This window comes from Mauremys mutica, chromosome 1, assembly GCF_020497125.1.
Source record: "Mauremys mutica isolate MM-2020 ecotype Southern chromosome 1, ASM2049712v1, whole genome shotgun sequence".
Classification (NCBI taxonomy): domain Eukaryota; kingdom Metazoa; phylum Chordata; order Testudines; family Geoemydidae; genus Mauremys; species Mauremys mutica.
Genome location: NC_059072.1, coordinates 130,428,610 through 130,489,557, shown reverse-complemented (window position 1 = coordinate 130,489,557; position 60,948 = coordinate 130,428,610). Strand labels below are relative to the sequence as shown.

At 44.0% G+C, this 60,948-nt stretch overlaps 1 protein-coding gene across 1 annotated transcript; it reads left to right on the top strand.

The window, feature by feature from the left end:
- The first annotated feature begins 202 nt into the window (after positions 1-202).
- Positions 203-37,395, top strand: GPR19 (G protein-coupled receptor 19). The gene is made up of 2 exons (XM_044995954.1): positions 203-345; positions 36,070-37,395. The coding sequence occupies exon 2, from the start codon at positions 36,092-36,094 to the stop codon at positions 37,337-37,339; it is 1,248 nt and encodes a 415-aa protein (XP_044851889.1). The 5' UTR covers positions 203-345; positions 36,070-36,091; the 3' UTR covers positions 37,340-37,395.
- The last annotated feature ends 23,553 nt before the right edge of the window (positions 37,396-60,948 follow it).

Below are 60,948 nucleotides of genomic sequence, written 5' to 3'. Positions count from 1 at the left end.
CCTGTTAGCTTAAGGGAAGGGAGGGAGGGGACTCGAGGTTGTTTGATCCTGGAGGGGGAAAAACTCACATGATCCATTTCCCACGTGACGTATTCCGGGGCTTGGAGAGAAGTGGGTGCCAGCAGCCCGCCCTGCAAACGTCATCCCTTTCTCCATCAAAGGAAAGAGGCACACTCAAATATCGTCCTCTCACCCAGATACATTTATATGTCCGGGCAACAGAGCAGCTAGCAACACGCAGTGTGGCTTCCACTATGACTGGTGCCTTCCCAGAGGTGCTTTCCAGTGGGATTCCTGAGAGAAAAGGGAACAGACGCTTGCCTCTGGGATTGTGACTGGGAACAGGTATGTGCATTGGTGAATAGTGGGTGTTGAACGATGTCATGATTCAAGGGGGGTAGTTCCCTTCCTTCGGGATAGAAATGAGGTTATTCTTTCCCATTGCTTTGTGCCTGAGAGTTTTGCCAGCCCTTCTTTCAAACCTCCCGTGGTTGTTAAGAAGAGGATTGATTCCCCGGGGCAGGAGCTAAACCGATTCTCCTGAAAGCAATCTACAGTTCCCTAGAATAAAGAAGAGGTTTTTTAAAAAAAAATCACCAGAAGCTATGAGGGGCTCCGCACTTTTGAAAATCAGGCCACTTATTTGTGTGCCTAAAGATGGCAGTTCTGCCTCTGCTTAAAATTCTGGTTAACGTCCTGCCTCCGGTTAAAATTCTTCAGCCCAACAGCTGCTTTCCTTCTTTTGTTTCTGTTTTAAAACGTGCTTTTGTATTTCCCTGTTACTGTCTCTCCTCTGCCTGAAAGGAACACATTGTTAGCTCTTTCCCTGTGATGGGACACTGGAGCTACTTGGGAACGCCTTGCAGAGCACGGAACCACCTTTGCATATCTGCAGACAGTAGAGTCAGCAAGTTTTGTTGCCTGCAATTCAATAAATCAGAAACATGTTCCCTAAAAAGTAATAGAATTCAGCCAGCTGGCTTTCAGCACTGTGAAAAGGAGTGAGGGTTCCACAGTGCTGTGAAGGGGGAAAATTGATTGTGCTGGTGTGTGAGGCAAGGTTGGAACAGTACTACTTCTTTCTGGCCAAGATTTTTTTAAAATGAGTGCCCAAATTCATGCTCTTAAGGTCTAAATAAGTGTCCATTTTTTCAAAAGAGTTGAGAACCACGCAGCTCCTACTGAGATGAATGAGACCTGCTGAGTGCATAACATTAAAAAATTCATTTATTTAGGTGCCTAAACATGGATTTAAGAGCCCAGCTGTTGGCCCCCATTTTAAACATCTTGGCCTTTAAGACCTTGAGCAAGACTTATGTGCCTCAGTTTCTCCACTTGAAAACAAGCACCCTACAGCTCCCATTCACCATCGTAAAGTAGGAATGGCTATTCCACAGAGGTGTGGAAGGGATGTAATACTTATTTGTAAAGCATTTTTAAGTTCTCTGATGCAAGGCCCCATAGAACTGCAAAAACTATTTTAATTTCTTAACTGTTAGAAAAGTAACTTCTAGTAAGAATGTATCAATCATTTCTAAAGTACATACACGTTTATAATTTTAAAAAAAGCCATGGAATAACAATAGGAAAATCACCAGTTAACATTTTGGTAACAACGATGCAAAAATGTACGTTAAAGTTAAAGGGCAAAATTTGCTGCCAGTGTAAATGGTCAGAGCTCTGTTGACCTCAATGGAATTTCATCCATTTACACCCTATAAGAAAATGTCAGTATTTCACTCTTTCCAAGTGTACAGAATTAAATCATACAGGATGCATTTTAATATTTAACACAGGATGCATGTGTTAATATTTGACCTAGCCGTTGCCACAGAGCATCAGATCAGTGGGCTATCCAGTTCAGTTTCATGTCTCTAACCATGAACAGTACCAGATGCTTCAGAGGAAGATGCAAGAAACCCTGCTATACGCAGCTACTGAAAATTTTCAAGACAGTTTTCTTTGAATCCCCAAAGAGACTTGGGCTTCAAAACCCTCCTCTAGACAAAGCCTTCCTCTTTTTCACTAACTAATGCTCTCTTGAAAACAACAGGCCTGATTACAATCTCACTTACACCAATATAACACCATTGCCTTGAGTGGGTTTACTCCTGATTTACACCTGTGTGTGTGAGATCAGCATTATGTCCAATTTATTGAATAAGTTAGACTTGTCCAGTTTTAGATTCAAAGACTGATGGTTCTGTTTGGTAGTTTTAGGACTGCTTTATTGTACTGTAATATTGTTATTAGCCCTACAAGCCAGAAAAATGAAAGCGATTCCTGAAAATTAACTTTAAAAATGCAAATGCAATTCAGGAACTAGTGAAGGGACCAGATGAATAATTGCTTGGCATATTGTCCTTCATACAAGTATAACACAAACACTTGACAGAATTAATAATATAGAGTCTTGCCTCTCCTCCATTGCACAGCACAGAGGGGAGTCAAAAGCAGGGCTTGGAAACAGCCAGTTAATTCCCTAGCGCCATACCACCACTTCTCTGAAACTACTTATTCTCCAGAATCTCAGCTTTTATTTTAAACATAAATAAGTCCTTAAGTATTATTGTTGCAAAGAAAACCCCAAAAATGTGACCCCTGTGTCACTAATGCACAGATGAGTCTACGCAGAGCATGGAATAATAGCCATGAGGGGTGTGAACTGCCCTGTTCATCTCAGAGAGGAGTTAATTCAGAGGTACACTAATGATTATTTAAGTGTCAACATGGTTAACCATTTCATTCTTCCTGTGAGAAAGGGGAATCGCAGGTCTGCACAATTTACTGGACTGACATCTCACTTGGGTGCCATAAATGGATGGTGTTTGAGAGAAAGCACCTCTTATTCCCCATCCTCCCCCAATCAAGAAGGGGTCCTGCCCAGAGAACCTAACTGAACGAATGGACACGCTGAAGCCCCACCAAGGGGGAACCAAGTGGTATGCCAAATTCTATGTTAAACCAGAGCAGATCAATGGTCAAAACAGTTTGTCAGGAAAAGTGGTTTCAATTAATTATTTTTTTGTAAAATTATAATAATATCAGTGAAAATTCCTGCAGAGAAAAAAATTCAAAACAAAAAAATTCATTTTGGAAAGTTAGTGTTGAGAAAAACTTCACAATTTCATTTTGGATATTATATAGGTTTTTTCCCCATTTTTATTATTTTTACATTACTTCATGACATATCAGTAGGCATATTATACAGTACCAATCTTATAATATGACCTAATAAATAGTTGAATATTCTGTTTTTATTTTTAAGTCATTAAGGGCAGCTGCTACTTAATACTGAGTGAAGCATCTTATCTTTTTCCTGTATCAAAGGGTCTCCTGTTTGATTTGTAATGAAAGAGTCTAACACTTTAACATATTATGCACTACTAATGTTACCGACATGTCATGAAATAATGTAAAAAGATAAAAAATGAAATGAAGTAAAACTAAAATAAAGTTCTAAATGAAATACTGAAATTTCAAAATTTTCTAAACAATTTTTTTCAAAACTGAATTTTTTTGTAAATTCCATATTGCAGAAAACTTTATAAGATATTTCTTTTCATTCCAATCTGGAGCAAAGACAAATTTTGTTGACATTTCCCATGAAGAACAAATTCCAAGTTTCTACCAGCTCTATTTTGAACATTTGCACAGTCTACTCTGAGTGGCATCCTATTTTGGCAACTCCCATTGGTAAAATTTATTTTGTGTGTCCCTGGTCAAAGAGCTTGATTCTGTTCTGATTTATATCACATAAATCTGGAGTAACTCCATTCAAGTCAATGAGTTACACTGATATGAGATTAGAAATGGCCTAGTGAGTTTTAGAAGTAATTTCCCCCTTTCATTTATTTTCCCCTCAGGAGCGGAGAATAGAATCCATAGTTTAACATATATACATTTATAATAAATGTATATATGTTAACGTGTCAAAATTTTCACCCATGAATATTTTCTTGGGCAAAAATCCAGCACTCGGCAATCTGCGTAGCTTCACCAGGGGCTGGGCTGATGCACAAGATGCAGGGCAGAGAAACTGACTGTCTCCAGCTGGGCAGCCGCTCCACATAACCTCACAGTGACTGCACTGGGCTCCATAGGAGCTTATGTAGCTCCCCATCCCGTGGAGGCTGGAGGATGAAGATCCTTACAGTACCAGTTCCTGCCCATGCCACAAAAAGGAGACCCCCTCCTCAAAAGAGCTGAGCTCTGTGCTGAGGGTGAGCAATCACACACAGCCCACCAATATCCACCCCCACCCTTGTTGGAGAGAACTGCACCTGTTCCACTGCATTTTGTACTCTCAGAGGTGTGGGGTGAGGGAGGGTGTATTTTGGTGCTGGGAGGTGTCACTGTTTCTTGGTGTGGTCTTTCTAGGGCTCTCAGCTTCTCCTAACTGACCCTCCTTAGTTTGTTCTCACTCAGATCAGTTACTGGATCCTCACCTCCAACTGACTCTATCAGCCCTTTAATTTTAGGGCTTGCAGTCTCTGGCTAGTTTTCTCAGAAGCAGCTTGAAGCAGAGCTATTACCCCTATGCTGTCTTAGACCTTTCTACTTCCCCTTTCCTCCCCTGTGCTCTCCCCTTTATAGCAGGTCTTGTTTTCGCCCTTGGTTGCAGCTGTGGGTGCCTGCCTGCATGCCTGGCAGCTCTGGCAGCTGCATGGGGGTGTGATGAAGCTGCTTGCTCGTAAACAGGAAAGACTCTCCTCCCCCATCTCTCTGTGTTCAGTATGGGGTTTGTAAACCCCATTGCAGAGGCCCGATTCTTCTTTCTACTGAAGCCACTTTATAGCCGTCTGGCAGTGGAAGGGAGTCGGAAAGTGCATGTAAATATGAATTACAGACACTATAAGGCTCCTTTTCACTGGCAGGACAATAAAGCAGCCCCAATGTAAATCAGAATCAGACTCCATTCATATATCTACAGCATGAAACAACAAAAATTGTCAGCCCACAGCATGATCTCTAACCACCCCCTACTCTCTTGTATATCATTCAGTTAACACAGGAAGTCCCTTCTGATGAGAGCTGGATGAATCATGGATTTTTCGGATTGGGGGCCAAGCTGAAAAATCTGTGGGGAAAAAAATACGGTTCAATTCAAACCAATTTTGAATCAATTGAAACAATTTTGGGGGACTCAAAACTTTGTTTTTCATTTAAATGCAACTGTTTTAAGGCAGGGGTCAGCAACCTATGGCACAACCCACTGGTGGTCTGGGGTTCCGGCTGCCGGCCCCTTAGCAGCCAGGGTCCTGGCTGCCGACCCTGCTCAGCCCGCTGCCAGCCTGGGATACCGGCCACCAGCCCCCTGCCAGCCTGGGTCCCGTCCAGCCACCCCGCTCAGCCCGCTGCTGGCCTGGGGTCGTGGCCACTAGCCCAGGGCTCTGTTCCTGGCCTCACCCTGGCGCTCTGCAGCCGCCCCCAACTGTGGGCCACTGGCCCCAGCCTGGAGCAGTGAGGAGTGCAGATGAGGCAAGAGGGGGCACAGCTCAGCACCCCCACCTTAAACATTGTTCCAGCACCACTGGGATATTTTTAAGTCCTGATTTGCTGCTTTACCACGCCACATGGGACAGTGCGCTGGGTTTGACGTTGTGCGTGCCGTCTGTCGCAATTTTTCCCCCTGCTGTGAGTTAAGCGGTACATTTGACAAAATGTCAGCTCCTAAGAAAGCAAAGTTAGATGTCCATTCATTTCAGCCTTTTTGGACAGACACATCTGGATTTTTTCAAAAGAAGGACCGTGCTGTTTGTGCTTTCTGTTGTGAAAGTGTTGTTTGTCACACATCAAGTGCTCGATGACATTTTGAAACGAAGCACGAGAAAACCTCGATCAAAAAGGCAGTAGCAGGATATGAGAAGCAAAGCAGTGTATTTAAATGCTTAAGTGTAAGTAAAAATCAAGCTACAGAAGGAAGTTACAAGATTGCACAGTGCACCTCAAAAAACGGAAAGCCGTTTACAGGTGGGGAATATATAAAAGAAGTTTTTCTCAACGGTTCGGAGGTTTTGTTCAATGATTTGCCAACTAAAGATACGACCGTATCTAGAATAAAGAAATGCCCATCTCTGCCAGAACAGTTGAGAGATGCATAAGCAAAATGGCAGAAAACATTAAGGAAAAGTAGATGACTGCATTAAAAGACACAGCAGTGTTTAGCGTTGCAGTTATGAGAGCGTGGATATAAATGACATTCCACATTTGGCAGCTGTTGCAAGATATTGTGCTTTCAATGAAAACCAAGAGCAACTTTGTTGCCTAAAACCCCTGCATGGCACAATAAAGGGGGAAGATATGGTGGAAAGTTTTGTAAACCATTTTGCAGAACGAGGACAACAGATAGTGCTCCTGCCATGGTCGGAAAACAGAAGGGATTTGTACAGTTACTTGAAGATCAAATTGGCCACCCAACAGTCAAATGTCACTGTATCATCCATCAAGAAAATCTGTCTGCTAAAATTTCTAATTCAGAGCTTAATAATGTGATGAATACAGTGGTGCGAATTGTGAATTTCCTTGTTGCTCGATCTGCTTTGACTCACAGACAGTTTCAAGCACTGCTAGAAGAGATGGACAGTGCTTATAACGACATCCCACTTCACAGCAACATTCGGTGGCTAAGTCGTGGCAAGGTTTTGGTGCACTTTGTAAACTGTTTTAATGCAATCAAGGCCTTTTTGTCAGAAAAAGCACAAAACTACCCCAAACTGGATGATGACAAATGGCTGTGTAAGCTCATGTTTCTTACTGACATCACCGCTCAGCTAAACGAACTCAACCTCTGTCTCCAGGGTGCAGGGCAAACGGTTCTGGATCTTTATGAAGCCTGGAAAGCATTTGTTGTGAAACTAGCAGTTTTTTCTTGGGATATTCGAACTTGAAGCTACCGAGAGAAATCATGGGGCCTCTGTTCTGACCTGCTGGACGTCCCTGCCAGTGAAATTTAACTGTTTGAAGAAAATTGTATTTGCAATGCTTTCAGCATTTGGATCCACATACCTGTGTGAACAGGTATTTTCACACGTGAAATCTGTCCTCTGTCCCTCTCAGAGACGGTTAACAACTGATCACTCAGAAGCCTGTGTGCAGCTTGAAGTATCCAAATACGTGCCAGACATTGGAAAACTCAGCAAGGAAAAGCAAGGGCAAGGATCACACTAAACTGATAAGATCTGCATTTTAATTTAATTTTAAATGAAGCTTCTTAAACATTTTTAAAACCTTATTTACTTTACATACAACAATAGTTTAGTTATATAATATAGACTTATAGAGCGAGACGTTCTAAAACATTAAAATGTATTACTGGCACGTGAAACATTAAATTAGAGTGAATAAATGAAGACTCGGCACACCACTTCTGAAAGGTTGCTGACCCTTGTTTTAAGGTGTTTTCCACCCTCTCTTGTGTGCATGTTTTTTTTTTTTAAATTAGCCACATTTGAAAACAAATGTCATTTTGAAATAAAAAGCCAAAATGAAACATTTCAACCTTTTCAAAACAATTTTTTCAGGATTTTTTTTTCTTGGCCAAAAGTATTCATTGAATTTGACTCCAATTTGCAAATAGTTTTGAAGCCTTGAAAAAATGTATTTTTCAGCAAAATTTCTATTTGCCAAAAAAATCCCCCAACTCCACTTCTAATGTCAATCTCCGATTCTGTTAAACAAAATGTTCAATAAATGTACTGAGATTGGCCACATTAAAAAAGAAGCTATCAGCTTTTTTCACAATTTGTAAATATGGGCAACAAAAATCCAGGTATTCAGCACATTTGATTAGTTTGAACTTAATTTCGTAAAGCTTTTGTAAAGTAAAGCTTCTTTTGAAAGAAATAAGTCATGTGGAGGTCTCATAAAGCCTGAAAATCATCTTATCATTTCTGGTGTTTGAAAAGCCAGTATTTTGAAATCGTCCACTTTGGATATTTGAATACCATAGCACGGCCAGGCAAATATTCTTCACATTCTCAAATGCCAAGGTATGAAGGGGGAAAAGGAAAAAAAGCCAACTATTCCACTCTCAAAAGATAGAACGCTTGGTGAAACGGGTCTTTAAATAGTACCACTAATGGATTGAAGGAGGAATCTTCATCAATGACCAATCACAATAAGTAAATAAAATATATGGGCCATAGACACTACCAAATTCTTGCAATAAGTATAATCATTATTATCACTTATGTAGTGCTGTCACATCCAATCACTTTATGGCCAGGATTTTCAAAAGTGACAAGTCATTTTGCCCAAAATAAAGAACCTTAAAGGGGCCCGATTTTCAGAGAGTGGGTGCTCACTTTCTTGATAATCTTGAAAATTTGTACTTATCCCTATAAGGCAAACAATGTAGCTGAGTGGAGTACCCCTGACCTGGAATACAGGTGAACTGGATTCTAGTCCCACCTCTGTCACTGTCATGCTGGGTGACCTTTGCCCCCTCAAAGCACTTTCCTATGCTAGAGGTTTCTCTATCTGTAAAATGGGGATCATGACACTGACCTTCTTTGTAAAGTGATGGCTCTAGGAGGTTGGTATTACTGTAAGGTGGTCTGTCTCCTGAATACCTGTGTGAGGGAGGTATTATTATGGGAACAGAAAGCTCCAAAGCCACAGAGTAGTTAGCCCCAAAACCAGGGTTAGAACACAAGAGTATGGAGCTTTGAGTCCTCTGCTTGTATTACATTGTCCTAGGGTGTAGATGGCCAAGGGACTCCAGTGTAAACATACATATAGTGGGAGTGGGATCCTCCTTTCAAATCCCAGAATAAACAGGAGCACTGTTCTGTCTCTCTCTAAGGGCTTTGGAGTGAGTGTATATGTCGCTTACAGTTTAAGGCCCTTGTATGCTGCCAAAGCAGACACTCAGAGTTTTGCCCATTGATATGCTGGCATTATTTGCTCATTGGTGTTGGTTCATCCTCTTTTATTTTTACAGTCAGGTCTTTTAACAGGCATCACATGACCTACTCCACTGCCCAGCCCCACGAAAACACACACATTCACAGAAGGGCCATGTTCCTCTCTGCTGACAGTTGCCTGTAAAGAAGAATTCTGCCACCTGGCTAAGACATTGCTCCTAGCGGCAAGATATGGCAGGAAGCAGTGCACCTCTTTGCAATGTGATTGGTTGTTCTCAGCATTTATATCCCATGAGTAATTGGGGTTAAAGAGATAAGACAAGATTAATGATGGAGAGAATCTTTAGCTCACCTTGGCCATTCCCAACTGCTCAGCAGAAAAATCCTGTTTAGGTTTATGCTACAGCGATAGCCCCGTGCAGCAAATATGCATAACAATATTACTGGACACAAGGTACATGTCCTTCTTTTATTAGACTTAGCCCGTACCTCCCACTCAAATTGTGATGGGACGTTTAAACTGTATTATAATGCTTAGCCAATAGGTGGCATTGTGTGAAGAATACTGCCGTGCATCTTCTTGAGCAACGGAGGCAGTCTGCATCTTTTGCCACAATAAAATTGTTATTGCTAGTGTCCATTTTGCCCTTGTCTTTGCGTGACTAACCTGACGTGGTATCAGAAGAAAACCAATAAAAATGGCAGTATTTCATCAAAATGTTAATGTTTTGGGAGCTTCCGCTTTGACAGACCATCAAACTGGCCTGACTGGACATTGATTTGCATGTTTTTGCATCGCAACTAAACTCCATGAGGGGATGTGGGAGGTGCAGGTTAATTCTCTCTATCATGGGCAGGGAAGCTGAATAGATCTTTAAATCCTTTGCCTTTGGAGAAGGAGCCCCAAGAACAATTACGCTGTGGTGCTGGCTAAGTTTGATGAGTATTCTGTACCACAGCATAATGTGATTTATGAGTGAGCATGTTTCTGCCATGCGCCACGGCTCAAGCACCCATGCAGATCAGCTGTTTTGCCACTGTGGCACATAGGGGAGGGCAGAGAGCAGCAAGTGGCAGGCGGGCGGGGGTCTCGGGGAGGGGGTGGAGCGGGAGCAGGAAGAGGTGGAGTGAGGGTGGGGCCTCAGGGGAAAGGCCAGAATAGGGATGGGACCTTGGGGCGGAGCAGGTGGAGCACCACTGGGGAAAAATAAAAGTCAGTACCTATGGATTTAAGCCTTCACAATGCAGTAGAAATGGCAAGACAAGGTGTTTGCAAACCAAAATAGAAACTAGTTGTTGTGTATTTGGTTGTCATGGTTTTTGTTGCTATGGCAACTGAGTTAGATTATTATGGGTTAGCTCAACCGGTTTCAACCGGCTGAGTGAGCTCTCTGTATATCTGTAAATAAAATGGAGGTTTTGGTTAGCTGTCTGCTCTTTGGCCTCAAGTGATTGCTTCCTACACCGGCTGCCCCAAGGATATAACACTGGCGACGAGGGTGGGATCCTGGTGCTGCTCCAGTAACAGAAGGAAGTAGAAGTCAAGGTAAAGACCAAACAAAGAAAAAAAGCTGCTTGTTTGCACTGACTGTGAAAGTGAAACTAAAAATCATGGCTACTCTGACCAGGCCCCTGGAGCCTTTTGATGAGAATACAGAGCAGTGGCATGTGTATACTGAGCGTTTTGAGCTTTTTGGTATTGCAAATGACATTACAGAAGCGAAGAAGGTGCCAATATTCTTAACTGTTGTAGGGGCTAAAACCTACTCTCTGCTAAGCAGCTTACTGCACCCTGTTAAGCCTGAGACTAAATCTTACAGTGACATTGTGGAAATCCTGGGGTCTCATTTCTCCCCAAAACCACTGGTAATTGCCGAAAGATATAGGTTCCACAAAAGAGACCAAAAGGAAGATGAAACAGTTGTACAATTTGTAGCCATTTTAAAAAAGCTAGCAGAACACTGTGAATTTAAAGAGATGTTAAATGATGCCCTGCGTGACAGATTAGTGTGTGGCCTCTGCAGTGAAGCTATACGGAAGCGCCTACTGACAGAGGCTCAGCTTACATTACAGAAGGCTGTTGATATTGCTGTCTCCATGGAACTGGCTACAAGGGAGGCACAATACATCGGTGCATCCCCTAGGGTGCAAAAAGTGTCACAAGAACTGACCCACAAAACGGTGCAGAGTCAAGAATGTTACCGCTGTGGTAAGCTGGGTCACCAGGCATCAGAATGCTGGTGTAAGGACCTGGTGTGTCGACACTGTGGCAAAAAGGGACACATTGAGTATGCCTGTAAACAAAAGAAAAAGAGGCCTGTGGTCTGGCCGACAAAAAGAGGAACCTTGCATACCCTAGAGCAGACCCAGAATGATCAAGGTGACACCTCCTCACAAGAGGAAGTGCCACTGCATGTTTTGTCTTTGGCAGCGGGCTCACATGAATACTGGGTAACCCCTTTATTGGAGGGCAAACCTATACGCATGGAACTAGACACCGGTGCAGCTGTCTCGCTGGTTCCTGAGACTGTGTATAAGGAAAAGCTACAGCATCTTCCGCTTAAGGCAACAAAAACTGTTCTGAAGACGTATACAGGTGAAGCTGTGCCCATGTTGGGCACTATTGATGTTAAGGTGGAGCTCAATGGACAGGCAGCTAAATTGCCACTGTTTGTGGTGAGAGGTGACTACCCAGCCTTAATGGGTAGGTCTTGGCTTGGGAAGATTCAACTGAACTGGGCAGAAGTGCACCGGATGACTAAAGAAGAAACCAGTCTAACCCCTATTCTAAGGAAACATGCTGCTGTTTTTGGAGATGATTTGGGAAGTATGAAGGGAATCACTGTGACATTGAACATTAAACCTGACAGTCCACCAAAATATCTGAAAGCCCGAACTGTGCCATATGCCATCAGGCCAAAAGTTGAAGCAGACCTGGAGCGCCTGGTCACCAATGGAATCCTAATACCAGTTACCCATAGCTCATGGGCCACTCCTATCGTTCCAATCGTGAAGAAAGATGGCTCTCTCCGGATTTGCGGTGATTTTAAAGTCACTGTCAACCCAGTGTTGTGTGCAGAGCAATACCCGCTTCCCCACATCGATGACCTCTTCGCAGGCCTGGCTGGGGGACAAAAGTTCAGTAAGATTGATCTGAGTCAAGCATATTTACAGATGCACGTCGATGAAAAGTCCCAAGAGCTGTTGACTATTGTGACTCATAAGGGGCTTTATCGATACTGTCGCCTACCCTTCGGAATAACATCTGCTCCCGCCCTGTTCCAGAGGGCTATGGACCAGATCTTGTGTGGCTTGTCAGGAGTTCAGTGCTATCTGGATGATATCCTGGTCACTGGAAGAAATGAAGAGGATCACTTAAAGAATTTAGAGGCTACCCTACAAAGACTGGAAGAGTATGGCCTACGAGTTCGCAAAGACAAGTGTGAATTCTTCAAGCCCTCTGTTGAATATTTGGGACACATCATTGATTCTGCAGGTCTTCATAAGGCCCCTGCAAAAGTTAAAGCTATTGTGGAGGCTCCCCCACCTCGAAATGTAAGCCAGCTGCGCTCGTTTCTAGGACTCCTGAACTATTATGGAAAGTTCATCTCACAGTTAGCCACATAGCTAAAACCACTTCATGAGTTCCTTGGGCAGAACAAGGCCTGGAAGTGGACTGAAGCCTGTGATGTTGCGTTTAACAAAGCTAAGGATGCATTGCTAAATTCTGAAGTTCTAACGCACTTTGATCCATCCTTACCACTGCAATTGGCCTGCGATGCCTCCCCTTATGGAGTGGGAGCAGTCGTGTCACATATTATGCCTTCAGGAGAAGAGAGACCTATTGCTTTTGCTTCACGCACTCTAAGCAAAGCAGAAACTAACTACGCCCAAATCGAACGTGAGGCATTAGGAATTGTTTTTGGAATTCGGAAGTTTCATCAGTACCTGTTTGGGCGAAAATTTACTCTTCTCACAGACCATCGACCTCTGACATCAATTTTTGGACCCTACACAGGCATTCCCCCATTAGCTGCTAGTCGTATGCAACGTTGGGCATTGTTACTTTCAGCACACACATATGAAATCAAATATCGGAAATCCACTCTGCACGGCAATGCAGATGGCCTCTCAAGGTTGCCTTTGCCGGTCAAACACCAAGATAGTGCCCAAAAGGAAATCTTCTACTTTGAACAGGTAGAGAATACACCCATCACTGCTACTCAGATAAAGAAGGCAACTCGCGTTGACCCAGTATTGTCCCACGTTATGGACCTGGTGATGCATGGAAAATCTCGACAAACCTCTCCGGTCTCATCCGACCTTGTTCCCTACATGTCCAAGCGGACGGAGTTATCGGTCCAATCTGGTTGTTTGTTGTGGGGGAGACGTGTCATTATTCCACCACCACTGAGATCACAGATGTTAGAACAGCTACATTCCGGTCACTGTGGAATAGTGCGCATGAAGGAAATTGCACAAAGCTATTTTTGGTGGCCTGGACTGGACAGCGCTATTGAAGAGAAGGCAAAAGCTTGTATGTCATGTCAGGGTGTGAGGAATGCACCCCAGTGGGCACCCCTACACCCATGGGACTGGCCTGAAAACCCGTGGCAACGTATTCACGTTGACTTTGCTGGCCCCCTTGAAGGAAGCATGTTCTTGGTGGCAATAGATGCCCATTCTAAATGGCCAGAAGTCTCTATAATGCAGTCCACTTCTGCAGAGAGTACTATCCAAAAATTACGAGGACTTTTTAGTCGTTTTGGTCTGCCAGAACAACTTGTGAGCGACAACGGACCGCAGTTCGTTTCTCAGGAGTTTCAAAATTTTATGAAGGCAAATGGGATACACCACATCACGTCAGCACCATATCATCCGTCCACCAACGGATTAGCTGAAAGATTTGTGCAGACAATGAAAAACGCTTTGAAATCAGCAAGGGGACAACACTCCATTCAAAAGCGTCTGGATACCTTTTTACTTTCCTACAGAAACACACCTCATGCTACGACCCACGCATCTCCGGCCTTTCTAATGATGGGACGACAGCTGCGCACTTGCTTTGATCTGCTGAAACCTTCTGAACCCCGACAAATTGTGCAACATCAGCAGCAATATCAAGTCATCAGACGGGCACCCAGAGCAAAAGACCGAACCTTTAGCCCGGGACAGCCAGTTTTGGCTCGGAATTATACTTCCAGAGCTAAATGGGTTCTGGCCACAGTCATCACTCAAACAGGACCTGTTTCCTACACAGTCCGGACTGCAGAGAATCTTACCTGGCGGCGACATGTAGATCAGCTGTTGCCAGGTCATGCCAGTCCTCAGGACCCATCTGCAGTTGAGGGGTCTGACTTCACCTCTTCTAGTGAGGGACCGAATCACGAGTCACCTGTTTCTGACTGTTCTCCTCCATTACTGCCGGCGGCTGAGATACCCCTTTGCCCAGCACGAGCTGATACCACCTCCTCACCTGTTCGTGCTGCGGACCCTGAGCCCCTAGTGCTTTCGGGTGCAATAACACCAGAAGTTCGCCGTAATCCACCTAGAGACAGAAGGCCTCCTCATCGGCTGGATCTTTAGCTAGGGCGAACCCACGGTTATGGGGCAAAATAATCCCCAGGGTTTAGCCGGGAATGGAGGCAGTCTACCCTCCTTCTCTAGTCTAGTGTGTGTTTTATTTAGGGGATGTTCTTATTAGGGGGGGAGGAATATGTTGTGTATTTGGTTGTCATGGTTTTTGTTGCTATGGCAACTGAGTTAGATTATTATGGGTTAGCTCAACCGGTTTCAACCGGCTGAGTGAGCTCTCTGTATATCTGTAAATAAAATGGAGGTTTTGGTTAGCTGTCTGCTCTCTGGCCTCAAGTGATTGCTTCCTACACCGGCTGCCCCAAGGATATAACACTAGTGGCCACCAGAAAGAAACCTAGTGGAAGTGACTTAGAAAAAGAGTCACATTAGCAAAAAGCAACTGTAATAAATCCTCAAGGCATTGTGGAGTTAGCCTTAGGCAAAATATAATACTCTTCAGACTAGATGCACAAGATGTGGGAAAGATCACAGTCCAAAAGGTGATTGCCCAACTAAAGGAGCCAAATACCATAAATGCACAAAAACTGACATTTTGCCACTGTCTGCCACACAAAGGCAATACGGAAAGTGACCCTGAAAGTCAAGAGCCATTTTTCCTGGCATCAGTCACGTGTAATGACACAGAGCCAGCCTGGAGGATGGAACTGAATATTTGTGGAAAGACTGTTCATCTTAAAATATATTGGAGTACAAATGTACATTGTAACAGGATTACAGGAGTTGTAATCAACTTCAACCCCTCACACAGCTGAAACTAGCAGATACTGTCCTAGATAGCCCTGGAGGTATTTTGAGCTGCATTTCCACAGAAACAACATACAAAAGACAAAAGCTTTAATTTTAATGTGAATGTGATTAGAGGACTGGAGGCTGACAGTCTCCTCAGTGGCAGTGTGGTTGCCATGATGAGTGAGAAAGGTGGAAGAAGTTGATGGAATATTTGGTGATATTGGACATTTAAAAGGAGAAATAATCTTAAGAGAAAATGCTTAGCCTTATAGTGTACATGTGCCACACAGAATTCCTATCTTGTTACTTCATAAAGTAGAAACTGAGTTAAAGAGAATGGAAAAGAATGGCATAATCGAGAAAATCTCTGCACCAAATGCATGGTGGGTACCAATGGTAACTGTAATAAAGAAAAATAGGAAAATATGAATCTGTGCGAATCTTAAAAGACTTAAAAGAGCAAAATATATCTTCTCAATACTAGAAGAACATCTTTTCTAAAGTGGCTGGAGCTACTGTATTCTCCATGCTGGATGCATCAGGTTGTTTCTGGCAAATTCCCTTACCCAAAGAGAGTGCTAGATTGATTACATTCATTAAACCAGTTGGGAGAATTTACCTTTAAAGATTACATTTTGGGATTACCAGTGCTCCTGAAATTTTTCAAAGAAAGATGTCCAAGCTGCTAAATAACATAAATAGGATTGTTGCTTATATGGGTGACATTTTAGTATATGGGTCATCAATGGAAGAACATGACAAATTCTCAGTGAAGTTCTGGATTTAATCAGTGAGTCTGAGCTCAAGTTAAATAAAGAAAAATGTGTTTTCCGCCTACACCAAACTGAATCTTTGGGACAAATAATAAACAAGGATGGAATTAGTCCTAACCCTGAGAAAGTAAAAGCAGTTACAGAACTGAATGCACCAACAAATGTAGCAGAACTAAGATGCATACTGGAGATGGTAAATTATCTTCACCAATACCTTACCACAGTGACTAAACCACTGAATGAACTAGTAAGGTCCAATACATCCAGGCCAGGGGAGCCAAATCAGGGGAATGCCTTCAAAAAGGTATGAGAAATTATCTCAGCTGCTCCTGTTTTAAAATTCTATGATGGAAACAAACTCACAATGGTCAGTGCTGAAGCCAGTAGCTATGGCCTCGGTGGTATCTTGTTGCAACTACATGGATCTGAGTGGAAGCCAGTTGCTCTCTGCTCTTGTACACTTACTGAAAAAAAAACCTGTGCAGAATGAAAAGGAGTGCCTGGCAAGTGTATGGGCATGTGAGAACTTCCACAGATATCTGTGTGGGTTGGGTTCCTTTACACTGATAGCCAACCATAAACCTCTTGTAACTCGTATCAACAGAAAAGATTCTGAGATGCCAATGTCTTTTGATTAAGCTAATGCAATTTAACTCAGTCATTGAATATATTCCTGGTACAAATCTGGTAATATCACACACATTGTCAACATCACACTCAAACGCCGATAGGCTAAAAGAAGAGGCAAAGGTTTACATTAGGGCTGTCGACTAATTGCAGTTAACTCATGCGATCAACTCAAAAAAATTAATCATGATTTTAAAAATTAATCATGATTAAATGCATGATTAAATATATTTTCAAATATATTAATTTCAGTTACAACACAGAATACAAAGTGTACAGTGCTCACTTTATATTATTTTTGTTACAAATATTTGCACTGTAAAAATGACCAACAAAATAAATAGTATTTTTCAATTCACCTCATACAAGAACCGTAGTGCAATCTCTTTATCATGAAAGCATAACTTACAAATGTAGATTTTTTTTATTACGTAACTGCTCTCAAATTCAAAACAATGTAAAACTTTAGAGCCTACAAATCCACTCAGTCCTACTTCTTGTTCAGCCAATCACTAAGAGAAACAAGTTTGTTTACATTTACAGGAGATAATGCTGCCCTCTTCTTGTTTACAATGTCACCTGAAAGTGAGAACAGACATTCGCATGGTACTCTGGTATCTGGCATTGCAAGATATTTACGTGCCAGATATGCTAAACAGTCATATGCCCCTTCGTGCTTCGGCCACCATTCCAGAGAACATGCGTCCATGCTGATGATGCTCATTAAAAAAATAATGCGCTATTACATTTGTGACTGAACTCCTGGGGGCAGAATTGTATGTCTCCTGCTCTGTGTTTTACCTGCATTCTGCCATATATTTCATGTTATAGCAGTCTCAGATGATGACCCAGCATGCTGTTCATTTTAAGAACACTTTCAGTGCAGATTTCACAAAACACAAAGAAGGTACCAACGTGAGATTTCTAAAAATAGCTACGGCACTTGACCCACGGTGTAAGAGAGGAACGAGGTGTGGAACATGCTTTCAGAAGTCTTAAAAGAGCAACACTCCGATGCGGAAACTACAGAACCCGAACTACCAAAAAAGAAAATCAACCTTTTGCTGGTGGCATCTGACTCAGATGATGAAAATGAACATGCATTGGTCTGCACTGCTTTGGATTGTATCGAGCAGACACCATCATCAGCATGGACGCATGTCCTCTGGAATGGTGGTTGAAGCATGAAGGGACATATGAATCTTTAGCACATCTGGCACGTAAATATCTTGGAATGCCAGCTACAACTGTGTCATGTGAACGCCTATTCTCACTTTCAGGTGACATTGTAAACAAGAAGAGGGCAGCATTATCTCCTGAAAATGTAAATAGACTTGTTTGTCTGAGTGACTGGCTGAACAAGAAGTAGCACTGAGTGGACTTGGAGGCTGTAAAGTTTTACATTGTTTTATTTTTGAATGCAGTTATTTTTTGTACATAATTTTACATTTGTAAGTTCAGCTTTCACGATAAAGAGATTGCACTACAGTACTTGTATTAGGTGAACTGAAAAATACTATTTCTTTTATTTTTACAGTGCAAATATTTATAATAAAAAATAAATATAAAGTGAGAACTGAACATTTTGTATTCTGTGTTATAATTGAAATCAATATATTTGAAAATGTGGAAGACATCCAAAAATATTTATATAAATGATATTCTATTATTGTTTAACAGCACAATTAATCACGCGATTAATCGCACAATTATTTTTTTTAATTGCATGATTAATCACGATTAATTTTTTTAGTCGCTTGACAGCCCTAGTTTACATGGATGGCTGTGGAAGCTTACAGAGCAGTGTCAGGTAGGAGACTATATCTGCTACAAAAAGCAACCTTGGCATATAAGCAGAAGCTTTTAGTTACATTTAAGCAGGATGTCCCAAGTACCTAACATTCTTTGCAGTGTTGTTGTAGCTGTGTCGGCTCCAGGATATTAGAGACAAGGTGGGTGAGGTAATATCTTTTATTGTACCAACTTCTGTTGATGAGAGACAAGTTTCTGAGCTTACACAGAGCTCTTCTGCAGGTCTGGGAAAGGGACTCATGGTATCACAGCTAAATACAAGGTTGAACAGCAGGGTTAGCATAAATAGTTAGCACAGATTCGAAGGGACAATTCAAGATGAAGCAGCCTGTTAACACCCTTGTAATTGTAGGACTAAAAGGGGGAGTTGTGGGTTACATATTATTGTAATAAGTCATAAATCATATTAAGACCATGATTTTTAGTGTCTAGCAAAGTTATGAATTTATGCTCCCAACCTACCCCACTGACCAGGACATACCAACTCAAAGCAGCACCAGACCCCCTGCCAGAACAATGGATGCAAACTCTGCAGACATATCTCCACTGCTACAGTGAGATATGTAGCCGTATCTACACAACACATTTCAAAATTCATGGGTCCTACACATGCCCATCACAACATGTAGTGTACCTCATCCAGTGCACTAAATGTCCCTATAACATCTACGTGGGTGAAACCTGACAATCACTATGCTCTCGAATGAACTCACGCAGGAAAATGATAAAAGACAAAAATACCACATCACCTGTGGGTGAACACTTTTTACAAAGTGATCACTCTATATCTGACCTATCAGTCCTCATCCTCAAAGGAAACCTGCACAACACTTTCAAAAGATGAGTCTGGGAGCTTAAATTCGTATTTTGCTAGAAACTAAAAAAATCACGGACTGAACAGAGACACTGGTTTTAAGGCTCATTACAACAATGTGTAACCCACTAACCCCCCTTTTTGTCTTCCAACTGATCCCTTAGAACAGTGGCTCTCAGCCTTAACAAATTACTGTACCCCTTTCAGAAGTCGGATTTTCTTGTGTACCCCCAAATTTCACCTCACTTAAAAACTACTTGTTTACAAAATCAGACATAAAAATACACAAGTGTCACAGCACACTGTTACTGAAAAATTGCAACCTCACTCTTTTTTACCACATAATTATAAAATAAATCAACTGGAATATAAATATTGTACTTACATTTCAGTGTATAGTGTATAAAGCAGTATAAACAGGTCACTGTCTATGAAATTTTCGTTTGTACTGACTTCACTAGTGCTATTTATCTAGTCTGTTGTAAGACTAGGTAAATATCTAGATAAGTTGATGTACCCCCTGGAAGACCTCGGAGTAGCCCCAGGGATACATATACCCCTGGTTGAGAACCACTGCCTTAGTATATGTGCCAACTACTTATCCCAAACTATCTGTTCAACATTGTATTTAGCTGTGTGACACTCTGAGTACTTTTCCGAGATCCGAGGAACAGCTCTGTGTAAGCTCAAAAGTTTGTCTCAGTCTCCAACAGAAGTTGGTCCATTAAAAGATACTACTTCACCCACTCTGTCTCTCCCAAGTATCTAAAGAATATTATGGCCATGGCAATACTATGGCCATGCTGTATGAGGATAATTAAATAAGTTCAATGGACTAAAGATTCAAGGTGATTGCACTGTCATCCCCAGTTCTTTGAGAGGAGAAATTCTAGACCTAAGCCATGAAGGATATCAAGGACCAACTAAATGCCATGAACAGGCCAATCAGTCAGTGTGATGGCCTGGAATCAGTAAGAACATGACAAAATATAGTATCCTTCTGTGAATATTGCAGAGCTAACACACCAGCACAATGCAAAGAGCCTTTAATGACAACACTTCTACCAGACAGATCCTGGAAGAGGCTAACAGCAGTTTTTCGTGAATTCAGAGGACATTACCTACTTGCAGTGGATTATTTTTTATATATTTTTAAATAATATATTTGAAAGATGCAATATGTCTCAGTATTATTGAGCAATTAAAGAGCACAGTAGCACATTTTGGTATTCCAGGACAACTAGTAACGGACAATGCACAATTCACCGCAGCTGAATTTAAGTAATTCCAAACAAAATATTATTTTGAACACATCACTAGCTGCCTGTATTACCCATAAGCAAATGGAGAGACTGAGAGAGCTGTACAGACAGCCAAGAAAATACTGAAGCAGGAAGATCCATTCCTAGTTCTTATGAGGTATAGATCAACACCATTAATTGCTACCATTTATAGCTCAGCCCAACTCCTGATAGGAAGGCTATTCAGGACCCATTTCCAGCCCTGTAAAAGATTCCAGCCACAAAGAGGCCCAGACATCAGAAGAATAGCCAAATAAGATCAAAAGGCAAAAAGAGCTTAAGAACACATTTGTAACTGACGTCTGGAACCTGGTGACCATGTTTGTGTCAAACTGGATGGAGGAAAAGGCTGGAGCACTCCAGCTGTTGTGAAGTAAAAAAAAAAAAAATTCCTCACCCAGATCATACACTATTGAGACAAACTGGGGAGTTCAACAGTTTGTTTCAGAGACTGTATAATTAACTGAGCAAACTCTGCAAATTGCAGATGAAGAACAAGGAGAAGATTCACCTATTCCAAACCTGCCAGACAAAGCCACTGCCAATAAAAGACTTGTCTAGTCACCAAGTGGCAGTATAGTTAAAAAACAACAGTGCGATTTAAGGCTGAGTAATAGATGGAGGCATGTTGAAATTAAAAATTAATTTGAAGAAAAAGTTTTATAGTTTTTAAATTGTAAAAATGCAGAAAAGAAAATTAAAAAGGGGGGAGATGCGATGGACAGTTTAAACTGCAGTATAATGTTTAGTCACTGGTGGTGTTGAGTGAAGAATACTGCAGCACATCTTTACCTGGTGCTGAAGACCATCTGCTTAGTTTATATTTGATTTCCCCTGCAGTCTAGGCCAGGGGTAGTCAATTATTTTTTGTGGAGGTCCAAATTTCTTGGTCAAGGTATAGTCAAGGTCTAGACTCCGGAGAAAACAATTAAAAAACAACAACAATAATGATAATAATAATAAGTAAAAAACAGATTTCAGGGTCCGTTCAAAAGTTTCTGGTGGTCTGGATTTGGCCCGTGGTCCACCTGTTGACTACTCCTGGTCTAGGCTGATGCCTCAAATGCAGATGTAAAATGCACCCATTTGTATACTCTCTAGTGTTTTCTTCCAGCCCATCTCAGGAGTACGTGGAAGTTGTTACCAGCCTCTGGCTGAGTATTTTCCTGTGTGAAATGGGCTGGTAGTTACAATCCATTTCCTGGTGGAAAAGTGTTCCCATTACGAACCATCTTTGCATTCAATATTAACCCAGATGCTTTTGTGGGCAGTCTCTTCAGAAGGGCTTAGGACATACGGGCTCATATTGAGAGAGATTCCTTCTGGTGCAACGTTGAGGCATATCAGCAGGGCAGTATGTGGAAGCTTCCTATGCTGCTGCCTTTGCTGTATCCGTACTGGGAATAGAGACATTATTTCTGTGTCCACAGCTGCTCATCCAGTTCCTTTCACCACCACTAAATCCACTATAAAAGAAAATGGCTATGTGCCTGGCGAGATCGTACTAGGAACTTTTACCACCGCTAGAATGGTACATCATGCATGCACAATAGTCAGAGCAGACCTGCTGCTGGCATCAGACAATCTTCACTGCATCGTTAGCTAAATTTGGTGCATATCTCAGCCAGCTTGAATGTGTCAGGGTTGGAAGCAATAGTACAGAGGCTGCAAGTTTGATCCCTATTTGATTTGATTTGTTCTTTTAATTTGTACGTGAAGTGTGTGTGTGGGAGGGTCATTTTCCACTTCCACTGTAAGACATAGGGAGTGCCATGGGGTAGGTACACTCCGTCCGATGTTCCGGGTCATGTATGGTGAGAAGAAGGGGGAAAAAACTGTATAGCAGCCAGTTAAGACCTGTGTTCATGACCCTGTCTATAAAACATGGCAGTATAGCCTAATGGCTAGAGTCAGTAAGGGCGGCTCTTCATCTCAGGGCATCAGAGCCTAATGGCCAGAATCAATAAAGCAGCTCTTCCACTCAGGGCAGTGTGATCTAATGGCCAGAGTCAATAAAGTAACCTACTTCTGTTGAATTGTGTGACCAAGGGGCCCGTTGGGGAAGTGGAGCACCAATTGGGGTATGTGGCGTCCAGGGTAGGGGGACTCGGGCCTTCCCTGCTCCTCCGAGACCCAGCCCAGGGCCCTGGCGGTGGTGGGGTGCTCACCACTGAGTCAGCAAGGATCCTCCCGAAACACGCTGACTAGTTCCCTGGTTCACTCACTGGAGAAAAGTCTATGTCCCCTAGGCTGCTTCCTACCCCTTCTCCCTCAGTGAGGCTCCACGGTTCCCCCGTGTTTCTGGGGCCCTCAAGTGGTGTAGCTCCTGCTGGTGTGGTCCCTTCTCTGGATTCACCAGGCAGCCTGGAGTCTGTCTGGAGCTCTGTGTGCCGTGGCTCTGTAACCCAGGCCTGCAGCAACTCCCTGGAGAGAGCCTGCAGTCTGCATCCTCCCCCTTCAGCAACCTGCCAGGAGTAGGTTGGGCTGCTTCCTTTTATGCTCTGCCACCGGGTTGAGCACGCACAACAGAGTCGAAGGGTTGCCAAGCATAGTTAACCCTTTTGGGACTGGTGTGGGTTAGGTATACCTTGTCACAGGGAGACAGACAGCATCTCACCTCAAAATTGGAGCTCTTCAGAGCTTTCTTGCATATCTGGGGAGATGTCAGGTGCAGGCCAGCCTTACTAGCAGTAGCACAGCTGGTCACTATGCATGCTCATTGGTACCGTGCTAGCAGCAGGGACAGAAACCAGCCTGGTATTAATGTGATTACAAAAGCAGGATATTTTGAATTCCTGTGCCACACAGGACAGTCTGGCTTCCCTGGGTAACTTTTTGCCATCCAAAAAAAAGCTAAATAGAAATGCTAAGTAGCATCAACATGTGTCAAGTGACATTTGTATGCCCAGTAACTTGTACTGATTAACTGGCTATTCAGTATTACATAAAATTATTGTTACTTTGATAAATGAACGTCCAGTGCATTCTTTGTAATGGGAAGACAATGCTTTGCAGAATATACTTGCTATTGTACACTCCTGATAATACTTTGGAGAAGGTAAGATAATACTTTGAATACAAACATCAATGTATTAACGAAACCTCACTCAGTGCTCAGATTTCATGCAACTATCATATACTGATCAGTCTCTTAATTGATTTGATTAGCATTTTAATTCTAAAAAAGAAAAAAGGAAAGAAAAATGAGTCATGCCTTTGCATGAGTCACTAAAGGACAATTTATAGCATGAATTAAAATAGGTTTCCTTATTGAGTCAATACATGAAATTTTAGCTGCCTCAAATGTCAACAGAACTCAGAAAACCATGTTTCTAATCATGACAGTAAATGCATAATTGCACTGTAACCATGCTAGACATCCTGCTGGTGGAGTGATAACAGATTTCTTGGTGTGTCTCAGGTAGTTACTGGATTTGTAATCACCCCAAACACACCAAGAAATCTGTTATCTACAGACAGGCACTCACAGACCACAGAATATGCTCCAAGGAGAAAGTCCAGGCTTCACACCTAAACAAACTTAAAATGACTTTCACCAAACAAGGACACCTCACCATGGAACAGGCCACCGAAATGCCCTCAGAGAACCTACTTCAATACAGAAGAAAAAAAACACCTCTGACCGCACATCTCTAGTTGCCACTGACCACCCCACAATGGAACCCCTATGGGGTATCAGTAAACAATTATAAGCCATACTTGATGGAGACCACATCCTGAAAAAAATCTCTCCTGAACCCCCCATCTCTGACCTTCAAACAACACCCCAACCTCTCCAAGCTCATCATCAGAAGTAAGCTCCCCACAGACCAGGACCCACCAACTCAAAGAGGCACCAGACCCTGCTAAAACAACAGATGTAAACCCTACAGACATATCTCCACTGCTATGATGATCAATACCCCCCAGCACACACTTTTCAAGATTCATGGGTCCTACACATGCCAATCACCATATGTGGTGTACCTCATCCGGTGCACTAAATGCCCCAATAACAATTATGTGGGTGAAATCTGATAATCACTATGCTCGTGAATGAACTCACGCAGAAAAATGATAAAACACTATATCACCCATGAGCAAACACTTTTCATACATCACTCTATATCTGACCTCTGAAGACCTTGTTCTCAAAGGAAACCTGCACAACACTTTTAACAGACAAGCCTGGGGTCTTCAATTCATAATTCTGCTAGACACAAAAAATCATGGACTTAATAAAGACACTGGGTTTATGGCTTTGTGTCCAGGGCCCTGGGGAGCCCAACTGAGGTTACTCAATTAGGCTTAACTGAAAAGAATGGGGCAAACAATCCCCAAAGCTGGTGGATAGTCCAATACTTAGATTTACCAAGCCAGCACAAAACAGCTTCTATATTACCTTATGGGTTACCCAGAAGCCAACAACACAGTTCCCTTAAAGCAACCCAGCCTCAGGGCTCCACCCAGACACCCAAGTCAAATACGATGAGGAGTACTGAAAATCTTATTAATCATATAAGAAAGTTCTACCAATCCCAAAGGATCGGACACATTACCTCCCAGGTTAAGGAATATCTCAGATCTTACCCAAATACTTGATTACAGCCAATTCTTATTAACTAAACTAAAATTTATTAAAAAAGAAAAGAGAGAGAGTATTGGTTAAAAGATGAATATACATACAGACATGAGTACAGTTCTGAGATCAGATTCATAGTAGAGATGGTGAGCTTTGTAGTTGCAAAGAGTTCTTTCAGAATTAGTCCGTAGGTTATAGTCCAATGTTCATATTCAGGGTGATACAGATAGGACTGGAGATCATAGTCTTATGACTTAAGCTTCCTCTGCATGAAGCATCAAGCAGATCTGAAATAACAAGGATCAGGAGCCAAGACATCATTATACAGTTCCAGGCTTCTCTTGCCAGCTCAGAGTCCTTAGGCAAACAATACATAATCATGGAGACTTTGAAGTAGCCCTATTTCCTAAGCATCACCAGTAATTAGCTACACCAATTAACATAAGGCAATTTATCCCCTGGCACTTTATCACAAACTTTAAAGAGACATATAGACAATGACATTATTTCACCCAAGATTCATCTAAATGTTAATATTCCTTTTTGATTTCTGAATCAATAGATACAGTGACAGACAGGAACTGTCTGTTTACATGGCTAACATCTAACAAGATATAAGTACACACATACAATTAGTATCACCTCTAATTCTCTAAGAATACAGGTTTTCATTTCAAAGTTCTAGCCCAGGGATCGGCAACCTTTCAGAAGTGGTGTCCCAAGTCTTCATTTATTCACTGTAATTTAAGGTTTCACGTGCCAGTAATACATTTTAATGTTTTTAGAAGGTCTCGCGCTATAAGTCTATATTATATAACTAAACTATTGTTGTATGTAAAGTAAATAAGGTTATTAAAATGTTTAAGAAGCTTCATTTAAAATTAAATTAAAATGCAGATCTTATCAGTTTAGTGTGATCCTTGCCCTTGCTTTTCCTTGATGAGTTTTCCAATGTCTGGCCCGTATTTGGATACTTTAAGCTGCACACAGGCTTCTGAGTGATCAGTTGTTAACCAGCTCCGAGAGGGACAGAGGACAGATTTCATGTGTGAAAATACCTTTTCACACAGGTATGTGGATCCAAATGCTGAAAGCATTGCAAACGCAATTTTCTTCAAACAGTTACATTTCACTGGCAGGGACGTCCAGCAGGTCAGAATAGAGGCCCCATGATCTCCCTCGGTAGCTTCAAGTGCGCTCCGTAGATCCACAAACTTTGATATCCACAATTCTGAGCTTTGTAACTGAATGAGCTGCATTTTGAAATCTTTAACACCCATCCACTGAAATACAGACAAATCCAAGTCTTTTTCGTTGAAATTTTCAGGTTTAATTAGAAAAGAAAGCATTCAGCCAAATCGCTGGAAATCTTGAAATTGGTCAGATAATTCTGATTCCAGTTCTTGCCATGTACATTCCAATCTCATTGACACTGACAGTGCAACATATCGATAGCTCTTGTATGTGTTGGAAGTAGCGGGAAGTCGAAGTTCAAATATCCCAAGAAAAAACTGCTAGTTTTACAACGAATGCCTTCCAGGCTTCATAAAGATCCAGAACCGTTTGCCCTGCACCCTGGAGAAAGAGGTTGAGTTTGTTTAGCTGAGCGGTGATGTCAGTTAGAAACACGAGCTTACACAGCCATTTGTCATCATCCAGTTCGGGGTAGTTTTGTGCTTTTTCTGACAAAAAGACCTTGATTGCATCAAAACAGTTTACAAAGTGCACCAAAACCTTGCCACGACTTAGCCACCGAATGTTGCTGTGAAGTGGGATGTCGTTATAAGCACTGTCCATCTCTTCTAGCAGTGCTTGAAACTGTCTGTGAGTCAAAGCAGATCGAGCAACAAGGAAATTCACAATTTGCACCACTGTATTCATCACATTATTAAGCTCTGCATTAGAAATTTTAGCAGACAGGTTTTCTTGATGGATGATACAGTGAAATTTGACTGTCGGGCAGCCAATTTGATCTTCAAGTAACCGTACAAATCCCTTCTGTTTTCCGACCATGGCAAGAGCACCATCTGTTGTCACACAAAATATTTTGTCAACTCGTCGTTCTTCAAAATGGTTTACAAAACTTTCCACTATATCTTCCCCCTTTATTGTGCCATGCAGGGGTTTTAGGCAACAAAGTTCCTCTGGGATTTCATTGAAAGCACAATATCTTGTGACAGCTGCCAAACGTGGAATGTCATTTATATCCACGCTCTCATCAACTGCAACGCTAAACACTGTTGTGTCTTTTAATGCAGTCGTCTGCTTTTCATTAATGTTTTCTGCCTTATGGGTCTCTCAACTGTTCTGGCAGAGATGGGCATTTCTTTATTCTAGATACAATCGTATCTTTAGTTGGCAAATCACTGAACAAAACCTCCAAACTGCTGAGAAAAACTTCTTTTATATATTCCCCATCTGTAAACGGCTTTCCGTTTTTTGAGGTGCACTGTGCAATCTTGTAACTTCCTTCTGTAGCTTGATTTTTACTTACACTTAAGAATTTAAAAACACTGCTTTGCTTCTCATATCCTGCTACTGCCTTTTTGATTGATTCAGTCTTGTCTGCTTCATCAAGAAAGGTTTTCTCGTGCTTCATTTCAAAATGTCGTCGAACACTTGATGTGCGACAAACACTTTCACAACAGAAAGCACAAACAGCAGTCTTTCTTTTGAATAAATCCAAATGTGTGTGTCCAAAGAGGCTGAAATAAACGGACATCTAACTTTGCTTTTCTAGGAGCTGACATTTTGTCAAATGTACTGCTCAACTCACAGCGGGGGGGAAAATTGCGACAGACGGCACGCACAACATCAAACCCAGTGCACTGTCCCATGTGGCGTGGTAAAGCAGCAAATCAGGACTTAAAAATATCCCAGTGGCGCTGGAACAATTTTTAAGGTGGAGGTGCTGAGCTGCACCCCTTCTTGCCCCATCTGCATCCCTCAGTGCCCCAGACTGGGGCCAGTGGCCCACAGCTGGGGGCGGCTGCAGAGCACCAGGGTGAGGCCAGGACCCCAGGCCAGCAGTGGGCTGAGCAGGGCCTCTGGACGGGACCCCAGCTGGCAAGGGGCTGGTGGCCAGTACCCCAGGTCGGCAGCGGGCCTAGCGGGGCTGGCAGCCAGGACCCTGTCTGGCAGGGGGCTGGTGGCTGGTATCCCAGGCCAGCAGTGGGCTGAGCAGGGCCGGTGGCCAGGACTCCGGCTGGCAAGGGGCCAGCAGCCAGAACCCCAGACCAGCAGCGAGCTGAGTGGGGCCAGCACCCGGGACCCCAGGCCAGTAGTGGAGCCCCCGGTGACGGCAGCCGGGACCCCGGCTGGCAGGGGGCCAGCAGCCGGGACCCCAGCTGACAGGGGGCTGGAGGACAGAACCCCAAGCCAGCAGCAGAGTGCCACTGAAAATCAGCTCGCGTGCCACCTTTGGCACATGTGCCATAGTTTGCTGACCCCATTTCTAGCCTATCTAACATGGAATGGCCCTAATTATCATTCACATACTTTTCTAACATGTCTCTAAAGGTTGACTCTGGGTCATTTAGCCTGCGAGCCGCTTAACCCTTTCTATTGACACCTTCTTGGCACACTTTGTATAAGATTCGTTGCTAGTATACAACAGTGGTAGCAACAATGATTTGCATGGTCATATTTTAATCAGATAATGTCACAGGCTTACTACAACAATCTGTAATCCACTAATCCCCTTTTTGTCCTATGTCTGCAAAGGTGTTAACTGGCCACTTCACCCTGAATGGTCTCTTACAATATGTGTTAACTACTTATGCTAAACAATCTGTTCCATCTTGTATTTAGCTGTGACACTAGGAGTACCTTTCCCAGACCTGAAAACGAGCTCTGTGTAGCTCGAAAACTTGCCTTTTCACTAACACAAGTCAGTCCAATAAAAGATATTAACTCACCCACCTTGTCTCTTTCATAGATTCATAGGTTGATCTATTCCAAGACCAAAGGGGACCACTGTGATAATCTGGTCTGACCTCCTGTATAACACAAGCCATAGAACTTCCCCAAAATAATTCCTAGAGCAGATTTTTTTAGAAAAACATCCAATCTTGATTTTAAAATTGCAAGTGATGGAGAATCCACCAAGACACTTGATAAACTGTTCAAATATTTAATTACTTTCACTGTTAAAAATTTACACCTCTTTTCCAATCTCAGTTTGTCTAGCTTCAACTTCCAGCCATCAGATTAAGCTCCTTGGGTCTATCATTAGAATACATGTTTTCTAATCCTTTAATTATTCTCATGGCTCTTCTTTGAATCTTCTTCAATTTATCAACATCTTCCTTGAATTGTGGGCATCAGAACTGGACTGATTACTCCAGCAGTGACCACATCGGTGCCAAATGCAGAGATAAATAATCTTTCTACTTCTACTCAAGATTCCCCTGCTTATACATCCAGAGATTGTATTAACTCTTTTGGCCACAATGTTGCACTGGGAGCTCATATTCAGCTGATTATCCACTCTGACATCCAAATCTTTTCAGAGTCATAAATTACAGGATAGAGTCCACCGTCATGGAAGTATGGCCTATATTCTTTGTTCCTACACATATACATTTACATTTGGCCATATATAAAATGCATATTGTTTGATTGCACCCAGCTTGCCAAGCAATCCAGAATGCACTATATCAGTGACTTCTCTTCTTCATTAATTACCACTCCCCATTTTTTATATCATCTGCAAACTTTAGCAGTGATAATTTTATGTTTTCTTCTATGTCATTAATAAAAATATTAAATAGCATAGGGCCAAGAATCAATACCTGCGGGACCCCACTAGAAACACCAGTTCAGTGATGATTCCCCATTCACAATTACATTGAGACCTATCTGCTAGCCAGCTTTTAATCCATTAAATGAATGCCAGTTTCTAGAACTGTAAGCTGCCATCCTACAGGGATGCTACTTCCTGGGGTGAATGGGTGGGTGTGTCTTTGATTCAGAGAGATGATAATAATAGAGAGTTCTGAGATTATAGCTAGAGCGGATGGCGCAGTAGTTGAAGCATCAACTTTGGAATATCTAGACTCCCTTGAAGGTCAGGTTCACACTCTGACAAGATCAATTGTGTTTCTGTCTTAGGGTTGGGGGGTTTTAAGGTTCCCGTCACCTTAATGCCTAAGCACCATACAAGATTTAAATAGCACATTGAATTAGCCTGTCATCCTGGTGATAAAACTGGGTACCACGTTATTTACTACATAAGGGACTTTCAGATAAGATCTTGGCCTCTAGTTTCAAGATCTCCACAAATGGATTGCTAGAGTCAGGATACTAAACCATATTTAGGTACCAAGATAAGTGACGTGAATTTCAAAAGTGCTGAGCACCCAGCAGCTCCGATTGGCCACAGGTCTTATCTGTCCTCCATGAACTTGAGAGATCCCATTGAACTATTCAGAAGAGTACAGGCTTGCCTGGATGTTCAACATTTCCCCCTCTTGCTATTAGTGTGTGCTTTATACCAGCTGCTTGCTATCCATCCCAGAAGTGGCTGCCTTTCACTGGTGATGGCTATAGAGCTTTTGACATGATTTGGGATCCTTCAGTGTTAGATAAATATAAAATATTATTATTATCATTTCCATTAGAGCCACTTTTGTTTTTCCAATGCTAAAGCAACAGCCACAAATGCGTAGCCAGAAAGCAGAGCTGTAAACAAGAGAGTTTGCGTTCTCTTGGAGGGGAAGAGAGGAGGCTAGCCCCTGCTCCTTTAGGGGCAGAGTATGAGTTTGTGTGGGTGTCATGTGTTTTTCTGGGTTTTTTTGGGTGGGGGTGGTATTCTTTTTCTTTTGTTTTTCCTGTTCAATTTGTAGAGACTGGTAGGGGACAGTGTGTTGCTAGAGAGGCAGAGCCCTGATTAGGGGATGGGGCATCCCTGATTAGGGGTCCTATAAAGGCATCCAAACAGTTAGCCAGCAGCACAAGAGCCAGTAAACAGCTGTAAACCAGGGGGGGTTGGAATGGGGGGCATGTGGTGTTCCAGTTTTGGGTTGGTGTTTTTTGGCGGGGGGTGGTTTTAGGTTGGTTTTTTTGCTTGGCAGGAGCTTAGGCAGGAAGATTATGACGGACACAGAGGCAACAGTGGTAGAGACCCAAGCAATGGAAGACACAATGAAGATGACTGGATATGGAAGCTGTGTGATGTAAATTATCCTGGAGCGTGTACCTGAAAAAAAGCTTTGATGGCATGAAGTGCCACCTGATGGAACTGATGTAAGAGAAGATCTGCAGTTTGGAGATGCAGGTGGAAACTATGGTTGAGTTTCGAAGGAGATTTGAGCAGATGATGGAGGGAAGGCAAGAGGAGGCTGAAGGGAAAAAAGTTGAGACTCGCAGATGCAAGCTGGACTGAAGAATTCAGAGGGGAGACTGCTGGGTGAGGAAAGTGGCCAGTAGAAGCATGTGACTACAAGAACCAGGCAGAGGAAAAGACCGTCTAGCGAAGGAGAAAGAGAGTTCAGGAACAGGTTTGCTGAGTTGGAGAAAGAAGAAGGGGCACAGCAGGCAGTAACTGAAGGTGGGAGAGCAAGGAAGAAGAGAAGAGCGGCCAGTCCTATAAGAACAGGGGAAGAGCCAGTGGAGATACCCAGAGTTCAGAGCCCCAGGAGGATACAGAATGACTCTCAGAAGATTTCAAGGGAGTATAAAATGACAAGAGGACTTACAGCCAGAAAGAACAGAAGGAAGTCCAGAGAATCGCAGCAACACCAGGAAAAGGCCAGTCTACGTGACTGGGGACTCCCTATTAAGAACAGACAGGCCTGTCACCAGAGCTGTTCCGGAGAACAGAAGGGTGTGCTGTCTGGCGAGAACTAAGATATGGGATGTGGTCCTGAGGCTGAAGAAGAACCTAACGGAAGCAGGAAAGACTCCACTGATTCCCCCTCACATGGGAACAAATGACACAGCTAGATTCTCACTGGAATGTATCAAGGGAGACTATGCCAGGCTGGGGAAGATGCTTAAAAAAATGGATGCTCAAGTGATCTTTAGTGGGATTCTACCTATCCCTAGAGGAGGAGGGCAAAGGCGAGACAAGATTATGATGATCAACAGATGCCTCAGGCAATGGTGCTATAAGGAGGGCTTTGGGATGTTTGACCACTGGGAGGTATTCATGGACAGAGAACTGTTCTCCTGGGATGGACTCACCTGAGTAGGGAGGGAAATAGACTTCTAGGATGGAGGTTGGCACAGCTGATTAAAAGAGCTTTAAACTAGGAACTTGGGGGAGACGGTTGAGAATGCTCATGTAATCACCACACCTGATTTTAACATTGAGAGAGAGGAAAATCAAGTAAAAAAGGATACAGCAATGGAGAAAGGAACAGCAGTGGGTAGGAGAATGACCATTAAGAGGAAAGATAGTGCCAATACCAATGAAGCTAATGGTCAGGTAGGTGATATTGGCAGTAGAATGACTGTATCTAATTGGGCAAGGAATTTGGGTGAAGCCAAGCAGCAACAATTAAGATGTTTGTACACCTTGCAAGGAGCCCGAGTAACAGAATGGAGGAACTAGAACTACTGGGGCAGGAACTGAAACCAGATATTATAGGATAACAAAAACCTGGTGGAACAATAGTCATGACTGGAGTACAGGATTTGAAGGGTATATGCAGTTCAGGTGAGACAGAAATAAAAGGAAAGGTGGTGGAATATTATTGTATATTGATGAGGTAGGCTGTAATGAAATTAGAAGTGATGGAATGGATAATAGAGTCTGTTTAAGCCAAAATCACTTTGGGGAAGAAAACTACACCCTTGGGCTTGTGTTGGGGTATGCTACAGAGCCCCAGGATCTGATTTGGACATGCATAGAGACCTCTTTAGTATTTTTAATTAAATAAATACTACTGGAAATTGTGTGATTGAGGGAGACTTCAACTTCCCAGATATAGATTGGAGGAGAAACGCTACCTATAATAGTAGGCCCCAGATTTTCCTGGATGTGATAGCTGACAGATTTCTTCACCAAATAGTCACCGAAGCAACAAGAGGTGAGGCCATTTTAGATTTGGTATTGGTGAGTAGTGAGGACCTCAGAGGAAAACTGGATGTAGGAGACAACCTAGATTCAAGTGATCATGAGCTCATTCGGTTTAAACTAAATGGAAGGATAAACAAAAATAGATCTGCAACTAGGATCCTTGATTTCAAAAGGACAAACTTTTGAAACTTTTGATGTAAAACTCAGGCCTAGTCATGAAAGATTTCACAGCACATTTTTCCAAGATTAGGTGGGTTGGCACCATTTTCCTGTCCAGATATCAAATTGGGCAACTACATTCTGTCTAGCTAAATTTCCTCTGTAGTTTCAATTGGAGAAGTCATGCTTCATTCCTTTCCTAAAAACTGCGTACTGTAGCTGGGAAAGAATAAATGCGTCGTTTGACCCAGAGATGGCTGCATTTCCGTGGCATGAAATGACATAGTGAGAGTGTTCTGCATTGCTCAGTAGAAGACCTAGAGTCCCATCTTGCAAGATGCCGAGAGCTCACAAATCCTACTAAAGTCAATGCAATTCTAGGGCACTCAACCCCTCACATGATCACTACTCTATGCACTTTCCAATCTTACACTTTCCTTTTTTGACTGATGGGTTTGCTAGGGAATTCCATCCAGCCTTCATTAGAGGCATGAAGGCTATGACACATCTTAATGGGCAGGATTGCTATGAAATTAGAGAAAATGAGGGTCTTTGCAGAGCTCCAGTAGGGAAACAGATGGAGCCATGTGAGCGTAGAAAAAGATAATAAGTCTTTGACATTGCTAAACTGAGCCATGCATCTGTACTCATATTGCAGATTGTTCCAAAACAATCAATTCTGACCATTGGAAACCAGTGTGTCAATTTATAGTGTGGCCTCCAAAATACACAGAAAATAATTTCACATATCTCAAAGCCAGCCAAAACATTTCCACTTATTCCCAGAGCCAGACAAGAGCTTCTCTATGAAATAGCTGTGGGCTGCCCAAGAAGTCTCAGCTTTTAAGTGGTGAACTGATCACTACATTCAACAGTTCACTGTAGCAGTTTATAACCCGGTTATGAACCTACATGATTTATTTTTACAGTGCATCTAAAGTAGACACAAGTATATTCTCTCACTCATTCTCTCTTAGGCAGAGTCAGAGGACACAACTGAGCATAAATTGCTGGGGTGGACGGTGCTGCAGGACTGTCAGGTGCTTGTTTTAATATTCAGAATTCTTATTCCAAGAATGTCAGTGCACATCTTCAGAATTTCACTCTACATCCATGTGTCACTGCACATGTATCCTCCTGCTACAGCCCCCAGCTTGAGAGCCTGACTCCTATAAAGACTCATGCTTTCAACTCGGCAGATCTATGGTGCTGGCCAAGATGTCAGCCCTTGCACAAAGACAGGGGTTGGCAACATGCCCATACACAGACACAAATGTCCATGGTAAAAATTTTGAGATCCGTGGGGACGCTTACCTCAGGCAACTTCCCACAAGTGGCTCCCTGTCCCTGCTGTTGCTGGCAGAGGCATGGCCAGGTGGCTCTACCTGCTGCCTCCATCCCCCTTCCCTGACAGCTGACTCTGTGTCTCCCAGCCCATTGGCCAGGAACCGTGGCCAATGGGAGCTGCCTGGCTGCCCCTCTGTGTAGGCGCCGGAGAGGGGGCATGCTGCTGCTTCCGGGAACTGCTTGAGGTAAGCGCCGCCTGGAGCGTGCACCCCTGATCCCATCCTGAGCCCCAACCCCCCTCCCACCCTCCAAACCCCTTGATCCCAGCCTGGAGCACCCTCCTGCACCCCAAACCTCTCATCCCTAGCCCCACCCAAGAGCCTGCACCCCCAACTGGAAACCTCATACCCCCCCAATCCCCTGCTTCAGCCTGGAGCCCCCTCCCACACCCTGAACCCCTCATTTCTGGCCCTACCCCAGAACCCACACCCCCAGCCCAGAGCCTGTACCCCCTCCCACACTCCAACCTCCTGCTTCAGCCCAGAGCCCCCTTCTGCCCCCCACCAATGTCCATCACTAAATCTGGTAATTTTGTCAAGTGTCCATCGCGCAACATGGTAGTGCTGACCCCTGCACAAAGATCCCTCCAGAGCACACAATCCTCAGAAGTTGACTATATTTCCTGTCTAATAAAAAAGCAATAGGCAGAGACAAATCAGGATAATCAGAGCATGAGACTAAACCTAACAGCTGGGTCCCCCTCACCTCCCAGCTTTTCACCAACTCTCTATCTTTCATGAACAGACTTTCTTCTACTGTATTCTTCCCCATCCCCTATTTATAAAGTTATGTAGCTGGTACACATATTTTTAATTCACATTTATCTTAGCGGTTAATCCTCAGATGAGGTGACTGGGGAAGGAGAGGCAGATAACTGAAGATGGGTGAAGCAGGTGAAGCTGGCAGCATTCTCCAGGGTGGTTTATTCCAGGATATGGTTCTCCAGTTGCTGAAGGAAATGGTGCACAGTGGCATTAGGTCTCACTCTGTCTCTCTGTCACCCCACCATTCAATAACCTCACTGATACTCTCAGTAACCTTCCACACTACCATTTACTCACCCCACTAATCCAGCCCCACCACCACAACTCACTCACCTAGTTTCCACTACAACCAGTCACCCACCACACACACAACCATATTTCCACCACTCGCTCCTCTCAGTCACCCACACCCAGCTCCACAAAGTGACTTAGGCATTGCAATGCTCAGCATCACACAATATATACACACAAACACACACACACACACACATATATGTATCCAGGTTGTCAGGGAACTGTGGACTAGATTATAAACAGGTGTTTCTTATATTCAAACATGTTGGCTATTTGTTTACTTTTCATAATAATATCCCAAAGCAAAATTTATTATTTGTTAATCATATATTTCTCTCCCCCTTTTAACAATAATGTTCCTGCTTCTGTCTCCATTCAGAACTCAAGAGGAAAACGTGACTATGATGTTTGCCTATGGTATGGATAATAGCAAAGGTTCTTTTGTTATCCCAACAGTACTGCTACCACTCCAGAACGACAGCCACTCTGAAACCTCTATGTCTCTGGCAAGCCATGAGATGACAGATTTATCCAAGGAACACAGAGCAGAGAGGAACAGTACTGTCTTGCAGTATGAACTGAGACCAGGGGAAATAGTAGTAGCCAGCGTGGTTTTTGGAGCATTATGGCTGTTCTCTGTCTTTGGAAATTCCCTCGTTTGTTTAGTGATCCACCGGAGCAGGAGGACTCAGTCTACCACCAACTACTTTGTGGTCTCCATGGCTTGCGCCGATCTCCTCATTAGCATGACGAGTGCTCCGTTTGTGCTGCTCCAGTTTATGTCTGGCAGGTGGACACTTGGGAGCATTATGTGCAAGCTAGTGAGATATTTTCAATATCTCACCCCTGGTGTTCAGATCTACGTGCTGCTGTCTATCTGCGTAGATAGGTTCTACACAATTGTCTATCCTTTGAGTTTCAAAGTGTCCAGAGAAAAAGCCAAGAAAATGATTGCAGCATCTTGGATCTTTGATGCTGCTTTTGTGTCCCCAGCTTTCTTTTTCTATGGCTCCAGTTGGGACAACCATTGCAACTTTTTTCTCCCGTATTCTTGGGATGGAGCTGTCTATAGCATCATCCATCTTTTGGTGAGTTTTTTGATTCCATCCATTTTCATCATCCTATTTTACCAAAAGGTCATCAAATACATTTGGAGGATAGGAACCGATGGCAGAACAGTCAGGCGGACCATGAATATAGTACCAAGGACAAAAGTGAAAACCATCAAGATGTTCCTGATGTTAAATTTAGTATTTCTGCTATCATGGCTCCCTTTTTACGTGGTGCAGCTGTGGCACCCACAGGAGACAGACTACAGAAAGAGTTCTTTGGTTTTCATGGCTATCACTTGGATATCCTTTAGTTCATCAGCCTCTAAGCCCACCCTGTACTCAGTGTATAATGCAAACTTCAGAAAAGGGATGAAAGAAACATTTTGCATGTCCTCCATGAAATGCTACCGAAGCAATGCATACACCATCACCACCAGTTCAAGGATAGCCAAAAAAAATTATGTTGGAATCTCAGAAATCCCTGCACCAGCCAAAACTGTAACCAAAGACTCAATCTATGATTCATTTGACAGAGAAGCAAAGGAAAAAAAGCTTGCTTGGCCTATTAATTCGAACCCACCAAATACATTTGTCTAATTGATTTGAATAATTATTATGCACCACTAGATCAAAGAGCTTGATCTCTTTTTTGAACAGACATATATTTAAATATTTTTGCATACAATTTAAATGGAGACAAAATATGCTTTATTTTATTAAATCCATTGATTTTCTTGTATACAGTATTTTTTTTAATTTTAGTTACATTCTGCTTTTTGGAACAATTATCCTACAACCATGAACAGTCTTTTCAAAAATCTCATACTATCTACATGTAAATAAAATAAAAACTGCTTTTTACTACCGCATGTTGACCACTCTGTATAAATGTGTAAAGCCACCCAAGTCCATCTAGACTACTTTTTGGTTACTATTCTAATGAGATGTTGTTGGAGTGTGTTTTTTCTCTTTGTGAAAATCTTGTGGGTGAGATCTTCGGAAGTGTTCAGCTTAGCTTAACTTTGCTCCCATGGAAGGTAATGATAAAACTCACACTGACTTCAAGAGTAGAGTTAGCCCAGTGCTAAATGCTTTTGAATATCCTCCTGCCTGTATCTAAAGGCCTCCTGTTGCTTTTCATGCCTAAGAAAATCTCTCTTTTGTCTTGGGTGCATTGGCTTCTTAATATTTCTATCAGACATTTCCCCCCACCGCACACCCACATGTTGGTCTATGAAAGAAAGGCAAACCAAGGTCTGCATCCTTCAAACACTTACATGGGTGAGTGACTTTGCACATGTGACTTGTCTCACTGAGTTCAATGGAACTGCTCACATGTGTAAAGTTACTTGTGGATCTGGGCTCAAGCACCATGTGGCCGAGGGGAACTACCATTTGGATCAAGGTTTTGAATAAGTAAAACCGAAACTAAAAACAGAAATTCACTGCATATTAGTGCAATAAATTTGGGGGAGGAGGCGGGGCCAGAGTGTGGGTTTTTACTACATCTTTGTGCAGCACCTTGCACAATCCCTAACTGGAGTCTCTAGGTCCTACCGTAATGCAAATTATTATTAGAGAGATTAAATTGCCAGAGCCAAGCATCCCTGGTGTTCACTGGAGGTGTTTTAAAACCAAATTCCATCACCCAAATATGTTTTATAAGTGTGTGATGTCCTAAAAGCTTTGTACACACTCTGAGTGGGAAAGGAGTTGTTCTGATGCCTTAGAAACCCTTTCCCTCTCTCTGTCAAGTCTTGACTCCCTACTACCAAAGAAAGAGGAAGAGGGATGAATAACAGGTCAGGGCCAATGAGACTTCGAGGATCAGAGGATGTCACTAGAGAATGATGCAACATGCTTCTGCCCATCCTGATACACACACACACACATACACACACACATGCTTTCTGAATAGTTTTCCCAGGATCATGAAGCCCAGGACTGAACTTGACTCCCCTGACATTTTAGTGCACATTTTAAATGGCCTCTGCATATTTGTCACTCACAGTGATGAAAAACAGGTGAGCATGTTCTGCATCCTTCATCATATATAAGAGTATCAGCTTCCATAGCCCTATTATAATAATACACACGTCTACAGCACCTTTCATCCAAGGATGCAAAAATGCTTTGCACAAGAGGCTTACAAATATTATCCTCCTTTTACAAGTCGGGGAAGCTAAGGCACAGAATACATTTGAAGTTACTGACAGTGAGTAATTGGCAAAACTGGAAATAGAACCCACATTTCTTTGTTCCCCATTCCCTGCTCTAAACAGACTTGCTGGCTCCCCAGCAAATATGACACTGTTGAGATACTTGAGCTATATAGGTTGTGTTGTCGGCCCTGTGTCCACTTCAGGAGTGTTATAATGTCTGCAAAGGCACTCAGTGTAGCTTGTAGTACTTCAGGTATAACAACTCTGCATTGCATTTGCCCTCTGATGGACCTGGAGACTGCGGTTCTGGAAACCTTTACTCTGATGTGATTTGAAGGAGGTTAACATGGACTGCTATATTTGTTATCAATCCTTATTGCACCTGCCAACGTATAACAGATTTAAACTGCATTCCCCTCCTGCTCAGGACTACAGCCACTTGCTGATGAACAAGGAGGAAGGGCCATGGCCAGGCTTCCCATCCACTTCCAAGGATATAGTGCTTCCAGCAGCATAAGCACTCCACCACCTTGCACTCAGAGAGTTATGGCTACCAGATGGTGGCTGCTTCCTGGGTGAGAGGACCGAGAAGGGACTCCCACACCCACTACACATGCCAGTGCACCCACACAGGGATAGACTCACTGTGGAGAACGTGTACTAACATGTACCTAATAGACATCTTGGAAGAGACAAATTGGCATGTAGACTTTTTCACTGTCAATAAACATGGCTCATATCTCTGTACAAGCACAAAACAGAAGACTTTCAGATTTGTGTGACAGGGTGTATTAGCCCCGCACAGGTGCGGCAGGGGTAACCCTTCTTTCTTGGCTGAGGAGGCCATGCCCCCTCTATTCTGCTGAGCATGCTCCAGCTGAAGACAGGATTATTCATAGATTCTAGTACTGGAAGGGACCTCGAGAGGTCATCGGGTCCAGTCCCCGCCCCCATGGCAGGACCAAATACTGTCTAGACCATCCCGGATAGACATCTAACCTACTGTTAAATATCTCCAGAGATGGAGATTCCACACCTTCCTCACCTATCCTGGAGATTACAGGATATAAAAGGCAGCAGAGCAGCTCAGTCTGGGCTGACTGCTGGTGAGGAAGGAGGTATGCTGCTGACTCCTTGAGGAGGAACATCTGCACTCCAGGACACAGAGGCCAGCCAGATGGAGATGTACCCCAACACACAGGCTTGGGACACCGCAGAGAGGGGTGAGACCATGGAGACCCAGAGACAGACAAACTGCAGAGAATCAGGTAGAAAGTGACTCAGGGAAACTTTGTGAGGAAGCAGCTGTAGAACCGGAGACAGGCTCAGCGTGTTTCAGTAGGATCTCCGTCGAGCTGGTGGTGGGCAACTCCACCACCGATAGGACCCTGGGTTGGAACCTGGTGGAGAGGGCGGGTCTGGGTCCCCCTATCCTGGCCACTGCACACCCAAAGGTGGTGGCCCAGCTCACCTACACTATTGACTCTGGCCGCTGGGCCGCACTGCCCTGAGAGCAAAGGCCATATTGCTGACTCTGGCCGCTAGGCTGTACCACCCTGATGGCAAGGGAAAGGCTGCTGACTCTGGTCACTAGGCCACATTGTCCTGCACTCAGGGGCCGGGATACTGACTAAGGCCACAGGGCCCAGCAGCCCCGAGACCAGGGGAAGCCCTACAGACTAAACCACAGGGCTGTAACGCACCTCTCCCCCTCCCCCAAAGGGCAGCGGGGTGTATCAGCTCTGTAATAACAAGTGGAGAATGCAGGCAATGATTGGGGCCTGCTAAAAGTCCCAAACCAGACAGATGGAGGCCAAGAAGGTTCTGAAATGGTTACTAGAGGAGCAGCATCAACAGCAGACACAGCTGCTCCAGCAGCTCATCTCCTGGCAACAGCTCCAGATTGAGCAGCAGCAGGAGCAGCAGCACCAGCTCATGCGAGAGTTGGCCACCCAACCACAGGTGCAACAGGAATGTCTAGTCCAACAGATGGCATCACCGTTGCACCCCCTTCCCACTCTGCCACCTGAACCCTTCCCCTATCCCGGCAGGAGCAGAGACAGGGGACAGTATGACAGGGATTCTGGATGATACACCTGACAAAAATGGGACCCAGTGATGACCCAGGGGAATTCCTCATGAGCTTCAAGCAGGTCTCCACTGCTGCCCGGTGACCATCTGAGCACTGGGCCAGGCTTCTTGCCCCTTACTTAACTGCCCAGCACAGACCACATACAGGAACCTCGACCCTCAGGAGGCACTAGAATACTCTAAGGTCAAGGCAGCTATCCTGGACCAAACAGGTGTCAACCCCAAAACATAATGCCAGTGACTCCGCTGTGAACGGTACCCGCCAGAGGCCAGACCCAGCGCTGTGGTACAACGAGTCCAGGGTTACTGTTGGCAGTGGCTTGAACCAGAACACCGGACTGGAATCCAAGTGGCTGAAGCCGTGGCCCTGGAACAATTCATCCAGATCCTGCCTGCTGAGGGGCGGGGGAAGAGTGGGTGCAATGGCATCGCCCGGCAACCCTCGCCAAAGCGGTCTCCTTGACAGAGGACTAGATGGCCGCTGAGGGATCAAAGTGATCCGGACATAAACCGGGGAGCCCAGGAGAGCGAGACCGACCAGCAGGCTGGGGGCCCTGCAAGACCGAAGTGGGGAGTCCCCGCCTCTTATCCAGTATGCCGGCACCCACAATGGCGCTCACTACAAGGGATCAAATCATGATACGAGTGTGTACAAGAGGGGCACTTCAGGAGAGAATGACCCTACATGGACTATAACTATGGGTAGGTATAGGTGGCCGGTCACCATACCCAGAAGAGGGAACTGGGTAAAATCTTGATTCCTGTTTGGGTGAACAGGACATCAACAATGGCCCTAGTTCACTCAGGATACAGCCAAACACTCATCTGGGCCGGCCTAGTTGAGATCATGGGTCTGGCTGGAGCACCCATACATCTGCAGTGCATCCATGGAGACATGAGACTGTACCCGACAACCTGGGTACGACTTGAGGCTGCCCATCAGGAAGGACTATGCTTAGTTGGGATGGCCCTAAAGCTAGCCTACCCGGTGATCCTGGGGCGTGATTGGCAGGGCTTCACTGACCTCCTTCAGGAGTGGAGTGCACAATCTCCGGGAATTAGGGCACATGCCTCACAAAGAGGGGGTTGCTGGGCCTTCCAAGGCTGGATGACCCCAAAGTCGGACCCTTGGGGAACCCCGGGACACCAGAGGCAGGCCACAACCTGGCTGAAGCCCTGACAAGGGAAGGGCTAGGATGGCTGGACATTGACAGGGACTTCCTAGAAGAACAAAGGGAAGACCCAACCCTCAGCCAGGCCTGGGAACAGGCAGCGGGCCCTACCCAGAAGGAGGACCAACCTCAGCACTTTCCCCAAGGACCCCAGTTTAAGATCCGCAATGATCTCCTCTACCGGCTGGTCCAGGACCCGCCGATGAAGAAAGACCTGTGTCAACTGCTGGTACCACGGCAGTTCGGGCAAGGTTTGCTCCACCTGGCCCACTCAGTACCCTGGGCAGGGCACCTGGGGAGGGGTAAAATGCTGCAGAGGATGGCCCAAAGAATTTTTTTGCCCAGTATTCACCAAGAAGTGCAGGAGTACTGTGCCTCTTGCCCCAAGTGCCAGAAAGCCAGCCCAAAGGGGAGCCCCCCTTGTGCCCTTACCCCTGGGCGGGGTCTTCTTCAGGCATATTGGCCTGGATCTGGTAGAGCCCCTGGAGAGGAGCAGCATGGGCCAAAGTATATTCTCGTCATAGTCAGCTACACGACACGGTACCCCGAGGCTGTCCCTTTGCGAACCGCCACTGCCTCTGTTATCACTAACGAACTCCTGCAGATCTTCGCCAGAGTTGGACTACCACACGAGATACTGACAGACCAGGGAACTAATGTAACATTGAGGTTGATGGTTGAGCTGTGCCCCCTGCTAAATACCCAGGCCCTCAAAACCTTGGTTTACCACCCCCAGATTGAAGGGTTAATGGAGCGGTTCAATGGGACCCTGAAGTCGATGATGGAGGACGATCCCCGGGACTGGGATAAGTTGCTCCCCGCACTACTCTTTGCCATACGATAGGTCCCACAGGCATCCACTGGTTTTTCCCTATTAAAACTCTTCTATGAGAGGCAGCCTCGGGGAATCCTGGACCTCCTGAGGGAGACTTGGGAGGAACAGGAAACCCGGGTCAGAGGATCTATCCAGTACATACTGCGGTTTTGAGAACAGCTCCCAGAGCTGGGTACCTGGGCGCCGGACAACCTGTTGTGTGCCCAATGCACCCAAGAGAACCAGCACAACAGTGGAACAAAAACGAGGACCTTTGAGCCAGAGACCAGGTCCTTTTGTTATTACTATCCTCGGAGTCCAAGCTGATGGCCAAGTGGCAGGGCCCCTTTGAGGTAACCAGATGGGTAGCGCCTGTCGACTATGAGATACAGCTACCAGGACACCAGAGAGATACGTGGGTCTACCACATGAACCTCCTCAAGGCCTGGAAGAAATGGGAAGACCTGATGATTGCTCAGTACCCTCCAGAACCTGAGTTGGGGCCACTGGCTGACAAACACTCTGAGCCAGGGCCAGTGGCAATCAGCCAGGAGCTCGATCCCAAACAGCAGGATCAGATCTGACAGCTAGTATCAGCCTTCCCCACTCTCTTGTCTGCCCGGCCAGGGAGAACGAATGTGATGAGCCATCACATCACCACCATCCCCAGCGAGAAGGTAAGAAATAACCAAGAAGATGTGGAGGGTTGTACAGAAGGAACTAGAAAGGATGCTAGCCCTGGTAGTGGTCGAGGAGTCCAGGAGTGAGTGGCAGAGCCCTATAGACCTCGTCCCCAAGCCAGAAGGAGCAGTCAGATTCTGCATTGACTTCAGGAACGTGAATGCCATCTCTCAGTTTGCTGCAAGCCCCGGGTGGACAAACTGCTCGAGCGGCTGGGTGATGCGGAATTTATCTCTACATTAGACCTAACCAAGGGATATTGGCCGGACAGATCCCTTTGACACCATCCTCCAAAGAGAAGATGGCCTTTCCTACACCATTTGGCCTATATCAGTTCACCATGATGCCTTTTGGGTTTCATGGGGCCACAGCCACCTTCCAATGGCTCACGAATCAAATACTGAGCCCTCATAATTCGTACGTCACCACGTACATCAACGATATTGTCATCTATAGTGCTGGCTGGGAGGAACATCTCCAACACCTCACCAGTGTGCTGTGAGCCCTGGGAGACATAGTATTCACCATAAACCCAGCCAAGTGTCACTTGGGTCAGCGGGAGGTGACTTACCTGGGCTACACCATGGGTAAGGGAAAGCTATGTCCCGTAATAGAAAAGGAGCAGGCCTTATGGGACTACTTCACCCCCACAACTAAGAGACATGTTCAGCAATTCATAGGGCTGGCCGGATATTACCATCATTTTGTACCCAACTTCGCCACGCTTGCCTTCCCACTGATGGACTTGACAAAAAACTTCCAACCATGGAAAATCCAGTGGTCAGAGGACTGTGAGGCCGCCTTCCAGGCCCTATGAGAGCGGTTGACTCGGGAGCCGGTGGTGTCTTAGCCTGACTTCACAAAACCCTTCATTCTCCAAACGGATGCTTCGGAGGTAGGACTGGGAGTGGTGCTTTCTCAAGAACTAGAGGGGGAGGAGCACCCAATCCTGAACCTCAGCCACAAGTTCTTCCCCCTGCTACTCCACCATAGAACGAGAACTTAACCCCCTTGCTGTTAAGTGGGCAGTCGATGCCTTAAAGTATTACCTCTTAGGGAGCCTCTTTCTCTTGGTAACTAACCATGCATCCCCCCGATGGATCCATTGAATAAAGGAAACCAACACGCAAATCATGCAGTGGTACCTCTCCCTGCAACCTCATGCCTTCCACGTGCTGCACCAGCCAGGGAAGGCCATGTGAATGCAGATTTCTTCTTTGGGGCAGGAGGAGAAGAAGGGGAAGGAAGACAGCCCCCAGACAGCCTCTTAAGAGGGACAGTGTGTGACAGGGTGTATCAGCCCCACACTGGTGCATCATGGGTTAACCCTTCTCTCTTGGCCGAGGAGGTCACATCCCCTCAGCTCTTCTGGGCATGCTCCAGCTGGAGAAGGATATAAAAAGCAGCAGAGTAGCTCAGTTTGGGCTGACTGCCGGTGAGGAAAGAGGTGCGCTGCTGACTCCTTGGGGAGGAACACCTGCAATCCAGGACATGAAACCCAGCCAGACAGAGAAGGACCCTGACACACAGGCTCAGGACACCAGAGAGATGGGAGAGACCACGGAGACCTGGAGATTGCAAACTGCAGAGAATCAGGTAGGAAGTGACCCAAGGAAACTTTGCAAAGAAGCGGTTGGAAAACCAGAGACAGGCTCAGCGTGTTTCCGTAGGTTCCGCGCAGAGCTGGTGGTGGGCAACCCTGCCACCGATAGGGCCCTAGGCTGGGACCCAGTGGAAAGGGCAGACCCGGGTCCCCCTATCCTGGCCACCACCCACCCCGGGGTGGTGGCCCAGCTCATCTGCACTATTGACTCTGATTGCTAAGCCGCACTGCCCTGAGAGCAAGGGCCATATTTCTGACTTTGGACGCCAGGTTGCATTGCCCTGCATGCAAGGGCCAGGCTACTGACTAAGGCCACAGAGCCACACAGCCCCGAAACTGGGGGCAGCCCTACAGACTCAACCACAGGGCTGTAACACACCTCTCCCCTGCCCCCAAAGGATGGCGGGGTGTATCAGCCCCACGACAGTTTGTCGCAAAGGAACCAACCACTAGTTTGAAACAAGAGGGGGAGTGATCACTGTGCCAGCTGAGGAAGAGGGAAAGCAGTGCTTATCCGAGCTGAGGAGAGGAGCAGGAGCTCCCCTGTGCTTTTAGCAAAAGAAAAGAGCTACGGTTTTCCCATTTCCCCTTTCCTCTAAACCGAGGTTCCAACTAATGGTCCATCTATTTTAGTATCTTGTCTGCGACAAGCAGGACACTTCAGAGGAAGTTGTAAACAGCCCATCTCTTAAAATAATTCACATACACATGCATTTCCTGTAGCTGGCTACCTACAGAAACCACAGGAATTATGTCAACGCTTTTAGGAATCAAGCCAAGTCAATACAGCAAAAATATATGTGCAGCTTGGTCAAATCTCCATTGCCAGTTCCCAATCTGTAGTCCCAACCCCCAAGGCCTTATTCAGCCAAAATGCCCACTGAAGAGTAAGCCCTGTGTTGGATTAATACAACTGCTACTGTACACACACATGCACAAACATATATGTATGTATACATGCACACACAAACCAATGTCTCCTGCAGGAACGCAATGTTCGATTCTGAAAGCATAAGGACCGCTTATTCTTCTAATACCCAAGCATACAACCACAATTTTAGACATTTCTTTTTTCTGATTATACATAATTAACCACTTGGTGGCACTGTGGACACTGGGCAGATAAATCCAGCTGTTAATAATGCTCGTCACATCTATGATGTAGGTTAAATGCCAGTTTCATAGCAACAAGGCAATAAGAGATGTTTAAAAATCATGAGTACTCAAAGACAGCTGCAGCAGCGAAGGATAACTTGATTAATCTCTCACTGTGGTCAAAATACAGAACGATGTCTAAATGCTGGGTGAAATTCCAAAACAATGCCCGTAGAAGCCTGAAGATTATTTCAATTTCTAACCGACAACGAACCAAATTGTAAATCCAGCATGCACGTTCCTTAGTTGACAGCTTGGCCCAATCAAACTTTAAATTGACCTTAACAAAAGTATTGGGCAAATGCATCTCAGATCCATTCACTTTATATGGCAGATTTCAGAGTAGCAGCCGTGTTAGTCTGTATCCGCAAAAAGAACAGGAGTACTTGTGGCACCTTAGAGACTAACAAATTTATTTGAGCATAAGCTTTCATGGGCTAGAACCCACTTCATCGGATGCAATGAAGTGGGCTGTAGCCCACAAAACTTATGCTCAAATAAATTTGTTAGTCTCTAAGGTGCCACAAGTACTCCTGTTCTTTTCACTTTATATGGCTTACTCCCGGGATAAATTTGTCCCATTATGTCTGGACTACAAGTACATTTCTTGCATATACTACAAGGGCTGGGAAATGGCATCTCATATGAACCAGATGACAAGACCTGGTTTCAAAAATATGGAGGATAATGAAGACTCAAATTGTAGATTAAAGGTCAGGGGCGGCTCTACAAATTTGGCCGCCCCAAGCAGCCATGCCCGGGAGGCGCCCCCGAGCCGCAGGAGCAGCGGACCTCCCGCGGGCATGACTGCGGAGGGTCCGCTGGTCGCGCGGCTCGGCTGGACCTCCCGCAGCTGCAGGCGGTTCGCAGGTCCGGCGGCTCCGGTTGAGCTGCCGCAGGCATGCCTGCGGGAGGTCCAGCCGAGCCGCGGGACCAGCGAACCGTCCGCAGTCATGCCTGCGGGAGGTCCACTGGAGCCGCCAGCCGAGCGTCCCCTCCGCAGTCATGCCTGCGGCAGGTCCGCTGCTCCCAGGGTTCCGGTGGACCTCCCGCAGGCATGACTGCGACAGGTCCGCCGGCCCAGCCTGCCGCCCCCCCGGGAAAGGACCGCCCCAGGCGGGTGCTTGCCCCGCTGGGCTCTGGAGCCGGCCCTGTTAAAGGTTGAGTAGAGTATGAGAAGTATTTGTTTTTTCCTGATGTAGGTATCAGCAGCAGAACTTGACAGTGTATATGTGTTGAATAATAATTTTTAGAAAACTTATAATGTTGCTTCAAGGTACTGTATTGACACCTTTGGAGAATGAAGAGAACTATATAAAGTCACTCACAGAACACATAGACAGCAGCAACGCAAACTCTCCTTCCCCTCTCCCATCAGCATGCCTCAACCGTGAATTAAGGGAATTGTCTGGATTCATAAAAGGGTAATTCTGTCCCCATGATCAATCCACCAGCAGAAGTTTCAGCCAGTACCCTTTGTGAGGCTGCTTGTTGCAATGTAGATGTTTGTCTGCTAGGTGCTGAAGAGAGACCAACTCTTTTCACACACCCCACTGATCAGCTACTAGACAGCAGTGACTTTCAGTCATTACTGATTTGGTCCGCAATTGAACTGGTAAGAGGGTCAGGTCTTGAAGTCCCTTCTTGGAGGTTACTCAGGTAAAGCTCCATCAGACCTCACTGGAGGTTTTACCTATGAACTGAGTACGACCTGCAGGAGGTCACCCTTACTTGCTAAGGATTTTGAAAGGGGCAGTGTTTTTCTATTATATAAGTTCATCAGCGGTAACTCCACTGAAGTCAATGGACTTTCAGTGATGTAAAAACAGAGTACATGAAATCAGAATCAGGCCTTAAGATTTTAGGCAGATACTTGGGGTTAAATCATGGCACGCTGAAGTCAGTGGCAAAATTCCCATTGACTTCAGTGGGAACAGTATTTCACCCTAGATGAAGAGAACAAAACAGAACAAAAACACAAAACACATTAGGGAAGGTATAATTTAATAAATAATGACCTTTGGCAGCAGATACACTAAACCACAGGTGACCCATTACTTGGATTCCACAGAAATGATCATGCCCAGGCTTCCAAATTCTAGACTAAGGCCCAAGGGCAGATGTTAGTCACACCAACTCCTCTGGAGTTTCTGGCCGTGCATCACACCAGATTTATGCCAGTGTGTCTCCAGAGAAATCAGTGCATCTGTAGCAGTGTAAAACTAGGATAATGGTGTAGAGAATGCTTCCACACCACAGATATAGGGGTCAAACAAGTGATGATTCCTTCCAATGAATTTTTAACTCCAAGATGTGGAAGATGGTGCCTGAGTTAAACCAAGTTAACTGGCCGGTTTCTCTCAAAGAGAATGTAGGTAGACATTTGTTTTCCTGTAGAAAAAGGGGAGAGGAGGAAAGGAGAAGAATGACGGAGTGGGTTATTGCAGGTACTGCAACCTAAATGTAAACTCCTCACAGCAGGGACGGTGGCATCTTTGTTTTGTACAACACTACACACCCCATTAATAGTAATAATTCATATGCTATCATTGCAACAGAGCTTGGTAAAACTGTTTGAAGCAAAGGCTAGAGGCGCTCCACAAAGACTCTCAGACAGGGTTTGAATACTTATGAACTATAGGCTCATTCAAAGCCTAAAGTAAAAGTGGCCAAAGGATTTTGGACTGGGGACTCACATAATCATCGCTGATTGAGATTCTGGATTGCAACTGTCTCAGGGGCTGCTTTACAACTCTAGCACATTGACTCATCTTACTGCACCAGGCTACAGGAGGCTTTATTTGTGTGCTTGTTGGAAGGCCTATCCTACACTGCTTCTTGGGCCCTATTTAACTTTTCAGAGGTTTCAGGCAACAAAATGGGCATCCAGTCTCTATATGCAATGCCAGTGATGGCAGAGAAAAACACTACAGACCTTTTGAAAAACTGGGGTTTGCGAAATATCTTAAGAGACTGTTTTAGAGTCTATCATCTGGCTTGGCAGGCTGGACAACTTTGGAAGAGCAGAATTCAGACTAATATGGCCCTTTTACAGCCAGATTATCTACAAAACCGCCGGAATCTGTCTTCGCTGCATTCCAGGCTTTGGGAATCAGAGTTCAGACTTCCCTCCGCCAACCAGCATCACAGCAGCTGTCCAGCAATTCTTCTGTGCACTGGTATGGGGAGCTCACAGTGTAATGTAGAGAACAATACTGCTCCAACGTACACCCCACAGCTTCATTTAGCTAGGAATTTTGGTTAGCTGGATTTCGGTGAATTGGGGGGTTTTCAGTGTTATACATTAACCATCAAAAATTCTGTTCAAATAATAATTCACCAAAACCATGCCACCCAGGACTCCCGGTTTCTCACTATGCTGCATTGCAGAGTCACTCAGATCTTAACAGAAGCAAGAGGATAGAACCCAGATCCTCCTCCTCCAAAATCTCAGATCTCTACCATAAGATTTAAAAGTACAATCTCTCTTGGATGCAAGCTTTTGGGTCAAGGACTGTCCTTTTGTTCTCTGTTTGTAACGCACCTAGTACAATGGGGTCCTGACCCATGATGGGATTCTAGGCAATATTTGCAATTCAAAGAAATAATAATAGCTCTTAGCAAGATAAGGCTGATGACACACATTTGAGAAGCTCTGCTTCCATCCAGCAGGGAGTGGTGGTACACATGCATACTAGCCACAGATTACAATATTTAAAGGGATCCCACCATAGCATGGGGGAATGCCTCTCTTTGCAAGTATTTCTGCATGGTCACATACTTCGTATATTTCTCTTCCTCTTTTAATTGCTTTTTAATTCTATGAAAACAGAATTATTTTCCTTAGGAACATTTTACATGTTTCATGCACCCCTAGAAATCCCATTGACTTCAGTGTTAAACATTTGTATGTGCAAGTGTAACCCATACACCTTCTGGGTGTGGTGTTCTGTCCCATCTAGTGGCACCAAGACCACATAGAGAGAGAATTAAATAAGTCAGCTCTATAGGCTTAGCTAACAGCCAGGTGGCTTTTAGCTCATGCAGTAGAGGCTCATGCACTAAGCTCCAGAGGACCTGGTTTGCTGATGACTGGGGGTTTGTCGGCGTGACAACTGGGAAGACTCTGAAACTCCGGACGCACTTCCTTGGCTTTTAGCTCATACTGTAGAGGCTCATGCACTAAGCTCTGCACTAAGAGGTCCCCAGTTCAATCCTGCCCACTGATGACTGGAGTCTGTCAGCGTTACACGGGGAAGATTCCTAGGAATTGAGGGTCTGATCCTATTTCCATTGACAGCAATGGCAAAACTCCCATTGACTTCAACTGCAGCAGGCCTTCAAAATGAGGGAAGACAAATAAAATATACATATTGGCTCATAAAGAGAAGTTGTTCTAAGTAGGTTGTTTCTCCATGAGACATCAACATTTGTTTGTTTTTGTGTGTCAGACTTAGTTACCCCAAAACCTGGAAATTCAGACTTAAAGATTTCCATGGTGGCTACTCAGGTCTGGTCAATCCCACAGTGTTATTATAACATTGATTTGCTGGATTAAAATCCCTTGGTTTGTCCTTTCAAACAGTAGTTTGATTAAAGGCGTCAGTCTGAATGGAATCATTATGACTCTTCCATTGAGATCATACCATCTCCATCAATGGAAGGCCATGAGGCAGTATTACTCAACTCTCATTGGGTCTCGCTGCAGTGAAACTGTTAACAGTTCTTCCATTGAGGTCAAATGAATGGAAGTACATGAGACAGCCCCATTATCTGTGTCACATTGATGAGACAGACTATAATGGCAGCTCTATCTGTCAAAGCATACCAAACAAATCTTTAATCTGTGGATCCCCAATGCTGAGACATTCCAGTGTATTGTGCTAATGCACAGAGAGTTGTGGATCTGTGTATGGAGAATAATTCTCAAAGCATTACAAGTCTTGAAGGACAATAGTAACTGCACTAACCACAGGCAGGGACTGTTTTTTCCTAACTTGCTCTATTGCTTTGAATGATGTGAGGAATCCACCTCCAAGCACTAAAACCACAGGATGAACTAACAGTCTCCTAGATATAATTTTAAAAATCAAAATGCTTTTCAAGCTACAGAAGCTCACTAATGGGTCTGAAACCACAACATTCTTCATTTTTAATTGTTTCTGTTATAAACTAAAATACAGTTGGATGTATTTCCCCCCGCCTCAAAAAAAATTGTAAAACTAAACTGAAAGGGCAAGGAAAATATCTATTACCACTATTATTTCACAGCTTGGAATACCACATCACCATTTTGAAACTCAGGGCAGGTCTAAACTTAAAACTTCTGCTGCTATAACAATGATGGTTAGGGACTGATTTTTTATTTTTTTACAGTACCATGCCACTAAACCCCCTAGCATAGCCTCAGTTTATACCAGCATAAAAGTGCTTTGGCTGGTATAGCTTATTTCACTGAAAAAATTGGTATAAGCCAGGGGTCGGCAACCTTTCAGAAGTGATGTGCCGAGTCTTCATTTATTCACTCTAATTTAAGGTTTTGTGTGCCAGTAATACATTTTAACGTTTTTAGAAGCTCTCTTTCTATAAGTCTATAATATATAACTAAACTATTGTTGTATGTAAAGTAAATAAGGTTTTTAAAATGTTTAAGAAGCTTCATTTAAAATTAAATTAAAATGCAGAGTCCCCTGGACCCATGGCCAGGACCTAGACAGCGTGAGTGCTGCTGAAAATCAGCTTGCGTGCTGCCTTTGGCACCCGTGCCATAGCTTGCCTACCCCTGATATAAGCTATACTTGCAAAAAATACTTTTTTGCTGGTGACACTAGGAAGGTTTGTCTGTATAGCTATGCGTCTACTGCTATACTGGCAAACCTTTTCTTAAAGGCCTTAAAGCCGGGGTCTCAAACACGCAGCCCACGGGCCACATGCATCCCTATTCAAACCCAAGTTAATGGTATCTAGTTTGCATATTAATTCAAGCTCAGCAGTTTCTCATTGGAGTCTTTTTTGAAGCTTTTCTGTTGCAAAATTGCCACCTTAACGTCTGAGTGACCAAAGAGGTTGAAGTGTTCGCCTACTGATTTTTGAATATTATGATTCCTGATGTCAGATTTGTGTCCATTTATTCTTTTGCACAGAGACTGTCCGGTTTGGCCAATGTACATGGCAGAGGGGCATTGCTGGCACATGATGGCATATATCACATTAACTTGGATTTGAATAGAGACTGGGAGTGGCTGGTCATTACACATTAAATCTATTTCCCCATGTTAAGTATCCTCACACCTTCTTGTCAACTATCTAAAATGGGCCATCTTGACTATCACTTTAAAAGTGTTTTTCTCCTGCTGATAATACTCCATCTTAATTAATTAGCCTCTTACAGTTAGTATGGCTACTTCCACCTTTTCATGTGCTCTGTATGTATAAATATCTTCTTACTATGTGTTCCATTCTATGCATCTGATGAAATGGGCTGTAGCCCACGAAAGCTTATGCTCAAATAAATTTGTTAGTCTCTAAGGTGCCACAAGTATTCCTGTTCGTTTTTCAGATACAGACTATCATGGCTGCTACTCTGAAACTGTGTATTTAGAGCTTACCTGAAAAGCTTCTAGTGAAAAGGAAAAACTCATAACTAGAGACTGACAAAGGTGACTTCACATTACTGGGCAAGTCGAATTTTTTCAGTATTTGTGTTTGTGTTTTTACTTTTTCTATCAGTTTAACATTCATGAAAGATGATGGCTTGACAGCACCGGAGACTATTTCAACTGCAGCTTTCACCCTGCCACGGCTCAAACGTGGGCTACAAAGTGTGACAAAGACCCAAGAAGAGAGAGACAAACAAATCATTCAGCAGGAAGTGTAAAATGCTGCTGGATTCACTCCATTAATGTAAATAGCTCTTTCTGCAACCTCCATTTTTATGATTCTTTATTTTGATGTAAATAATTTTCAGCAATAAATGAGGGGGCACTAAATTCACTTGGGGTGGAAGGAACTTTGGACTAAAATGAGCAATGTCCCTCAAAACAGGTAACTTTGAGAGGTGTGATTTAGAGCATAAATTGGGTCCTACTCAGGTGGCAGCAGTAAACACTGCCTCACAAACATCTCTCAGCTCTGTTGTGAGGGAGCACCTATAGGGGTGAAAGAACACTTCAGTCTCTGTGCTTCATTCATTCTTTGGTCTTAAATGAAAGGTAAATTAGGAAGTGCCAATCACAAAGGTGTTTTTCTTTAAGTTGTGGACACCTGTTCACTAGGAACTCCTCCATTACCAATGAGTTTCATATATGTCATTAGGCAGACAACATATTGGAACAACTTTTTGTCACTATTAGGGGAAATCGAAAATATTCCATCAAAATTGTTTTGGGATAGAAAATTGGGTTTTCAGTTAAACAACATTGTTTTGGGGAAAGTGTCTGCCTGCAACAGAAAATTTAGATTTTTCATAGAAAAAAGAAACACCCAAAACCAGGGAGATCAGGTGAGCCTGGCCAATACGGAGTGGGATCTGGAGTTAAGCGAACTACAACTCCAATGGGCACTGCAATAGCATTTCCAAATAGAAATATTTTGGTTTCGGTCAATTTTTTTTCATTTTGCAAATTTCTGCTGGGGGAGGGAGGAATATTTTTCAACCAGCTGTAGTCACTAGAAATCTAAGGTGGATTGTAACCAGTAACTGGAGCTAAAGGGTTCCATATCTTCTATTAGCAGTATCCTGAGCCTTTCAGTCTCCTCTACTTGGCCAACTTAATTTTAGAATAAATTGGCCTTAATTCAGGAGCTGATTTTTAGAGGCATTGGACTCCTGCCATTGACTCCCAGCTGAAGTTGTGAATGACTCTTCTGAATATCTTGCCCTTTATCTCTTAAACAATAAAAACTATATTTGCAGTATATAAAATCCAGGTCTATATGCTTAATGGGAGGACTATTATCCTGTCAAGTCATTCTGTGAGTTAACGTCTTTATGAATTAGCTTTTTTCAACCTACCAAATGCTGTGGAATAGACCATTATAAATTACATCATTGTCATTTGAATTGCCTTGCAGTAAACATAACTCGTCACCTTCTGGTGAGTTGTCTAACTAAGAGTCAAGGACAGAGTTTTCACTAGCTTATAGCTATTGCATACCAAGTTTTGTTTTGTTTTCAAGTAACCGCACTCTGTAGGTCAAATTCAAAGATGATGTAATCTGTTGTAACTCCATTAGTTTCAATGATGTGGCAACTGCTTACATCGTCTCTGAATTTGGTCCTGTAGTTGCAGCAAAAGAAATTACACCACCAATTAATTTAATTTTCCTTCATCTTGGACATGGTTGGACACTTGCTTCATTAGTTTGTGATGCACTCCTGTTCCTATGGGTTTGCTGCATTGCTTCAATGGAGAGAAGGGGCTCGTCAGGGATTTCTCTTTTTTAGTTCTATGTATCTATAGGCAGCAATATACAGCATAGGCCAAATTCAGTTCTGGCATAAGCAGGTGCAACTACACTAATTTCAAAGGAGCTGCACTTGCTTATATCAGGTTTTAATTATGCCCGATATATTTGCTGTCTGCAGTGCTACATGTACATTGATGAGTTCCCCCACCCCACCCAATCAGTCTGACTAGCATGGGAGGAGAAAGATTAAATGGTACCTGGATTCAGCAAGATTTCAACTTCTCATCTTCTGCCATGACGCTTCCTCCCATGTCACCTCTCTGTGCCTCCGTTTCCCCATCTGTAGCATGGGAATGAGGCTATTTACTCTCCTTAGTCATGTGTTTTAAGATCCATGCCTAAAAAGTTCTGTATAATACTTAGCCCTAAATATTATTTTTATTCCAATTCCCCAATACCTTATATTAAGGGTCCATTTATAAATCGTTTATAAAGGGTTAAGAAATGATTAATTGATGTTTTAACAAATGGTCAGTCAATTGTTACAGAGGCCAACAGATCAATAGATGTTTGTAGCTATCTATAATACATAACTTTTCATGCCTTTAATATGCCTATGATATTCATTAATTATTAATCTTTTATAAACTATTCATAAACGCACCCTCGATACCAAGCGTGAATGACTCAAGATTTCTTACTGACTCACCATAGTATCAGGCATCCCTTAGACATAGGGATTCTGCCTTAACCTGTCCTCTGCCCATCTGCAACAGCTGTTGCCACTTTACAGAACTGGCTTTTCATTATTCATTTATGAGGATTTCATAAATTAAACGCTAACAAAAAAAAGAGATGGGCTGTTACTGATGGGATACTCCTGGTGTGTGTCTTTTAGGCCTGGATCCACAAAGGTACTTGGGGGCACCTAAGTCCTGTTTTTAGGCATCATGGTGATCCACAAAACACCTCCTCAGCTGCCACCTAAGTTCCTGCAACTGGACAATTTTGCTCTTCTATAAAACCCTGTCACTCCACAGTGCCTAAGACACATCCTCTTCTGTTTTGAACTTACAGGACTAGCAACTAGCCTCTCCCTCAATTTAAGACTGCATCATGTCATTTTCAATGATGCATTGGCAGATGGATGGATCTAGACAAGTTTTTCCACCTCTAAGTTCTACAATTTCACCTATCTTGTGCTTACTTTATCTCTTTCCTATTAAACTTACTTACATGAACATTAACTTGGGATGAATCTTTCGTCAAGTTTAAATCGAAGCTTAAAACTCATCTATCTTTGCTCTATCACCTAGGACATCAGGGCTGTATAGGAGGAGGGCAGAAGATAGTCATAACAGACACATAAGCCAGTACATTACAGGGTTACCTCTACATTATCTCAATACCAGTAAGAGATGACGAGTGGGGAGGTGAGGTCTTTTCTATATCTGTGTGATAACTGACTTTTAACTCTGGTATAAGAAAAAAGAGCATAGCTTGGTGCAGTTTTAGCCCAATGGGAAGTTGATAAGCACAAGAAGGGCTAGAGGTGGATCTATGAAGACAACCTCCATCCTGCTATTGTAATCAGCATCACAACGGTACAGCTGTGAGTGTTGTAGTAAACCACAGCACTCCAAGCACCAGGCTCCTGGGTTCCTCTGAAAAGTGCATAATTGTAGCCCACTGGTGTGTTACAGGGCCCAATCTGTGCCTGAGCTGCAGTATATAGGATTTGTTACAGCCCCTAACACAAGTACTCCTGGTATTGTTTTTTTTTATGGTGCTTTAGCATCTCATGTTTTAGGCCAGGGGTAGGCAACCTATGGCACATGTGCTGAAGGCGGCACGCAAGCTGATTTTCAGTGGCACTCACACTGCCTGGGGCCTGGGTCTGAGAGCTCTGCATTTTAATTTAATTTTAAATGAAGTTTCTTAAACATTTTAAAAACCTTATTTACTTTACATACAACAATAGTTTAGTTATATATTATAGACTTACAGAAAGAGACCTTCTAAAAACATTAAAATATATTACCGGCACGCGGAAACCTTACATTAGAGTGAATAAATGAAGATTCGGCACACCACTTCTGAAAGGTTGCCGACCCCTGTTTTAGGCTCTGGAGGTCCCTAGTTCAAACCTCAGTGTGTCAGACAAGATAGCAGCCATCACATAAATACCAACGATACAAGACATAAACAGATTAAGAATAGTTTCAAAATCAACCAGGGGGGCTGTCCAGCAGAGTGTGTACCAAGCTAACTGTGCCCCCTGGGTTTCTCAGGCCCAGTACCTGGGGTAACCTTTCTAGTCCATCCTTCTCTCAGAGAGCATTGAAAACTGGCATGTACGTCCATCCTGCCATCTGCTGTCATGTCACCCACATGAGGCAGTTGCCTCATGCCCCCTGCTTGCTGTTGCTACTATTATATCTGGTCCCTAACAGCAACAGCCTGCTTTTCAGGGCCAGCTTCCCAGCCTTCCCTTCACAGACAGCTCCTACCGGTTGCTCACAGTCAGACACATACACCCAAGCCCCCCTGCGTGACAGTCACTTCATTTTCTAGTTCACCAGGCATCATGGAGCCCTCTACAGGCCAGATTCTGAAATGGCTCCCTTTTCCTCCCAGAATGGACTAAGGCCCAATCCAGCTCAGTCTGGAGAGGGTAACCAAGTAATGAGACATCAGGTTCCTAACACTATGAACTTGGGCCCAGATAAGGGTTACCACTGTTCAAATGCGAAAAACATGGCACCCCACCCCCTCCACCCACACACACACAAGGCAAGCCTGCCACAACCTCAACTCCCAACCACAGGCCAACTCTGCAATACCTTTCCCGCCTCCCACCTTCAACAGCCACTTATAGTATCTAGAGAGATAACACATATAAGATTGATGACATCGTTTTCTTACTTAAGCTGTGGAAGTGGGAACACTGCAGCATCTTTAGCTGGGCACAGAAACTTTTAACATTAGATATCCCAATGTATATCGTGATAACAATGCAAATCTTTAGACCCACGTGAAAAAAAAAAGGCAGATTAAATTATTTTTCTGGCAACTGGCATATACATAAAAAAACCCAGCCAGGCTGGTCAAATACCAGCTAGGTGGTAACCCTAGCCCAGATCCACAGAGGTACTTAGCCACCTAAACCCCAGTTTTAGGCCCCGTCCTAGTTTTAGGCTCCACTGTGATCCACAAAACTCCTACTCAGCTGCCACCTAACTGTGGTGCCCAAACTTACTAGACACCTTAACTTTCAGGGTAATGGAGGGAGAAGGGATTTGAATAAGGATCTCTCACATTAATTAATAAGTCATTGGATCAGGGGGACTGGACTCTGGATCTCCCACCTCTCTAGTGGGTGCGCTAACCACCAGGCTATAGAGTCATTCTTTCTTTGGCCCAGTTATTCTATAATTATTAAGGATTCAATTTAGTCACAGAGGTCACAGATTCCATGACTTTACCAGACCTCTGTGACTTTTTCGGCTTTTGCTGTTAGTGGGTACAGCTGGGGAAGGAGAAAAGGGTTGTGCCCTCGCCCATGGTGGTGGGGCTCGGGCTATCAGTCCCTGCCCCAGTTATTTTTAGTAAGAGTTGCAGATAGGTCATAGGCTCCAGTAAATTTTTGTTTGTTGTTCAAGACCTGTCTGTGACTTTTACTAAAAATAACCATGACAATATCTTAACCTTAATAATTATTTATCTGCAGTGGAACAGTTTCAACAGGAAAGACTGAGGGAGCCACACATCAGAATTTCCCATAGCTCAGTAGTTAGAGCACTCTGCTGGGAGCTGGCAACTGCTGTTCACAATCCTTTCTTTCCCTAAGGCAAAGGGGGGAATTGAACTGAGGTGCTCATCCTGAGCAGGTGTTCTAACCACTGGGTTAAAAGTTATAAGGAAGGCACTGCTGCTGCCTGAGGCCATTTTGTGTGGCGTGAGCCAGGCACCTAACTCAGCTTCACAAGAAAGGACTTAGGTGCCTAAGCCACTTGACTGCAGGAGAAGTGTGCCTGGCTGTGGTCACAAGTCAATTGTTTTCTCAGGCCAAAAGGCTGCTGGAAATGTATAAGAACCACAGGACTCGATCCTTCTGCATCTCAAATCTGCTTTGGGTTTCAAGAGGGGGAAACCTTAAGCCACAAGGCTTGAGATCCCCAGTCACTGACTGGAGTCACCCTGAACATGGACATTGGACTATAACCTCTGGACTATTGCAGAGATAGGCACCTCTCATTGGCTAACTTGGGCAAGGAGCCAACCAGCATGCTGGGTTCGTGGATCACACTGTAAGGCACCCTATCACTCCCCTTTCATTGCCAAGTTGCTTAGAGGCCTAACTCAGGATTTGTGTTTTTGCAGTGTTTGCAGAGTTTTTGCAGTGATTTTCCATTGCGGTTAGACATTGCAGTGCTTTAGTCCCTTTGTGGATTCTGGTGTCTTTGGGAAGGGGAAGGAGGAGCAGGCCCTTGGAGTCTTCTGATCCACAAAACTCCAGAGAAATGGGAAGACCTGGCCAGCAGCAGCATTTAACAAAAATCCCTGCTGCATCAGCCTCCACTGGCACAGCCAATGATTTAGTATTGTTTCCCATAGTTCATTGAAATGGATTTTCTTTCCTCACAGCACTGTCGCCTTTGCTACTGTAATACCAGGATTGTTCACAACACAGGGTAATAATCTCTTCTTAAATAAGAAATATTTCCCTTTAGCTGAGAGGCTTATATAACTACAAAGATTCATGTCGGGTAACAATTAGAACGAAAGGTTTATGAGTTTAGGCCCATATTTTTAGGGTGACCAGATGTCCCAATTTTAGGGGTTTTTTTCTTATATAGGCTCCTATTGCCCCCCACCCCTGTCCTGACTTTTCACATCTGCTGTCTGGTCACCCTAGCATTGCTCCACTCAGTTTCATTTTCAAAAGAAAGTTAGGCATATAGGTAGAGGTGGATTATTGTTTTGTGGGGCCCTGGGCCAGAGCAAGTGTGGACCCCTCCCCACCCCTTCTGCCTGCAGTTGTCCCACACTCAGCACTCCTGCTGGGGAGCAGGGCAAGTCCCTGCACACCAACCCCACTCCCTGACAGAAGTGCTGGGTGGGCGGAGCAGGTCAGGGGCACCCATTTTTCCAGGGCCCCCCAATAGGCCGGGGCCCCCGGGCACAGGCCCCGTTGGCCCAGTGGCTAATCAGCTACTGCATATAGGAGCCAAAATCCAATTGGGATTTAAGGTCCTACGTGCCTATCCCTTTTGAAAATGAGATTTAGGCTCCTAAATCAGTTAGGCATTGCAATGATGAGCACAGAAATGCCTAAATGTCTTTAAAACTCTGGGCCATTTTCATTAGGCATTAATCAATGCCCTCAAACGGCAAAATGCCTGTTATATCACAATAAGATTCTTACACCATAAGACATGAACCAGTCTAATTTCTTTCTTTGATGGGGTTATTGGCCAAGGGGGAAAGTAGTGGATGTGATATATTTTGATTTTAGTAAGGCCTTTACTGTCCCACATGAAATTCTCATATGCAAACTAGGGAAATGCAGACTAGATGAAAATACTATAAAGTAGGTGCACAGATGGTTGAATTGGTCTGAAATCAACAAGATAAAATTCCATAAAGACCAGTGCAAAGTACTACAATTTGGAAGGAAAAATCAAATGCACAACCAGAAAATGAGGAATAACTGGCTGGGGAATAGTACAGCAGAAAAAGATCTGGGGGTTATAGTGGATTACAAATTGAATATGAGCCAACAATGTGATGCAGTTCCAAAAAAGGATAACATCATTCTGAAGTGTATTAACAGAAACATATGTAAGATTCAAGAGGTAATGTTCTGCTCTACTCAGCACTGATGAGGCCTCAGCTGGAGTACTGTGTCCAGTTTCAGGCGTCACACTAACAAACATGGACAAATTGGAAAGAGTGCAAAGGCAAACAACAAATATTATAAAAAGATTTAGAAAACATGACGTCTGAGGAAAGATTAAAAAATCGTGGCATGTTTAATCTTGGGAAAAGATTGGGGGGGGGGGACCTGATAACAGTCTTCAAATATGTTAAGGGCTCTTCTAAAGAGAACTGTGATG

Bases quoted from the DNA above. Each gene is read 5' to 3' on its own strand.
- GPR19 (XM_044995954.1), top strand. From the start codon at position 36,092: ATGATGTTTGCCTATGGTATGGATAATAGCAAAGGTTCTTTTGTTATC.